General features: G+C 35.2%; 3 protein-coding genes across 6 annotated transcripts; 1 reads left to right on the top strand and 2 right to left on the bottom strand.

Moving 5' to 3' along the window:
- Positions 1 to 26,357: 26,357 nt before the first annotated feature.
- Positions 26,358 to 27,816, bottom strand: LOC115699774 (uncharacterized). Of its 3 annotated transcripts, XR_009683878.1 has the most exons (4): positions 27,738 to 27,816; positions 27,550 to 27,645; positions 27,003 to 27,397; positions 26,358 to 26,847 (listed from the first exon to the last, which is right to left on the bottom strand). XR_009683878.1 is itself a non-coding variant. In XM_061101963.1 (3 exons), exons 1-3 carry the CDS (start codon positions 27,807 to 27,809, stop codon positions 27,227 to 27,229), a joined length of 339 nt encoding a protein of 112 aa, XP_060957946.1. In that variant the 5' UTR covers positions 27,810 to 27,816; the 3' UTR covers positions 26,358 to 27,226. The 3 variants fall into 3 exon arrangements, 2 of the variants coding, with proteins under 2 accessions (XP_060957946.1, XP_060957947.1); XM_061101963.1 differs by having other exon boundaries at positions 26,358 to 27,397; XM_061101964.1 differs by having other exon boundaries at positions 27,550 to 27,804.
- Positions 27,817 to 27,948: 132 nt separating this feature from the next.
- Positions 27,949 to 30,275, bottom strand: LOC115701456 (uncharacterized). 2 transcript variants are annotated; one of them, XR_009683995.1, is made up of 4 exons: positions 30,143 to 30,275; positions 29,994 to 30,048; positions 28,824 to 29,868; positions 27,949 to 28,722 (listed from the first exon to the last, which is right to left on the bottom strand). XR_009683995.1 is itself a non-coding variant. In XM_061102353.1 (3 exons), exons 1-3 carry the CDS (start codon positions 30,238 to 30,240, stop codon positions 29,065 to 29,067), a joined length of 957 nt encoding a protein of 318 aa, XP_060958336.1. In that variant the 5' UTR covers positions 30,241 to 30,275; the 3' UTR covers positions 27,949 to 29,064. The 2 variants fall into 2 exon arrangements, 1 of the variants encoding a protein (XP_060958336.1); XM_061102353.1 differs by having other exon boundaries at positions 27,949 to 29,868.
- Positions 30,276 to 39,313: 9,038 nt separating this feature from the next.
- LOC133030376 (protein FAR1-RELATED SEQUENCE 5-like) lies at positions 39,314 to 40,914 on the top strand. Its single transcript, XM_061103109.1, has 2 exons — positions 39,314 to 40,494; positions 40,578 to 40,914. The coding sequence occupies exons 1-2, from the start codon at positions 39,314 to 39,316 to the stop codon at positions 40,912 to 40,914; spliced, it is 1,518 nt and encodes a 505-aa protein (XP_060959092.1).
- The last annotated feature ends 19,404 nt before the right edge of the window (positions 40,915 to 60,318 follow it).

Genomic DNA, 60,318 nt, shown 5'->3' with positions numbered 1-60,318 from the left:
TCAAAGCTAGGTCCATAGCTTTGAAGACCAAGGACGTAAGTGGCATAGTTCTACCGAACCTTGTAAAAATCGAGAGTTTGCACTTTCTAATCCTTAAACTCTTTACTTTACAAGTTTAATTATTTGTCTTAATATATTGCTTGCCATACTACTTGCTTTTACTTGATTAATTGACTAATTGCATAATTTTGTGTTAAAAGTTTTAATTTTCCGAAATTAGTTTAAATTTCCAATTCACCCCCCTCTTGGAAACATATCTTGGGCTAACAATTGGTATCAGAGCAAGGGCTCAAATTATTTGATTAGATTTCACAATCTAGAGCATGGCGTTTCCAAGTAATTCACAAAATAACATGTTAGAAGGTTTTAGCACAAATAGAGCACCATACTTCAATGGAGTAAATTTTCCTTATTGGAAAATTAGAATGGAAACTTACCTTCAATCTATTGACTATGATTTGTGGCATATTGTGTCTAGTGGTCCTTATGTTGCTAAACATGTCATAAATGGTGTTGAAGTAATTAAGACTTATGAAGCATATGATGAAAATGATAAGAAAATGCTTTCTAAAAATGCTAAAGCTAAATATGCTCTTATATGTGGTTTGGATAGAGATATTTTTAAAAATATTGAACAAGCCTCTACCGCTTATGATATGTAGAAAATGCTTGAAGTTACTCATCAAGGAACTAGTGCTATGAAGGAAACTAAAATTCAAATTTATTCCACTCAATATGAGAACTTTAAGATGAAATCGGATGAAACCATTGCTAATATGTATACTCGCTTCACTGCAATTACTAATGGTTTGAACTCTCTTGGCAAGGTACTTACTCAAAAGGATATGGTGACCAAGATTTTGAGAAGTCTCACCAAGGCTTATCAAGGAAAGGTGGTTGCCATTCAAGAAGCCAAGGATCTCTCAACACTTCCCTTGGAAGAACTAATTGGCTCACTCATGAACCATGAAATTTTCATGAGTGCTCAAGAAGAAGAGGAAGTTGAGAAGAAAAAGAAGACTATTGCATTCAAGTCTTCCTCCTCACATGCCATTAGTGAAGAAGATGAGGAAAGCTTATGTAGTGACATGGAGGACTTGGCACTCTTCTCTAAGAAATACAAAAAGTTCATGAAATTCAAAAAGAACTTTGGGAAGAGGCCACAAAGAGGGAGTGACTCAAAAGAAAGAAAAAGCAAAGATGATCCACCAATTTGCTTTGAGTGCAAGAAGCTCGGACATATGAAGATGGATTGTCCAATGAGAAAGAAGAACAAATACAAAGGAAGGGCAATGTTGGCGGATTGGCTCAATAGTGACGAAGAGGACTCCGAAGAAGAAGGAAAGAATGAAGTGGCAAACATGTGCATGATGGCACTTGATGATGGGGTAAGCATTTCTAACCAAAATGATTGTGATAGCGAAAATGATGATGATAACTTAGATATGTCATATGATGAGTTGTCTAATTCATTTAAGGAACTATTTGATGATTTTGGTAAATTGCTTGTTAAAAACCAAACTCTTAGAGAGAAGACCAACATGCTTTTAAAAGAAATTGAGATTTTGAAAATAAATGAAAAAGAACTTATAGCTAAATCTCAATGTGCTACATGTGCTTCACATAAGAAAGAAATTATTGATTTGAAAGCCCATGTGAGAAGCCTAAAAAATGACATATATACCTTCACTAGAGGTAAGGAAGGCTATGATCTCATGGTGGGAAACCAATCATGTGGTTTTTCAAAAAATTGTATTGGCTATGATCCTAGTAAGAAACAAAAATTTTTGAGAAACTTTTTTGTGAAATCATCTAGTCTACCTCACTTTACATGCACGTATTGTAACCGAGATGGTCATACTATTTCCTATTGTCATGTAAAGAAATTTTCATAACTAGGCAAGACTAAATGGGTACCAAAGGGTTCTAGAACTAACATAAATGGATCCAAAGTTATATGGGTACCAAAAGCCAACAAATGAACTTGTTTTTGTAGGAATCAACAAGAAAGAGCCAAAGCTTATGGTTCTTGGATAGTGGATGTTCAAAGCATATGACCGGTGATCCATCAAGATTTTCAAGCTTTAAAAGCAAGGAAAGTGGCTTTGTCACTTTTGGAGACAATTCACAAGGAAAAATCTTGGGCATTGGTGATATCGGTAACGTATACTCTCCATGTATTAAAAATGTGCTTCTTGTTAATAATCTTAAACATAACTTGCTTAGTATTAGTCAATTATGTGATATAGGTTTTCGTGTTGTGTTTGAATCCTCAAAATGCTCCATTGAAAATGTTTCAACCAATGAAGTTATTTTCCTTGGAGTAAGGAAGGATAATGTGTATGTTATTGATGTTGATTCTTTTGATAGTAAAAATAAATGTTTAACCGTTATGAATGATAATTCTTGGTTGTGGCATAGAAGATTAGGACATGCTAGTATGGATTCTATTTCAAAATTGGTTAGAAAAGATCTTGTTATTGGTTTGCCATCTATTCCGTTTGTTAAAGATAAACTTTGTGATGCATGCCAATTTGGAAAACAAATTAAAACATCTTTTCATTCCAAGAAAGAAATTTCAACTACTAGACCTTTGCAATTGCTTCATATTGATTTATTTGGTCCTTCTAGAATTGCTAGTCTTGGTGGTAAATACTATGCTTTTGTAATTGTTGATGATTTTTCAAGATTTACTTGGGTTATTTTCTTGACTCTTAAAAGTGATGTTTTGGAAAACTTTGTCAAATTTTGTAAAAATGTGCAAAATGAAAAAGGATATTCTATTACCTCCGTTAGGAGTGACCATGGTGGTGAGTTTGACAATGATGCCTTAGAATTGTTTTGTGATGATCATGGTTTTAACCATAACTTTTCGGCACCAAGAACTCCACAACAAAATGGAGTTGTCGAAAGGAAGAATAGAACAATTCAAGAAATGGCTAGGTCAATGCTAAATGAAATTTCATTACCAAAATATTTTTGGGCCGAGGCCGTCAATACCTCTTGCTATATTTTGAATCGTGTTTTCATTAGGCCCAACAAGAATAAAACCCCTTATGAGCTTTGGAAAGGAAGAAAACCCAACATTGGTTATTTTAAAGTTTTTGGATGCAAATGTTACATTTTAAACACCAAGGACAACCTTGGAAAATTTGATGCGAAATCCGATGTTGGAATTTTTATAGGGTATTCAACACATAGTAAAGCTTATAGAATTTATAACAAAAGAACTAATGTTGTTGAAGAATCTATTCATGTTGCTTTTGATGAGACTAACCCGCCTACAAGCAAAAGTTTAGATGATGATGTTGTAGGTTTGGGAGATGAGGTTCAAAATCTCGAAATTGGAGAGACTTCCAATGCTCCTTCACAAACTCCCAAAGAGGAACCACCCGTGGAAAAGGAAAATGAAAGCCAAGGTATGAACTCTAACCTTCCACATGAGTGGAAATTCAAAAGTGCTCATCCTATAGACCAAATTCTAGGTGATCCTTCTCAAGGTGTCACTACTAGAAACTCCCTTAGAAACTTGTGTAATTTCATTGCTTTTATTTCTCAAATTGAACCAAAGAATTTTAAAGAGGCCGAAGTTGATGAATTTTGGCTTCTAGCTATGCAAGAAGAAATAAATCAATTTATAAGAAATAATGTTTGGGAGTTAGTTCCAAGACCGTCACATCAATCGGTGATTGGAACAAAATGGGTCTATAGAAATAAGGTAGATGAGCATGGGGTCATTGTGCGTAACAAGGCTAGATTAGTGGCCCAAGGTTACAATCAAGAAGAAGGAATTGATTATGAGGAAACCTTTGCCCCGGTAGCAAGACTTGAGTCCATTAGAATGTTGTTAGCTTTTGCATGCCACAAGAATTTTATCTTGTATCAAATGGATGTAAAAAGTGCATTCTTAAATGGGTACATTATGGAAGAGGTTTATGTCTCTCAACCACCCGGTTTTCAAAATCATAAATACCCTAACCATGTTTACAAATTGAAAAAGGCTTTATATGGTTTAAAGCAAGCTCCTAGAGCTTGGTATGAAAGATTAAGCACCTTTCTTATTTCAAATGGGTTTTCAATGGGTAAAGCGGATAATACACTTTTTATAAAAAGAAAATCCAAAGACATTATTATAGTACAAATTTATGTTGATGATATTATTTTTGGTGCTACTAATGATGCTCTTTGTGAAGAATTTTCTAAGTGTATGCATAGTGAGTTTGAGATGAGCATGATGGGAGAACTCAAATTTCTTTCTTGGACTTCAAATCAAGCAACAAAAGGATGGCACATTCATAGGTCAAACTAAGTACATCAAGGATCTTCTTCAAAAGTTTGACTTGGCAAATGCAAAGTCCATGAATACACCCATGAGCACATCCATAAAGATGGACAAAGATGAAAGCGGTAAGAATGTGGACATCACCAAGTATCGAGGTATGATTGGCTCTTTATTATATTTAACCGCTAGTAGACCGGATATTTTGTTTAGTGTTGGTCTTTGTGCTAGGTACCAATCTTGTCCTAAAGAATCCCACTTAAGTGCCGTTAAAAGAATATTTAGATACTTGATAGGCACAATGAATCTAGGACTTTGGTACCCCAAGAACTCAAACTTTGAAATAGTTAGCTACTCGGATGCCGACTTTGCCGGTTGTAAGACGGATAGAAAAAGTACTAGTGGAACTTGTCACTTTTTAGGAAATTCCTTAGTGTCATGGTTTTGCAAGAAACAAAACTCGGTAGCTCTATCCACAACCGAAGCCGAATATATAGCCGCGGGTAGTTGTTGTGCACAAATACTTTGGATGAAACAAACTCTTAAGGATTTTGATATTGATTTTGAATGTACACCCATAAAGTGTGATAACACTAGTGCCATTAACCTCTCTAAGAATCCAATATTGCATTCTAGAGCCAAGCATATTGACATAAGGCACCACTTCCTTAGAGATCATATCCAAAGAGGTGATATTATGCTAGACTTTGTAAGCACCGAATTCCAATTAGCGGATATATTCACCAAGCCTCTTAGTGATGAGAGATTTAGTTTCATTAGAAGAGAGCTAGGCATGACCAACTTAGATGAAATATAAGGTTTGCTAGCTATGAAAAATTTCATATCTCTTTACTTACTTATTTATGCATAATTGTTCCAAATATGATATTAATGAGATTTATATGCATAGATGAGAAAATTTATTGATACTTGACCTATATGAACTATCCTTGTTGAAAAACTTAAAATTATAGGTCAAAATGTGGATTTTTGGTGAACTTTGGAATTGTCTTTAAACAAGTGAACATGTGAATTTTTGCATATTTGATTTTCTTATGTGTCTATATGCTTGAATATGTGAAATTGAATGTATTTAGTATGCCTATAGGTTTGCCTTGATTGAAATTTGCATGAAACAAATTTTTGGTACCTCACTTGTTGAATTTTTAGATTTTTAGGCCTAAAAGAGTGTTTTTTGCCAAACTCTCTCATTTTTCAACATTTTTCGATTCCGTAAGTTTGTACACCTCACATTTTATTTTATAAAACTGCTGGAAAAAGAATTTTTCAATTTCGTTGCATAAAACTCATTTTTGGTACGGTTCTAGTTTTCTTGGCAATTTTCGAAAAACTTACCGTAAATCGTCATTTTTCATTATTTTTCAGATTTTCTTGTTTGAGCAATTTTGTTTTATCATATTAAAGGTATTAAATTGGTTTGGGGTCATTTGGGTCAAAATTGGATTTTTTAGCACATTTTTAGGAACCTTTTTTTCTGTCTCGCATCAACCTGAATTCCTGGCTGTACCATCCGAATTCGGATGGCACGGGATCGGCAAAGGGGCAGTTTTGTCTTTTTAATGCGATTTTTTCCCTTTTTAAACCCTACCACCGAATTTTTCCTCCCCCATTCAGTTTTTTCAACCCTAATACAGCAGCCATCATCTCTTTTTCTCTAAAATTCTCTCTTTCAAAGCCTCACTCTCATCTTCCAATAATTAAAAAAAAAAAAAGAGAAGTGTGTTCTTCTATGGCTTCCTCATCAAGAGCTCCCAAGAGAATGGCTAGTGCAATTCAACAAAGGGAAATAAGGGCAAAAGCAAGGCAAGAGCCCACTCTCTTCTTCAATGATGAAGATCACAACAAGTTTGTCAATGATTTCTCCTCTAGGAAAATTCTCAAAGGTAAAATTTGTGATCTCCCTAGCCTTGATTGTGTTGATTTTAGTCATCATTTTGATACCCTAGGATGGACATCTTTTATTCAAATTAATACTCCATTGTATCCTAGGCTAGTTCAAGGTTTTTATGCTTGCATTAAACCTACATTAGAACCTTTAGGTGTTAGAGGAACCCTTAGAGGAGTAGCTTTTGAACTTAATGTAGCATCTCTCAATGACATGTTAGGAGCACCAAATAGTGGCATATTACTTGAACCCAAACTTTCTCTCAAAAATGATGCCATTTTTAACTTTGATGAGTGTTCTAGGAATATTTGTGGTGATGGCCCTTTTATTATGAGACCAAAAAGACACCAACTCACTTTAGAGGCTAAGATTCTCCACAAATTTATTGTTGCAAATCTTGCTCCTAGAAGTGGCCACCAAGATGAAATCAATTCCATTGATCAATTACTCATGCATCTCATCATAGCCAAAACTACACCCATCAACTTAGGCTATCTTATTTTAAAATTCATAATGGATGTGGAAAAGCCTAATATGATTAAGGCACTTCCCTTTGGTTTTCTTCTTAGCTACCTTTTTCCTCTCTTAGGAATTCCTACCCTACAAGAAAAGAAAAATGATCCTACCTCTAGTGACATTCTAGGATCCAAAACTTTCAAGGCTATGGGTTACAAATTCCTTAACAATGAGTGGGTGTTCACACCCAAAAGAGGGCAAAGAATGCAAATTGATTTGGAGAGTGATGATGAAGAAATTAATTTGCCCGCAAGTGAAAGTGAAGAAGAAGAAGAAGAAGAAGAAGAGATGCCTCATCAAGCTCCTCCCATGCCTACTTTTCCCCAATTTAACCTTGAGGAAGCTTTTACTCGTCTTCACACTTCGGTTGACAACCAATTTCAAACCTTGAGGAATGATCTCAACTCACAACTCACCAACCTCAACAATGACATCAACACCATGAGGAGTGACATGGTGCATGGGTTTGCTAATGTGCAAGAGGAGATGGCACAATGGAGGGCATACATGGATCGCTTTGGCCCCCCACCAAACTAGTTCTTGCATTATTTTTTTTTTTGGCTTATTTAGTTTCTTTTTATTTTATTTTTTATTTTTTTGTATTTTATTTTTTTTGGTTGTGTGCAAAGGCTTCATGCCTTTTGACTTTGTGTTAGTTGGTACTTTTTCTTTGTTTTATTTTTTTCTTTTTGTTGTTTTTTTGTTGTGTTGAATGTTATTTTGGATGTTATGTTCTTTTTTAATGCATTGGCTTGTTGCTTTGTTTTTATTTTTTATTATTTTTTTTCTCTTTTCCTTTATTTTTTTTTGTGAATTCCTTGCCACCCTTTTTGATGAATCAAAAGGGGGAGAACAACTATTGATTAATTTTTGGCATCACCTCAAATTTTTTTTTGGTATCTAATCCTTTTATCATAAGTAAAAATTGAGGGGGAGTTTACAAATTCATGCAAGGTAAAATTAAAAGGTAAATTTTTTTTTCTTGCACACATTAAGGGGGAGCTAATCCAACTTACTTTGCTTAAATTTTTTTCTTTCCCTTTCAAAATAATCAAATATTTGATATCATCAAAAAGGGGGAGATTGTTAACTCAAACTTTTCGATCTCCTTGTTTTGATGATTAGCAAATATTTGATTATTATTTGTTACTAATGATTTATTGATTTTGTAGCAAATTTAAAAGAGAAAATAAATATTTTGGTATTTTTACCAAACTTTTAAAAGCAACACTAAATGGACTCAACAAGCATATCAAGAGCAAAAGATTCATCAAGGGATCAACAACTCAAGACCCTATTCAAAAGAGGTCTTCAAAATCCCAAAGTCAAAAAGTCAACCCGAAAGTCAAAGTCAAAGTCAAAGTCAAGGTCAACTCTCGAGAAAAATCAACTTGGGATCAAAAACATGCAAATCAAGCTAGGAGGCTCTTCTACATCAAGACTACTCAAAATTAAATGGTATAAATCTACTTTAGTCTTGTTAAAGTGATTTGCATAGCACACTAAGTTTTTATAAATTTGAATTTTGGCCCATTCACTAACTTGTGCAACAAGTTTTCTCACACGATAGTTCAAAATTTTTTTTGATTGAATTTCTAAATTACATTTTGTTTAACTAAGAGAACAAAGTTGGAATTTCTGAAATCGGATAATCGAGTAAGAAGTTATGCGCGTTTAAGTCCCGAAAAATGGCACTTTTGCCACTGGTCGATCATCCGAATTCTGGATGGCAACCGGAATTCTGGTTGTAATCAATCCGAAATTCCGGTTCCCATCCGGACTTCCGGTTCATGGCTGACCTCACCTCGGGAAACGTGCTAACGGCTATAAACGGCTAGTTTTTTATCAAACACTATATAAACTCGATTTTTCTTTCAAAAAATAAGTTGGTTGAGCATTTATTACATATATCTAACCTATCTAAGTGAGATTAAGGAGCTTCTAAGTTTGAAATCCAAACCAACACATTTCACACACTTTGAGCCAAAATTTGATTTTATTCATCTTAAGTGTGCTTGCTTTTCACTCTAGGTTTCCATTGTATCATCATATTTCTAGAGTGATTTTAGCTTGTATATCAAACACATTTCCATATTGTGATTTAGGTGAGGTTGGCACCGGTTTTGTAAACAACCCGGAAATAGTGAGATTGGCACTTTAACAATCCGAGAAAGAGGTTAATAGTCCTCGGGGGTGCGAAACTATTGTAAGAGGTTTGGAAATACCTTGGTGAAAATTTCCCGGTTGTAAGGGTTAGTCAAGCCCGTTAACTTGGCTCGATATTGGAACTCAAAGCTAGGTCCATAGCTTTGAAGACCAAGGACGTAGGTGGCATAGTTCTACCGAACCTTGTAAAAATCGAGAGTTTGCATTTTCTAATCCTTAAACTCTTTACTTTACAAGTTTAATTATTTGTCTTAATATATTGCTTGCCATACTACTTGCTTTTACTTGATTAATTGACTAATTGAATAATTTTGTGTTAAAAGTTTTAATTTTCCGAAATTAGTTTAAATTTCCAATTCACCCCCACTCTTGGAAACATATCTTGGGCTAACAAATTCTAACTGTCGTGTCCAACACGATACTGAGTCCCGCTACTGCCGTGTCCAACACGGTACTGAGCCACTACTGCCATGTCCAACATGGTACTGAGTTTTGAACGTTCATAGGGACAATACTATTGACACGTAACAACCTGATCGGTCGAACCGGTCATACTCCGGCTGCTGGTCATACTCCAGCCTGTACCGACGTGTTACTATATCCTCCTGATCGGTCGAACCGGTCATACTCCGGCTGCTGGTCATACTCCAGCCTGTACCGACGGGATACGTCAATAGTACGGAACCACCAACCAAGTGTCAGCCTGATCGGTCGAACCGGTCATACTCCGGCTGCTGGTCATACTCCAGCCTGTACCGACGTGACAGGGTTGGATGGTTCGAAGCCAACATACAACTAATGTAATCTAACAGGCTTCCTACATGCACGCTAACCATGTAATCTACATATGCATACTGTTATACTAATCTTACCTGGATTCCGAATTCAGGTGTGCCGGTCAACCTGACTGGAACTTTTAGCTGAGCGGCGGATTACAGGCTCCTAAACCATAAAAATCACAACACTATAAGTGATACGCTAAATCACTTCCCGGGGACTAAAACTAGTAACTAAAAGTTTCCCTATCGATAAAAAGCATGGCAATACCCCTTAAAACATAAAAACGAGGAAAAACACGGGTTCTGAAAATTCGCCAACCGGTAGACCGGTTGCCCAACCGGAATTCTGGTTCTGGGAAATTCAGGACCCCCATCCGGAATTCCGGATGCACAACCGGAATTCCGGTTCCTCGCAGGCAGCAACATCAAATTTTCATATCTTGCTCAAATCAACCCCAAATCACCTCAAACTTTCCAGACCTGTTCTATACCTTCCCTAGAACATATCCAAGGCATCAAAACAACCCAGAAACCTCAAACACGAAAAATGCCATTGGAGCTCAAGCTTTGAGTTCTAAACTCAAACTTGAGCAAAACCACCTAATCATGCATTCCACTAGCTTAAATCCTCTTAAACTAGCATAATATAACCTCTGAAAACTATTAAAAACAACAGCAACATCACAGAAACAGATTACACAATTTTCATGTTGAAAACCAAACTTTTGCATAATAAAACTCTAGCATGCTCAACCTAGGAATCATACTTCACAAGTAGCTTAATTACCAACTAAAAATCATGCTTTTAACCTCAGAAAATAACCACAAAATACAGCAGCAACAACAACCAAACTCATGCATGCATCATCAATTAATCAAACTTTTCCTAAGAAAAATAAGAGAAGAAGCTAGAAATCACCTACCACAATCAAGAAATCACTAGAGTTTTGCAAACCAAGCTTGAATCACCACAGAAAAATCCAGCCCTTGAAGCCAAGCCTTGGCCGAAAAAGAGAGAGAGAGCTTGAGAGAGTTTCTTTTTCAAAATTTTCTATTTTCTTACTAAGTGTTGAAATAAAAGGAAAAAAAATGAATTACAAGCCAAATATACCATTTACTTCAGCCAATTAAACACATAAAATAAACATTTAAATTCAAAGAATCAATCCACTAAAAGACAAAAAGTCATTGGGGCAAAAAGACCATTTTGCCCCTCCACACTAAAATCACATAAAAATCACTAAAGGGGTATTTTTGGGAAATTCTAAATTCCCGGCCATTCCCGACATTCCCAATGTCTAAAACCCGTCCCCAAACTACTAACATACTAAGTTGTGATTTCTACTGAGCCAAACGTCGAGTTCCAAAATACCGGGCACCGGAAATGCAAAATATGAGAACTACTGAATAACATAACCATGCATTTCTGAATTCCATAAATAACAGTATAATAAATTATTTAAATAGCTATAAATAATTTCATAAATAATCATAATTAACTGATAATTTCCAAATTAAACTAAGCGGGCTTTACAACTATCCCCCCCTTAAAAGGATTTCGTCCCCGAAATCTAACCTGAATAACTCTGGATATTGAGCTCTCACATCTGACTCTAGCTCCCAGGTGGCTTCCTCCACCTTGCTGTTTCTCCAGAGAACTTTGACCAATGCTATGGTCTTATTCCGAAGGACTTTATCCTTTCTATCCAGGATTTGCACTGGCTGTTCCTCATAAGTCATGTCTGGCTGTAGCTCAAGGCTCTCATAACTGAGTATATGAGAGGGATCTGAAACGTATTTTCTCAACATCGAGACATGGAATACGTTGTGAACTGCTGATAAGGCTGGAGGCAATGCTAACCGATATGCCACTTGACCTATCTTCTCGAGAATCTCGAAAGGTCCTGTAAATCTAGGGCATAACTTGCCTCTTTTCCCGAAACGTTTAATCCCCTTCATCGGAGATACCCGTAAAAACACATGGTCCCCTACTTGGAACTCAACATCTCTACGTTTTGGATCTGCGTAACTCTTCTGTCTGCTCTGTGAGGCAAGCATTCTAGCTTTTATCTTCTCTATCGCCTCATTGGTCCGTTGTACTGACTCTGGACCTAGGTATTTCCTCTCCCCTGTCTCATCCCAGTGGATAGGGGATCTACATTTCCTACCGTACAACAGTTCATAGGGAGCCATCCCTATCGTACTCTGATAACTGTTGTTGTACGCAAATTCTATCAACGGTAGATACTTATTCCATGAGCCTTCAAAATCCATAACACAGGCTCTCAACATGTCCTCCAATATCTGAATTGTCCTTTCGGACTGACCATCTGTCTGAGGATGAAATGCTGTACTAAATTTCAGCTTTGTACCCATTGCCCGTTGCAAACTTTGCCAAAATTTGGAGGTGAACTTCGGATCCCTGTCCGAAACTATAGATTTCGGTACCCCGTGAAGTCTCACTATCTCTCTGACATACAGTTCTGCCAACTGATCCACTGAAAATGTTGTTCTAACCGGTAGAAAATGAGCAGATTTCGTAAATCGGTCCACCACTACCCAGATGGAATCAAATAAACCCGTGGTCCTAGGTAATCCGACCACAAAATCCATTGTAATATCCTCCCATTTCCATTCTGGTAGGGTTAGAGGCTGCAACAACCCTGCTGGTCTCTGATGTTCAGCCTTAATCTGCTGACAAGTGAGGCATCTCGATACGAATTCTACCAAATTCTTCTTCATACCGTTCCACCAGAAGTACGGTTTCAAATCTTGGTACATCCTAGTGGTGCCGGGATGCAGAGAATACGGGGTAGAATGAGCCTCCTCAAAGATTTCATTCCTAAGTTCCACACTATTCGGAACACAAACCCTGGCTTTATACAAAAGCATCCCATTGTCTGACACTGAAAAGTCCTTGGCTTGACCAGCCAACAACTCATCTCGGGCCTTTACTAACTCTGGATCCGTCATCTGAGCGACTTTTATTATTTCCAACAGATCAGATTGCAGCGTTAAGTTGTGAAGCTGACCTACCACAAACTCAATGCTGGATCTAACCATATCCTCTACTAGCTGAGGTGAGATCTGAACCATACTAGCTACTTGCTCGGGACCCTTTCTGCTCAGGGCATCGGCCACTACATTCGCTTTTTCCGGGATGATAGAGGATCTCACAATCGTAATCCTTCACTAATTCCAACCAACGCCTTTGTCTCATATTCAAATCCTTCTGAGTAAAGAAATACTTGAGACTTTTATGGTCGGTATAGATCTCACACTTCTCCTCGTAAAGGTAATGCCGCCAAATCTTCAGTGCAAAAACCACTGCGGCCAACTCTAGATCATGAGTCGGGTATCGCTGTTCATAATCCTTTGACTGACGGGAGGCATAAGCGATGACCCGATCGGTTTGCATCAATACACACCCCAAACCCTGTTTGGATGCGTCACAATATACTACGAACTTCTCTTTATCCGAAGGCAAAGCTAGCACTGGAGCGGTAATCAACCTCTACTTTAGCTCCTGGAAACTAGCTTCGCACTTGTCTGACCAAATAAATCGCTGATTCTTCTTTGTAAGCTCGGTTAGGAGCATTGAAATTTTAGAGAACCCTTCGACGAACCTACGGTAGTACCCAGCTAAACCCAAGAAGCTTCTGATCTCTGTCACTGTCTTCGGTCTCGGCCAATCCCTGATGGATTCAATCTTCCCGGGATCCACCTTGATCCCATCTTTGCTCACAATGTGTCCTAGGAAGGACATCTGAGATAGCCAGAACTCACATTTCTTGAACTTGGCATAAAGCTTATGTTCTCGAAGCCGTTGCAATACCATCTGAAGATGTAACTCATGCTCCTCTTCTGATTGAGAGTACACGAGGATGTCGTCGATAAACACAATCACACAGATATCGAGGAAATCCTTGAATACTCTATTCATCAAGTCCATGAATGCTGCAGGAGCATTGGTTAGTCCGAATGACATAACCAGAAATTCGTAATGTCCATACCTAGTGCGGAAAGCCATCTTCGGAATGTCCTCCTCTCGGATTCTCAACTGATGATAACCCGAACGGAGATCAATCTTAGAAAAGACCGTCTTCCCCTGAAGCTGATCGAACAAATCATCGATCCTAGGTAATGGATATTTATTCTTCACCGTTAGCTTGTTCAACTCTCTGTAGTCGATGCACATCCTCATAGATCCATCCTTCTTCTTGACGAATAAAACCGGGGCTCCCCAGGGTGACACACTGGGCCGAATGGACCCTATGTCAAGCAACCCTTGGAGCTGAAACTTTAATTCCTTAAGTTCAGCTGGAGCCATTCTATATGGGGCTTTGGAAACCGGTTCCACCCCTGGTGCCAAATCTATCACGAAGTCAATCTCCCGCTGAGGTGGTAACCCTGGAAGTTCTTCGGGAAAAACATCTAAAAATTCCCGAACCACCCTGATGTCCTCTGGCCGAATGGTATCTGGCCGAGTGGTGTCCACCACCACGGCCAGAAACCCTAAGCGACCGCCGTGCAACAATTCTCTAGCTGACATAGCCGAGATCACCGGGATCCGGGATCCCTGAACTGAACCAACAACCACAAATGGTTCTTCACTTTTCGATTGGAAGATCACCATCTCCCTTTTACAATCGATGCTCGCCGAATATTTAGATAGGAAACCCATTCCTAAAATAATATCGAATTCGACTAAACTCATCTCTATCAAGTCAGCACTTAACTCTCTACCATCTATCCTGATCGGCATAGACCTAATCCACCTATTGGAGATAACCAATTCTCCGCTAGGTAAAAGGGTTCCAAACCCTGAGTCATATCTGTCATACGGTCTATCCAATTTACTAGAGATTCTAGCAGCCACACAAAAACAACCTTGACCCAAGCACTCACCCGGAGGATGCCTCTCACTAATGAGGCACTCCAGTAGGAACAATGGGTCTCAACACTACCCTGACGATTGTCTTGATTCTGGTTCCCTCGGAACCTCTTGTTCTGCCTCGAGCCACCGGATGCAGTGGATGATTCGTCCTCCAGTCCATGGCCGAACCACTACCTCCCCTGCTGATACCTGACGCAGGAGGGGTAGGAGCCCCGCCACATTCCGGAGTCCTAACTGATTCCACATACATCTAAATGCGCCCTCAGCTCACCATGCTTTCTCCGCCATCTCAGCATAGATGGTCTTATCGTCGGTAGTGATCATAAGGTCATACTTGATCTTCACATTAAGTCCATCGAGATATTTTCTTTCTTACTGAAATCGGTTGGCGCAAATCCCGAGGCTAACCTCGCCAACCGGCTGAACTGAGTAATATATTCTGTCATGCTCATATTCCCTCGCTGGGTCAGGTGGGCGAACTCTTTCCTCTTGGCGCTTCTGACCGCCTCGTTATAATATTTAGCGCTGAAGAGTTCCTAAAACCTTTCCCAGGTCATAGTGATGACGTCATGGATCTGAGACACCATGTCCCACCAGACCAGAGCGTCTTCTTGAAACTGAAAAGTGGCACTCACCACTCTGTCGTTCCCGGTGACACCCATAAAGTTCAAGATCTTGGTGATCACCGTCAGCCACTGCTCGGCTTTCATCACGTTCGGACCTCCCAGGAAAACCGGAGGTGCTTGCTTCCGGAACCGCTCGTACAAAGGTTCCAATCTATTGGCCGCCACCACTATCTCGGCCTGGGCAGCAGGGGCAGGTGCCACTGGAACTACAGGCACTGGAACTGCGGGAGCACCCTGCCGTCTCAACCTCTGAATCTCGAGGTCTTGCTCTTCTATCCGGGCTTGCATTTCCGCAACCCGTAACTTCCCAATTCTGGGCTTCCTGATTGACTTGGGCAGCCTGCGGCGAGTTAACATCACCTCAACCGCGGACCCTGCCCCTGGGACCTCTACCTCGGCCCAAAACACTTGAGGGGAACTGAGCTCCTCGACCTTGATCTGACCCGACTGAGATGCCCTGACTCCTAATATTTCGTCTGGCGTCCATCTAGTCTGAACCGCCTCGAAATCCCGAGTTGGCACTTCAGGTCACGTTCATCGAGAGCTTACTAATGCCGCTTAATTTGGAAATTAAAAACGAAACATGCGCCTATTCTACTATCAGGCTACTAACATGCTTCCTAACAGGCTTTTCTTTTTCATAACCGAATAAAATAAACTACTAAAGCAATAAAGGCTTACTGAACCGTGAACCGAGCTAATCCGATGATGATTGTACATGTCGTGACGATATTCGGAAGACAACACAGCGGCTACGATACCAAATTGTAACACCCTAACTAACATAGGCGTATTACGTGATTTTAAACATACTGTGCAGCTCGTTGCTAATCAACGAGGTTTATGGAAAAACGTGATTAATTAAAATTTTGCTTTTTAATTAAACTTATAAAACAATATTACAAAAGACTCGGGATCCCGATTATAAAATCATTTACAAAAAGATTTAACTGTTTAACTGATACATAAAATAAAGGTCGTCTAACGACCAGTTACAAAAATTAGCCTCGCTGTCCCGATGATCGTACGCTCCAGGCCTAACCGCCCCGACATGTACAATCTTCATAAGCTCGCTCACGGTCCATCAGCTTTAGCCTTGCCTTAACCTACACATAAACGTAGAACTGTGAGTCGACAGACTCAGTAAGAAAAGCATAATAATACTCATACGTAATTCTAACTGCCGTGTCCAACACGATACTGAGTCCCGCTACTGCCGTGTCCAACACGGTACTGAGCCACTACTGCCATGTCCAACATGGTACTGAGTTTTGAACGTTCATAGGGACGGTACTATTGACACGTAACAACACGACGGCCGAACCTGGCCATACTCCGCCGTCGGTCATACTCCACCGTACCGACGTGTTACTATATCCTCCCGATCGGTCGAACCGGTCATACTCCGGCGCTGGTCATACTCAGCTCGTACCAGACGGGATACGTCAATAGTACGGAACCACCAACCAAGTGTCACTGATCGGTCGAATCGGTCATACTCCCATTCTTGGTCATACTCCAGCCTGTACCGACGTGACAGGGTTGGATGGTTCGAAGCCAACATACAACTAATGTAATCTAACAGGCTTCCTACATGCACGCTAAACATGTAATCTACATATGCATACTGTTATACTAATCTTACCTGGATTCCGAATTCAGGTGTGCTGGTCAACCTGACTGGAACTTTTAGCTGAGCGGCGGATTACAGGCTCCTAAACCATAAAAATCACAACACTATAAGTGATACGCTAAATCACTTCCCGGGGACTAAAACTAGGAACTAAAAGTTTCCCTATCGATAAAAAGCATGGCAATACCCCTTAAAACATAAAAACGAGGAAAAACACGGGTTCTGAAAATTCGCCAACCGGTAGACCGGTTGCCCAACCGGAATTCCGGTTCTGGGAAATTCAGGACCCCCATCCGGAATTCCGGATGCACAACCGGAATTCCGGTTCCTCGCAGGCAGCAACATCAAATTTTCATATCTTGCTCAAATCAACCCCAAATCACCTCAAACTTTCCAGACCTGTTCTATACCTTCCCTAGAACATATCCAAGGCATCAAAACAACCCAGAAACCTCAAACACGAAAAATGCCATTGGAGCTCAAGCTTTGAGTTCTAAACTCAAACTTAAGCAAAACCACCTAATCATGCATTCCACTAGCTTAAATCCTCTTAAACTAGCATAATATAACCTCTGAAAACTATTAAAAACAACAGCAACATCACAGAAACAAATTACACAATTTTCATGTTGAAAACCAAACTTTTGCATAATAAAACTCTAGCATGCTCAACCTAGGAATCATACTTCACAAGTAGCTTAATTACCAACTAAAAATCATGCTTTTAACCTCAGAAAATAACCACAAAATACAGCAGCAACAACAACCAAACTCATGCATGCATCATCAATTAATCAAACTTTTCCTAAGAAAAATAAGAGAAGAAGCTAGAAATCACCTACCACAATCAAGAAATCACTAGAGTTTTGCAAACCAAGCTTGAATCACCACAGAAAAATCCAGCCCTTGAAGCCAAGCCTTGGCCGAAAAAGAGAGAGAGAGCTTGAGAGAGTTTCTTTTTCAAAATATTCTATTTTCTTACTAAGTGTTGAAATAAAAGGAAAAAAAATGAATTACAAGCCAAATATACCATTTACTTCAGCCAATTAAACACATAAAATAAACATTTAAATTCAAAGAATCAATCCACTAAAAGACAAAAAGTCATTGGGGCAAAAAGACCATTTTGCCCCTCCACACTAAAATCACTAAAGGGGTATTTTTGGGAAATTCTAAATTCCCGGCCATTCCCGACATTCCCAATGTCTAAAACCCGTCCCCAAACTACTAACATACTAAGTTGTGATTTCTACTGAGCCAAACGCCGAGTTCCAAAATACCGGGCACCAGAAATGCAAAATATGAGAACTACTGAATAACATAACCATGCATTTCTGAATTCCATAAATAACAGTATAATAAATTATTTAAATAGCTATAAATAATTTCATAAATAATCATAATTAACTGATAATTTCCAAATTAAACTAAGCGGGCTTTACAGTTAATTAACTTAGTTTTGTTAATTTTGTTGGGTAATACTATCATAGGGACTACTGTCGTATTAAAGCTGACCTAATTCATTTGTCCAAATTTTAATAACAAAAATGTCATATTAGTATATTAGAGCCCAACAAATATTAAATCTCCTTAAGTAATATACGTAGGTTTCGTGTTTGCATATAGTATCTTAATTAACTCAAATCAGGGAATCCCATGAGATCTGCATGTACTGAGTTTGATTTGACGTTACACTGTGACATCTCTGACGTACATTATTTAAAGTATAGGAAATATTCCATTTAACGTCAGTGAGTACACTGTGGGACGTAGACAGAAAATTAAATATTGATAAGACAACAATTGGTTTTTTTAGTGAGTATGTAGAAATTAAAATTAGAGGATATAGTCCATACTTGGTTAAGAAGATTACAATATTTGGACAATTTTGAAATAATTCCCAACAATATAAGAACGTGGACTATTAAGAATGGGTAATAGTCCAAATTTAGTACAACTCCTAAATAGGAAATGGTTGAAACTGTATTAAAATAAGTATTTTACGAATAAATATGTACGAAATTATAGTTTACATTTGACAAAAACTTCTAATTATCTCATTAAATTCAAATATTGAGTAAACATAATTGCACCATACTGTATTTACGGTGTCAAGTACTGTGCACATATATTGATGTACGTTATTTTCAAACTTGAACTTATTGAGATATGGGAGATCCAGCTTCTGCCGTACATTGAAATACGTCCCAAATATATTTGCTAATTAATTTGTGGGAACCACATTACAATTTTTCACATCTTGATTACAATAAAGTATTAAACATTACAAATTTCCAATATTAAAAGTGAACACCCAACTACCATTACCATGAAGATGTTATGAATCCGTGTTGGTAAAATTAATATTAAATATTTTCATTTAAAACCTGATTTGACTAGACTGTACAACCTATCAATCAAGATGACTTTGTCAATGCATTGGAAAAAGGCATTTGGAAAATCCAACCAAATGGTGATGTGAGTTCAAATTTCAAATGAAATAATATTTAAAAATAATAATTAATAATTTCGAAGGTATTACTAATTAGTTGATAGTAATTATATGTCATTATTTTACTAATTTTGTACCATTAATCCGTATAAGGTCACAACAGTAGGGTGTACGATCTACTTTGAAAACCCTAGCTCATCCACTTATTTTATTATGGAATTATTTTTTAAAATCTGACATTGCAAGTGTTGTTCATAACTTATTGGAAATAGTGAAACTCAATGGCACATATTGGGTCAACATAGTTCCATTCCAAATAAAATTTAAGTTTACAGTTACAAAGACATACACAATAGAACAGAATTTGTACATAACATAGTTCTATCCCAAAATAAATTAATTAGGATGTTTTTTACACTGAAAAATGTAGGTTGTATTGAGATATACTATAATATTGGTACTGTTATCACATGATGCTTTATCTAACTCAAGACTTTATTTTTCCACCCCGCGTGTCGATTTTGGTCCATTGTTTGGCGCACCAACGGCTGTATCAAATATGATAACACTCATCCCCCGATGGCCTTGTGGACTGCGGGAGGTTGGGTAGGTTCGGTTGGATGGGATATTTGGCGGCGTCTCAAGTAGTTCCCTCCAGCCTAATCCACCCATCCGAACCCTTCGTCAACATTACCTGAATATACATGTAGTACGTACATAAAATTTCTAAGAATCAATTTGTAATAATATACTATTGAAATAAATAGACAAAAATAGTTGAGTTATTACCCAGATTTATTATGAGATGATTGATTAAATTGCTGAAATTTCCTTAATGCATCTACAACACACGGTTGTAGTGCATACCAATCCTTCTGTTTACACATCTTCACTTCGGTGCAATAACAATACATAATTTATTTTTTCATATATTATCCCTACACATATGTGTACAGGAAGGGAGTGAGTTCTCTAGGAAAGAGAACAATACTAAATTGAGGTGTGAAGGAGTAAGGACAGGTAGAGGGGTATATATAGTACTTGTGGATGTGATTGTGTTGTGTAGTCTTTTCAAAAATTAAAAAAAAAAAAATTAATACAAACTGGAACGGCTAAAGATGGGGTGATATGACACCAATACAAACCTGATTTTGTCAATGCATTGAAAACCGTTAGTTCAACATACCCAACCAACTAATAAATTTTCCTTGAAAGACGTAATTTGAACCAACCTATTGACCAGTTTTGTTATGGTTTGGTTCAGTTTGAACGTGTAAGAAATTAGTACAATTTGTGAGAAAAATAATTGTTATTAGTTTGTATTGGAATACTAATTTCCAATAATCAGTTGATATGTGTAGGATGTATTACCTTCTTTAATAAAATAAAAAATATTTATTTAAATATACAAACCTTTGAAGTCAATATGAATGACAATAATGTTTTAATTTAAATATACATTTTGAATTTTGACTGGGTTAATATCAATGAAACTTAATTTTTGTCTTATGTTAATAAAATCTCCTACAGTACATATGATGTGACATATAACTATGTAAAACTCAGCCAAGTACGTTTTTATAATAAAATAATAATTTCAACACTTAAAGTAAACAACAAATCCTTCAAAACCCTAAAAAACGATTTCAAATAAATGAGGAAGACCTTTTTTGTATTTTAAAATAATAAACATTTTAATAATATTTTCCCATCACTCCATATACGGTCAAATCAGTAGGTTGTACTATCCACTTGAATAACCTAAAATAAAAATGACGTAGAAATCTGTTATTACTATAATTAAATTATTTAACTAATTCTGTTCTTAATAAAATTACAGAATTTATTAAAAAGAAAATCAAGTAATATAGTACTATTTATTTTTTTGATCTAAGTCAAATATTGTATGTATATTTTTTAGTACAGTTTTCTTAAAAAAATGATTTTAATAATTAATTAATATCTCATTGATTGGGACAAGATACCGTAAAATACGGTTGTTTAATTTTTGGTATTGTTTATTAGTGGATTTAATATAAACCAGTTAACCATGTACATCTTCAGATTGAGCGTCAAATAAAAATAAAAGACAAATTATGCAACCAATTAATTATCATAATTATTTTAGTACGTAAATTGATTAATTATCATTATTATTTGATACTGTAAACATACATTGTATTGAGATGAATTTGTACATATACTATAACATCGGGACTCTTATTACATGAGGAAGCAATTTGACCTAAGACTGTAAAAAATGCTGACATTTGCCTCCCGCATATCTTTTCTTCAAGGGTCTGGCGCACCGTTGTGTCAAATATTATAACACTCATTCCTCGGTGGCCTTGTCCACTCGGGAGGTTAAGGTTCGGTAGGATGACATATTTGGGTGGCCATTTTGGAAGTAGTTCCCTCCACCCTAGTCCACCCATCCCAAACCTTCGTCAACATTTCCTGAATATACATGTACCACATACATAAAATTTTTAAGAAACAATTTGTAATAATATAATATTGAAATAAATAGACATAAAGAGTTGAGTTATTACCGAAATTTGTTATGAGATGATTTGAATTGTTGAAATTCCCTTGATGCACCTACAACACACGGTTGCAGTGCATACCAATCCTTCTGTTTACACATCTTCACTTTGGTGCAACAACAATACATAATTTATTTTTTTAATATATTATACACACGTCTACATATAGGGAGTCAGTTGTCTAGGATAGAAAACAATACGAAATTGTGAAGGAGTAAGGAGAGGTAGAGGGGTATATATAGTACTTGTGGATGTGATTGTTGAGTGTAGTCTTGACAAAAATTTAAAAATAATAATTAATATAACCCTAGGTACGGCTACAAATAACCTAAAGCTATTTATTTGACTTTTTCAATCCCTTGAAAAACGTAATATCAACAAACCCAACCCCCTACTAATTTTTCCTTGGAAGACGTAATTCGAACCAATATGCATGCTCGGTTTTGTTCTGAATTGGTTCACTGTGCTAAACAAAAATTATGTATTTAAATAAGGTAAATGTTGTTCCCATTGTTATCACATGTAGCAACAAATATCCTAATATTATGTCCAAATAAACATGTGTGGCCAAATGAATAAGAAATTAAATTAGGATGTTTACTAATAATGAAAACTCAATAATTTTTTAAATACGATTTTAATATTTCATTAAAATATTATTCGTTGGAGTAAATATTGCAATAATTTTTGTAAGATTACATTAACGTATCAATCGTTGGAATCAAGAATACAATAATTTTTTGAATACTATATAAATATAGATATTTAATAACAAAACCGTTTAATGTTATGAATACAATAGTAGTTTAAGACAAGAAGTGACTCTAGTAATAAAATCAGGAGAATAGTGAATCCGGTACGCTTCATGATGAACTGAGTACACACTCAGCCCAAACAACCTAAATTCATAGTGCGACTTCTGCCATACTGCATCGGTGTCACTCTGTACAACCCTGGGTCGAACTTGATTCGGTGAGTTCGTTAGAAGAGGAGTGACTCCGGTACCCAACAGCAAACTTCACTACATACTGTGTCACCACGCCCGTAAACACCGCGAGTGACAGCGTCAGTACTACGAATGGTTGACTGTCGCGCCGTACAACCCTAGCTCGAACTGGATTCAGTGAGTTTGTTAGGAGGATAGTGACTCCGGTACACCAAAGCTAACTTGACTACATACTCTGTGTCACAGGGCCCGTAAACACCGCAAGTGACAGCGTCAGTACTATGAATGGTTGAGTGTCACTCCGTACAACCCTAGGTCGAACTGGATTCAGTGAGTTCGTTAGGAGGATAGTGACTCTGGTACACCAAAGCTAACTTGACTACATACTGTGTGTCACCTTAACCAAAAAACACCACCAGTAAGAGTGTGAGTGCTATGAAGGGTTGACTGCCGCTCATTAGAATCCTAGCCCGAGAGGATGTTCAGTGAGTTCCTCGTGAGGATAGTGACTCCGGTACACGAATGGTGACATGAGTACTTACTGTGTGTCACATTAACCAAAAAACACCCCCAGTAACAGTGTGAGTGCTATGAACGGTTGACTGCCGCTCATTAGAACCCTAGCCCGAGAGGATGTTCAGTGAGTTCGTCATGAGGATAGTGACTCCGGTACACGAATGGTGACATGAGTACTTACTGTGTGTCACATTAACCAAAAAACACCGCCTGTAACAGTGTGAGTGCTATGAAAGGTTGACTGCCGCTCAGTAGAACCCTAGCCCCAGAGGATGTTGAGTGAGTTCGTCCTGAGGATAGTGACTCCGGTACACGAATGGTGACATGAGTACTTACTGTGTGTCACATTAACCAAAAAACACCACCAGTAACAGTGTCAGTGCTATGAACGGTTGACTGCCGCTCAGTAGAACCCTAGCCCGAGAGGATGTTGAGTGAGTTCGTCATGAGGATAGTGACTCCGGTACACGAATGTTGACATGAGTACTTACTGTGTGTCACATTAACCAAAAAACACCGCCTGTAACAGTGTGAGTGCTATGAAAGGTTGACTGCCGCTCAGTAGAACCCTAGCCCCAGAGGATGTTGAGTGAGTTCGTCCTGAGGATAGTGACTCCGGTACACGAATGGTGACATGAGTACTTACTGTGTGTCACATTAACCAAAAAACACCACCAGTAACAGTGTCAGTGCTATGAACGGTTGACTGCCACTCAGTAGAACCCTAGCCCGAGAGGATGTTCAATGAGTTCGTGATGAGGATAGTGACTCTGCTACACCAATGCTAACCTGAGTACTTACTGTGTGTCAGAGATACTGATAGTAACAGGATGTTCATTGTTACCATAACGAACCCCCCGTGAAAAATTGTAAATTTTTAAAAAATATTCCAACATGTAATTTTCGGCTTCACGATTGAGACTATGATAGAAACAGGATGTTCACTGTAGACAACACTAATTTTTTTTATAATAATTATATAATATAAAAAAAAACTAAATAATTATAAAGAAATATTAATCAAGACTTTTATAAATTTATTTGTTTGTATTTTTATATTTTTAAGTGTGGTAATAATATATTCGGGTGTTTGCAGTGTGGGTAGTGTAGTTTTTAACCTTTTTTTTTTTAACCAATCCATACATGCGGTTTTTCCAATTTCTCAAACCGCACTCGCACCGCGAAACTAAAAATCGCAGAACTCGCACTGCGGAAAATGGTGCGATGCGGTACAGTTTTTTCGATTTGGACTATTACCAATAATTAAACTATCACAAATACAACAAAACTTGAGCAACATTTGTCAAAAATTAAATTTCAATCAACGTAAATTAAAATATTTAATGTTTACTAATATTATTTAATGGATTTAACAAATATTTAATATTCAAATATGGGACGTGCACTGTTCACTCGATGGACCTTGTCAATTCACACAACACTAAAATATTATTTTAAAAGAAAGGACTGCTTGTGACATGACATGATACGCTTCCCAACGAAACAATCAGCCATGCCCTATTATGTTGTACGAATTAGGTTTTGAAATTGGGGTTTATTTTGGCACCAAGATTGATCAAGTTAAAGGTGAATGTTAGAAAATTTTAAAAAAATATTCATTTTCCCACCACTAACTCATTTGGAACAGCCTATATATAAACAGGTGCCCCCTTTCCTTGTGAGTAACACACATTATCTCCACCATAGTTAGAACAAAAAAAAAATTTGTACACCTCACAAATTATAGTACATCGAACATGGTGGTTGGTTGTGGAGAAGACTCATGCGGGTTCGATGGGGGTGGTCCGCCTTGGAGAAATTCACTTCAGGGACACCCCCATTGCTACTCTGGTGATCTAGCTTATGTTTGGACTTCTAGTAGTAGAGCAAATCCTGGTCGTCGATTCTTCGGATGTCCACACTATGTAAGAGTTTTGTCTTTTTAGATTCAAAAGTACTTCTCATTTATGTTTTCTGTACTTAGGCAGCCATGATAAGCTAATAGGGTTATTTTCAACTCAGGAGAACGATGAAAGTCGAGGATGTGATTACTTTTGTTGGATCGATAAATCACATAGTAAGAGAAGTATAGATGCTACACCTGGATTGCGAAACCAAATAAAGATTTTGGAAGAAGATAAGAAACGCAATGAGAATGTTATTAGAAAATTAATTTTTATCATTTTTGTTTGCCTTTTCATCATTGTCCAACTTATATTGCGTTAAAGATATGGGTTGTCGCAAAATGCAAATGTTTTGTATATCTTATGTTCTCAAAACTTGTTTAACTTAATTGTGTAGAACTTAATAGATGCGTGTGGATGATGACGAAAATTACATTTGGTATGAAGTACCCACTACGTTCTCAAAATTATATGTTTTCTACATTTCTAATTTCTGTAGCAAATTTCCTCAATGGGTTCAATGTGAAGTTGCAAAATTATAGATGCGTGTGGATGATGACGAAAATTACATTTGGTATGAAGTACCCACTACGTTCTCAAAATTATATGTTTTCTACATTTCTAATTTCTGTAGCAAATTTCCTCAATGGGTTCAATGTGAAGTTGCAAAATGATATGTTATTCACATCTTTGTATTTATTATGTGAAGTAGCGCAATGAGAATGTTCTATATTCCATATTTTTCCTCATTACTATGTTATGAAAAACTAAATTTAAGGGGGATATTGTCTATTTACATTTGGTTAAAGTAATGGGAGTTGATATGGTATGGTTTCAATCTTTTTTTTTAATATGTTCTCAAAACTCAGTTTAAAGTTGAATGAGTACAAAGATTTGGTAACTAACATCAAACAATTAACAAGTCACCTTTGTCGTTATTTGTAATGTTATAGTACATGTGTTTTGAAAATTCGGTTTAAAGTTTAATGACTACAAAGATTTGGTAAGATTAGGCAAGTAACATGATTTCCTTCAAATAATTAAGAAGAAGTCACCTCTTAACCAAAAAAACAAATAAAGAAAATTAAGAAGTCACCTTTGTTTTCGGGTTAAATAATTTCTGTGAAGTACAATCAACTACTTCTGAAGTATGGGTACATTGTAAGAGTTGTTATGGTGTGAGTACAAAGATTTGCTAAGTATGGTTTAATATATTCTCAAAACTAAAATAAACACAAGTCTGTGAACATAATAACCAGTTCCAAACGTCAACTAATAAAAACAGATGTCTAAATCCAAATGCTCCCAAATCCAAACTAAACAACACACAAATAACACAACCTATGCTCCCAAATCCAAACTACACAACACACTAATAACACAACCTATTAATAACACAAGTGTTTTTTACACACTATTCACCATATGAAATCTTAGTCTTGCTAGACTGAAACCTAGGGGAGGCTCTTGACGGGGGAAACATGTTTGCATTGCGAGACTTCGCTGTACTGAACCGAGGATCGCGTGGAGACTTTGACGGACTATGCAAAGGGGCCGAGGATGATGCAAATGAGCTGCCTTGTGCAGCCCTACGATCTTCAACCACTTTGGTACGAATTTCATTTTGTTCATCAGTTATGATCCTCGCAGCGATTTCCAAACGTGCCTCAACCGGGTGAAACTGTGCCACAATACAGAAACAAAAACAAAAACTTAGAAAATGTAATTAACTCTAATCAACTTGACAGTAAAACACCGAATAAAATTTAAATTACACAACGTTAATCTCAATCAAACTTGCGTAGTACATTCTGAAATAACTAAACAGTGGTATACCTCATCAACTACTTCTTCCTCATTGGCCACAGCCTCCATGTACTTCATGACGTATACACCGCAATCTCGGTCATTGTCTTGTTGAGAAAGCCCGCGATCTTTCCTGTCAATTTTGAAATCCACGAAAGTCACATTCTTCGACCTATTCTCCTCAAACAAAAGGTCCAACGTCGACAACTGCAAACGTATACAATTAGTTAGATTCAATGAAGAATGAGTTCACATCAAACAATGAAACTTTGCAAGTTTACCATTTCTTTCGTAGCCTCCACACGATACTTCTCATGCATTGCGGTGTGTAGGGAGTCCAGAAATGAGACAACCTTGGACTTCATATTTACTTCGGCACCAAACCAATGTGGTGCACCTTCTAGAGTCAACACCGGCACAAACATCTACAATTGAATAGAGGAACAATAAAGTCAAAAATAAATTGAAATTACAGACCATATAGATATTCGACACTACAATGACCAATATGCATCGCTAACATATCTTAGTTTTCAAAATTACAATTAAGAATGACCATGTGTATATGATGAAGTACCTTGACGCATTTTTCCAAGTTGTCTTCGTAAAACAGTTTTGACCACTCCCGGTCTTTCGCAATCCTCTTCACATTAAACGAACCGAGAGTTTTTTGCTGCAAAAGCATTGTTCATCTTGTCAAGTAACAGAAATTACAACCAAACTGAATTACAAAATTTAAAATAAGTTGTACAGCAAAGCAATTACCGAGATGCGAGTGGGCATGTACCAAACACGAGGTTGGTCAGGTAATCGACTATCACGTTCGTACTTGTTCATTAGTATAGAAAAAACGAGTCAATGATACGCAACAAAATGAAATATGATTTTCAGATGTAATATAAATGATACATATTTAGTTAATACTTTGACACTTACGGATCCCTCAACTTCTCGCAATCTGGCCGCAACGATGCCATGCACCTCCTATCCACTTCAAACTTTCGAAATTTCGCAAGCACATATCTGATTCAATTGTAATCAATGTAACTGTTATTAAAAATTTCTACAAGTATATCATAATGAGAAATACGAAAATAACATTTACTTACCCCGGATCTAATGTGTTGCTAAAAATAAACTTGTAAAACCCATATTGGTTACGGGGGATCGCTTCCTTCGTCTTGAAAGGCCCGACAACAGTTCTGCCCGACTCAATAAATTGCTCGTACGCCTTATCGTTGAAATCATCCTCAATTAAAGGCACATTCTCCGACTGTGTCTTCTTTGATTTGACGAGGGTTTTGCCTTTATTCCAGAAAGATGCCACTTCGACTATATCAAAGTCCTCATCGTCGAAGGTCTTATGTGCAGCACCTTCATCTTCAACAGATTTTGTAACAGATAGTGAAGGCGTACTTACAGATTCCACCACATTTTCGTCGGATAGACCAACAACATTAGTCTTTGAACGGACAGGGGACTTCAACGGGGACTCCTCCACGGCCTGGCTGCACTCCGCCTTCTTCCCCGTTTCCGCAGCAGCATCCTCCTCCAACTCTCGGTCAATACCACCTACACCTTCTCCTTTGTCCATAAATTTCAAAGAAAATGATCTCAACTGAGACTTTAACTCATTGGAGAAGTACTCCTTCAACTCGTTGATAGAGCTGACAAAGTGGTCACTGCTCTTTCTTCCTTCCGAGTCGGAGTAGTAGTTGGGCAGTATTACGGGATTCGAAGTGAGCGTTATCTGTTAAACATAACAAATTTAACAAATTTAATTTTTCAAACCCAAAATAATTAATATCAACTGAAATCACATTACCACATTATAACCAAAATTCGATGTACCTTGTCGCTGTTGGGACCCCCATTGTCTTTCACAAATTTGTAAGCGGACTTACATTGTTTACTACCCCAAAAATCAACGGGGAGCACTGTTCGGTCGACATATCCAAAGTTCCACTCCACGTGAGTCAAGTACACCAACTGTCACAAACAAACAATGTATTAGTAATACATTCGACTAATAAATCACAATATTATATTATAAACTCAATAAACACATTTACATAAATGAAAGATAACAAAATCAATGTCCCTGGAGGAATAAGGTGCAGCCAGACACATTCTTCGTGGCCTTATTTCGAAATCTGAAAATTGAGTTCATCAGATACCTGAACCCCGCAGTTGCCCAGTTCTTGTGGCGAATGTCCCTGGTAACCCTAAGGGAGTGCAAGTACCCCGAAGTGATATCGCAGCCCGTTTTCGGCGCAAGGACTGTCCCTATGACCACCAAAGAAAATTTAATCAGAAATAGGCTGTCTGCCTCAACGCACTCCAACAAAGATTTCTCCAACCCTGTCAAGGACACGGTGTACTCGACAACGTTCAATATCTCCTCCAGATATCGAGTGTCACTATCACCCTCGGTGACTACAGGATCCCCTCCGTCGTCCACCCCCATAACATCTCCGAACATCGCGGCAGATAAGTGAATTTTCCTCCCATACAAATCCAGTATGCTAGTGGTTGGGTCAACATGTTTGATTAACCAACTCACTAGTCGGGTGTCAACGTATGGTGCATCCTCTCTGATGAATGATCCAAATCCAGCATTTTGGATCACATCTTTCTGCTCCAGGTTCAGGTTCTTGCAAATCCTGATTAAACGGTTGAAGGAGCATCGACCGTACACAGATGCTTCTTCACTTTCAGGAGCACCCTCTTCCTCATCCACCTCCACTTTCTTCCCCTTGGCATCAGCTGCCTTTGGTTTCCTCCCCCTTGTTTGCACCGCCTTCTTAGCGGGATTAGGGTTAGGGTCATAGCTTCTCCACTCAGACTTCTCCTCGTCGGTGAAACCTTTATATTGCACTTTCAATTTGTCGGTAGCCTGTAATATGAGGCAAACTTACATCAACTACAGAGTACATGGAAAGAATCTTAAAGTACGTCAAACAATTACGATGAATTACAGACAATTGATATAAAAAATTTGAGTAACAGCCGACATCAAACCTCTTTCTCAGTTAATCCCTTCTCAGCTGCTCGAAGGGCTTTGTAGTTCGCATTGCTACATATGGACATAATTTCAATCAAATATATAATAAAATAAATGTTAAACATCAATCACACGAGTAAACAACTATCCATCATTCAAAACTTACAAGAAATTTCTCCAAGCAACCGCATTATCGTTCGGCTCGGGGGTGACATCCTTCTTTACGGGTTCATTTCCCCCTTTCCTTTTGCGTTTCCCAGCCATGTATGATGAACCTAACCAAATTAAAGATAAACAAATCTAAACAATAAGGACTACATATTTCAACAAATACACTATATAAAAAAAATAATTGACCAAAACACAATGAAAATCGTGCATTGTAATCACCCAAAATCACATCAAATCAACTTAACCATTCGGCATTGGAAAAATTCAGATTTCAAACACACATTTCATGCTTCTTGCATGTTACACATTAAAGTACATCAAAATGATGTGAAACTCTTTTCAACTAAATGATTTCCAATACTCAAAAATTATACGACAACACTTCCACAACCAAAACAATGAACAAAACAACACTTAACTACTAACTCCCATAACCAAAAAGTGGTACAAACGAGTTGGTACAATCCGTGAGAACCAAGAACATAAAGCACACACATGAATAGACAAAATTCCCCCAAACTTAACCAATCTAGGTACCTTGTACCTCTTAATTCATGATGAACAGAGTACAAAACCAGTTGGAAAACATTTAATATCAGAATTAACAAAACAATGCTTCACTACTAACTGTCATAACCATTTCAATAACTTCTCCAATAATTGATATACACAAAAAAAACAAAACTGCCATAGTTTTTATCAATAGTGTATCTCATTAACTCATGAATCTTCTGTCTAAACCATCCAATTTTTCAAAACAAATTCATAACAATAGGAAAATACAAACTACAACTTCTAATTAAAGTACAAAAATCACTCACTACCCAACAAATAACCAAAAACATCACATTTGCTAAGTAACATTCTGAACTAAAAAATTTAAGACCATAGTTTCTTTACCTAACTCAACACATGACAACCATCACCATTTCATTGTTTTCCTTTCTTTCAATTTTTTTTTTTGGGTCAATATAGGGCAGCCGAGGGCAAAACATTTGGGTAAAAAAAATACACACGAGAATGACCAAACACGTGAATCCAAAACACTTTCACAATAAAATTGATTTCCGAAAACAATTATTTTTCAGCAACACTGTACATACCAATGTTTACATTGTTTTTCTTTCTTTCATTACATTCTTTCGTTAAAATTGTTTCACTGCAAGGGTATAAATTAATCCAACACACTTTCACAATAAATCAACAAACAAAAAGGGTAAACACATGAATCGAATCAAAACTACTTCCTATTACTGTGTAAAATTGGGGAACATAAAATGTACCTTCAATTTTCTGCAACCCGTGAATCAAAACTTCTTCAATAAGCAGATTTAAGGCCTGTAAAACGTATTAAAACTACTCAATAAACCAAAAATGGAACAGAAAAAAAATACGAAATGCAAATACACGGATTGAACACCACATCACAATTTTGACAAATACTTTACTATCCAACTTAACCCAAACTGAGAAACAAATTAAGTTTTCTTTTTCCATGAATGACAAATGCATTACTATCCAAATTACCCCAAAATGAGGAATAAATTTATGAGTGGTGATGAATGTTGCTAAGCAACACCTTAATTAATTAATAATAAAGTTGTTCTATCTGCATAGCTTTGAAATTTCCACTTTTTTTACTTAAAATAATAAAAGGTGCCCAGTTCGTATTAATAATTTTAAGGGTAAATATCTGTTTGATCGCACTTTCTGTTTTGTTAATTCATCATTATTTCTAATTCTAACTATATATTTTACAACAAAAATTCCATTTTAATAAAAAAAAAAATAATTATATGTAAAATATAACGAAGGAGAACACATATAACGTTTTACTGTAACAACATTTTTTTTTTTTTCTGAAAACAGATTAACACCAAGAAATTTTTATATAATTTTTTAGTAATTTATTGATTGAAAAATAAAAAATCACGAAGAATGGCAGTCAGGACCTCCTTCCTAACTTGTATCTAACATTATCCAAAGTAAATAACAAACAATATGCAAAAGAATGAGAAAATTTCTTGTACAAACCCACCTCGTTCGGAGAAGGAGCCGGAGACAAACAAAACCAAGTGCACCAACTCTGAAAGTACTACAGTTTCCTCTCCCAAAGAAAATGTGAAGAACAAGAAAAAAATGGGAAGAAGAAGAAGAAAATTCGAAGAACAAGAAGAAAATGAGAAGAAGAAGAAGAAAATTTGAAGAAGAAGAAGAAAATAACAACTGCCCTAAAATAAACCTAACTCTTTATACCCACGAAGAAGAAGAAGGAAAGACTAATGTATTTTCAAAAATTGGTAACTGTCACGTACATCAAACGTCAATCGGTGTCAGTTTTTTAAAAATTAATTAATTTAAAATACAAAAAACCAACCGGTTACCATTTTTCCCCCCCTAACTACCCCTACTTTAACCCCAGCCCTTAGATCATGCCCCAATTCAATCCAACGGCTACAGTACAATCAGGGATTGTATTCCCTATTTTGGCATAACGGGACCAAATCCTATCCCTATATATGTATACTTTGAAATTTCTTGCTGTGATAGTATATAATTTCTAGAAAAATTATTGTAAAAGTAATTTTTTTTTATCAAGTCTTATTGTGTTTGAGGCGTTGAGGGTTTTTTCATGTATTGCTTTGCATTTATTTATTTTCTTTTTCTTTTTTTTTAGAAATCTCTTTGCATGCATTTACATTATTCATATTCATGATTATTATTTCTTATAAATGGTTTGAAGTACACCCATGGTATTTGGTGTAGTTTGGTAAACTTTCCAATTTTATGATAGTGACCATTTTTTTTTTATTTTGTAATATATTTTCATTTCCTTCAAACCAAGAAATCAATTTTTGCATGCATATTATTGTTTATTTGTGTATAAAGTAAAAAAAGAGATATATAATACATAAAGTTGTAGGATATATTTGCTAAAATGAGAATGTGGTACCATTAGATAAGACTAAACACTTATCATTGTTTGCTCAATGACAAGTCTTTTTCCAATGCTCAAAGTTTGACCAATACATTGATATATTTATAATAACATTGTCTCCAACTAAGAGCCAACGTCCTCTTTTTTTTTTATTTATATTTTAATTTTCTTATTGTGTTTAAAGTAATATTATATCAGATAATTTAATATTTGCTAAGATGTATACTATATTTATTTAATAATATCTATATTACTTATTCATAGTATATATTCACTCCCTCACGTCAGTATATTACTTATGTATTAAAAGTATGTGATGCATGTTCAAAAAAAAAAAACAAGTATGTGATGCATGACTCAATGTTTGCTATGTATGACAAATTTATTAGAGGAGATAGAGGGATGCCCATGTTAAGAATTTAATTCTTTGTCCAAGACCCAAGGGTTTACCAAAACAATAAATTATATTAAGTGATTTTGTTTCTGCAAAGAATATGACCGTTTTTATTTTTTTTTTATTTATATTTTAATGTCATTTAAAGGCTATTCAATTCATGCATGTCACTTTGTTCTTATTGTGTTCAAAGTAAAGCAAAAAGTTATATAGTACATAAAGTTATAGGTTATATTAGCTAAAATGAGAATATATAGTACTCTTGATAAGACCACACATTGTTTCAAAAAAAAAAAAAAATAAGACCACACACTAATGATCCATTAGGTGAAACGTACTAACCTAATAATAATAATAATAATAATAATAATAATAATAATAATTTATGACATTTTTTTTAACCAACAACATAACACATTAATATTATAATAGGGATCCATGATATTAATTATACATTACAACATATTAACTCAAACTACTGATTACATAAGTTTAATAAAAAAATACTAATATCATGGATTAGTTATACATTTTAAATAGTACAATAATTTTATTAGTTCAACACAAATTAGGAATAACACAAATTTCTTAAGTAACTTGAGTCCATTTTTATATATATTATTTATTATATTTTAATTTTTTTATTGTGTTTAAAGTAAAGCAAAGTACCTACTAATATGTAGTACTATTGATGAAGACTACACATTTATTGTTGTGATAAGACTACACATTTGTTCTCTTCAATGACAAACTTAAAATTAATAATATATTAATTTTGTTTCTTCATTTGTTTTGTTTTTTATTACTTTTCATTTGTTTTGTCTTTTATTACTTTGCATGGTTTGAAGTACACGCATGGTTTTATTATTGTTTTTGTAAGCTTTCTTATTTTGTGTTAGTGATAAATACAAGCTTTTGTCCAGAGGTAACCTATACAATAACTATACAATATGACCTATTTTTTTCTTTGCTAGATCACCATTATTATATTATAATTTATTTGTATTTTAATCACTTCATGCATGTAATTTTATTTTTATTCCTTTTAAAATTAGGCAAAGGAAGAATAGTACATAAAGTTGTAGGTTGAATTTGCTAAATAAAGATATAAAACTATTGGGTATTAAGGGTTTTTCTTGAAATCACAATGGGTCTTCCATTGTCTATACAATTGTTTTGCTCGACAATTGAGAGTGACATTATGTGTGTGTATATAAATATAGATATTTATCATTTGTAATTGCCTCACCACTAAATCAAATTTATAAGCCCATAACTACAGTATTTGTTTTATCACCAAAAAATGACTAAGACCAAATCCATTTCCAAAAACCTATTCCCTACCACTAACTCTTGTTACGGCTCAGCTAAGAATTACAGCCCGGACGCCCATGTATGTCCAATGAACTTAGGGACTCCTTCATCAATTTGCAAGAAATCTCCTCCATCTTCCTCTCGGTCAAGGAGATACTGGTCTCTGGCGACAGAACCTTGCTCCAATTGTGTCATGTTGCAGAGCACTCTTAACTCAGTGAATGCTTCAAAAAACAAATGTGCTGACCTGTTAGATGAGGCTCGAAAGAGGATTATCGAGCTTGCTTCGACCATGTACCAACAAAACAAGCTCCAGGGTCAAGGAAGTGACCAAGTGAAGACGGTGGAAGCACTTTTGGAAGCTGCCAATGACTACCTCAGAGGTGAAGCGAGAGTCCCTGAGGTGATTCATCTCGATTGAGGTCTTGGGAACTCGCCTTTTGTGCACCATTCACTGGCCCCATCCTCTCCAAACCTATGAATGGTCTTACATTTCTCCAAATTATGTTATGATATTTTGTTGTGTTTTCTTATTATGGTATGCTTTATATTGTTTTTCTAAGAGTATGTTGTGTTTTAGTTTGTGTTCACGTGTTTATTAGTAACTTTAGTTAGTATTGAGTCATGTCCTCCACAGTACTCTTAAAAGCATGCATGCATGCATGGCGTAAAAGGGTATTCTCTATCCCTAGTATCATGTAATCTCTTTTTTTATTAATATTATTAATGATGATCTTATATATATATATATATCTAAGTGCAATTTAAAACTTTAGAGATTAATCTATCAATTATGTTGAAGAAATGTACTGTGCTCTTTCTTTTTTAAATCACTATGCTTTTGAACTACTGTATTATTATCTTTTCTTCAATATACTTTTTTTATTTTTTTTTAAAAAAAAGTAATATTACACATCAGATCATTTAATTTGGAGACTATATAGACTATATTTATCCAGTAATATCTATATTACTTATTCATGGTGTATATTCACTCTCTAACGTGAGTATATTACTTTTGCATGAAAAATATGTGAGATTACACTATATACATTCATGGGTATGGAAAATGACATTATTTCTGATTCGAAAGGGAAAAGGGAAAATGACATTATTATTATTATTATTATTATTATTATTATTATTATTATTATTATTATTATTATTATTATTATTATTATTATTATTTTGGAAGGGAATTAATACAATGACGTACGGGACTAAATCATCTTTATCTGGAGATTTCTTATGTGGTAATAAAATCTGGGCGATCATAAAAAATATATGCTCTCAAAATGAAAAAAGAGAAGAAAATTAAACATTAATTATTCCTGTGATTAATTGTGTTGTTTCCCAAAAAAAAAAAAAAAAAAAAAACCTATAATACTAAAAAAAAATTGACAACATCACAAGATTAAAAAATTTACATTATTTATCTAATTACCATAACAATATTTATTTATCTAAAATCTTTATGACTAATAAGATATGATACTATGTTTGAGTTCACTAAAGACCATTACAAAACTATGTTTGATTTATGGTAAACATAGATGTTGCTTTAAAAGAAAACAATAAATCTTGATATTGGGCCTAGATACATAGTTAGATTATGGCCCAAAATAGGCCAACCAATTTGACTACCCTATATACATTTATATTTAACTACAGCCTATATATTAAATTAAATTCTTGTGTTAGTTTCATAAATAACTACACCAACCACACCACCTACAAGTGTACAAATATGAGGACCTCACAATGGCAAAATTAAACAACTAAAAGTAAGTACTTATAAAAAGTTATTGATCTCACTCTCATTCAACTTCTTTCTATAGTGTCATTTGGTAGAGTTTTGGTGGATGAATCAATCTCACTCTCACTCACTTGGATAGTCTTGTAAGTCTCCTATTACAATTATAAAGGTATGTCTTATTAACACAATATCTTATTTTGACAGCATGTGCTTATCTTTTACTTACCATATAAATAGAGTTTAATATTGAGTCATGGATTCAAAGCATGTTCATTCTATGGTTATTACATATGATACAATAACATAGATAAGTATATATTATCCAAGAGACAATCTTCATAACAAAAGAAGTGTTAAACTAAAAGAAGTGATTGTGTTGTTTCTAAAAAAAAAAAACTATAATACTAAAAAAAATGATAACATCACAAGATTAAAAGATTGCATTATTTATCTAATTTATGAAAATAGATAGAATATTTACTGATGAATATTTAATTACCGTCACAATAGTTGAACGTGTTAACTAATATAAAATTTATTTTTCATAAAATCTTTATGACCAATAAGATGTGATACTATGTTTGAGTTCACTAGAGACTATTACAAAACCATGTTTCATTTATGTAAACATAGATGTTGCTGTAAAAGAGAACAATAAATCTTGGTATTGGGCCTTGATATTGGGCCTTGAAAACAATAAATCTTTTACTTACCACATAAATGGAGTCCAACTATATTGAGTCATGGATTCAAAGCATGTTCATTCTATGGTTATTACATAATATATATTTTTATAAATGTAGGATTTTTTTTTAGGTAAGAGCATTACTTTTGTTTTTTTTTTTTTGTACATATGAGAGTATTTTTTTAATATTTCAATTGGTTAATTAATGAAAGTGCATGAAATTACAATAGAACGTATATGAAAATAGTATGTTTTTTTAGGTAAATTTGTTCTTCACTGTTTGCAATACCATTGACTATGAGAGTTAGTACAACAATAAAGATTACTGTTAGTAGTCAAAACAGAAAAGCTTAAATTATGTGTCAAATATTTAAGGAAAGTCATCAACTTCATTAACTTTAATATGTAAGTTAATGTGTTTTCATCATACACTTGAATGACTAATATTCATTTTATTGAATTATTAGGAAAAGTATGACGGACGTAGATATTGCCTCCAACTCTCACTGGCAAGAAATTTTGGACACACTTCAACTATCCAAATCAGTTGCAGAAATAGATACTCATGATATTGAAGGGAAAGAGATGGTAAGTCTAAAAATGTGGGAGGCATTCTATTATACTTATGCAAGATGGAAAGGTTTCAGTCCTAGAATTGACGATACAAAATCCAGAAAAAGTGATGGAGAAATATACATTCGACGATGGGTTTGTAACAAAGAAGGTTTTCGGAAGGAGAAATTTTTGAACATGCCAGATAGGAAGAAGCGACCAAAAGAAATAACACGTTGTGGGTGTCAAGCTGCGTTACGAATCCTTCGGTTACAAAAAACAAATCTTTGGCGGTGTCAAGAATTTGTACCATTTCATAATCATGATTTGGTAATACCATCACAAATGCAATTCACTCGGGCAAACCGCGAGGTTCCTGAAGCAGTAGCTGCACAAGTAATTAGCATGAATAGATGTGGTATCAAAACTTCTTCCGTTGTAGCACATATTGCCCTACAATCTGGAGGGTATGACAATCTTCCTTTCCAACTAAGAGATGTGTACAACAAAACGGCTAGTTTAAGAAAGCAAGAGAACATATGTGACAGTCAGTAGTCCCGTGATCCGTAAGGGGAAACACCGGGTAAGCTGTGCAATCCCACACCGCCTGGGGAAGGTCAAGTGGGATGATTCTGAGACTGTGTAGGTATGGGACTACACAGTTGAATAGAGCTTAAATGGATTGATTGGTACTACCTATGTCAACAAGGTGCATCTTGTTTTTCGGTAGCCCATCTCGAAAAAACTCCACAGTTAAGCGTGCTTGGCCTGGAGCAATTTCAAGGATGGGTGACCTCCTGGGAATTTTTCCCAGGATGCGTGTGAGTGAGGACAAAGCACGCTGTAAACACTTGTGTTGGTCTGTAGGGTCAGTCATCAATCCAGGAAGCAGCTAGAGTGGCGTACTCGTGTATAAGAGCCATTCATTCCGTGGGTGTAAGGACCCAATAGAGGCTTGAAGCGGGGACGTTACAAATGGTATCAGAGCCTTGACCCAGCCGGAAGTGTGGTCGACGAGGACGTCGGACCCCGTAAGGGGGGGTGATTGTGGCCGCAGTCCCGTGATCCGTAAGGGGAAACACCGGTAGCCGTGCAATCCCACACCGCCTGGGGAAGGTCAAGTGGGATGATTCTGAGACTGTGTAGGTATGGGACTACACAGTTGAATAGAGCTTAAATGGATTGATTGGTACTACCTATGTCAACAAGGTGCATCTTGTTTTTCGGTAGCCCATCTCGAAAGAACTCCACAGTTAAGCGTGCTTGGCCTGGAGCAATTTCAAGGATGGGTGACCTCCTGGGAAGTTTTCCCAGGATGCGTGTGAGTGAGGACAAAGCACGCTGTAAACACTTGTGTTGGTCTGTAGGGTCAGTCATCAGTCCAGGAAGCAGCTAGAGTGGCGTACTCGTGTATAAGAGCCATTCATTCCGTGGGTGTAAGGACCCAATGGAGGCTTGAAGCGGGGACGTTACAACATATCAAGTGATGCAGAAGGTACATTGGGTTTCTTAGACGGCTTATCATCAATGGATCCTGAATTTTACGTCGAGTACAAGATTGATGACGAAAATCGATTAGCATTCCTTTTTTGGGCCGATGGTATGAGTAGAAGAGACTACATGTTATTCGGGGAAGCAATTGCTTTTGATACAACATACCGCACCAATAAGTATAATAAGCCATTGACTGTAGTTGTTGGCGTCAATCACCATTTTGAAACTTGTGTGTTCGGTTGCGCAGTTTTACTTGATGAGACGGAAGACGCTTATATTTGGTTCTTGAGGGTGTTCCTTGATTGCATGGGCAACAAAAAACCAAAAGTAGTCCTCACTGATAATGATGAAAGGATGGGATTCACAATCAGACATTTGTTACGAGACTCTACCCATCGACTTTGTGCATGGCATCTAGGGAACAATGCCACAAAGAATATTAAGATTCCAGATTTCAACAAAGGCTTCTTTGACTTAATATACAACTACTACACAGTGGAAGAGTTTGAAGAAAAATGGGCCGCTTTGTTGGCACAATTCGGCCTTGAAGAAAATTCTTGGTGTCGTACTAAATACAACACACGTGGTCAATGGGCAGAGACGTTCTTAAGAGGGGTTTTCTATGGAGGCATGCGAACAACCCAAAGATGTGAGTCTATGAACAATGTACTCAAGAGATTCTTACTTGCTAATTACAGTTTACGAGAGTTTGTTTCACAAATTACCCATGCTATTGGCACAATGCGCCATAATGAAGCCGCTAAAGATTTCAAAAGCATGCATACCGTCCCTCATATTCCCGCTGGTAAGACAGATTTCTTGCAAACATATTACAAACAGGCCGCCGCAATTTTCACCAGAAACATATATTATAAAGTAAAAGAACAGATTGAGGAAGAGCAACCCTATTCAATTTCTCATCGGGAAGATCAAGGGGATTCATACCTCTTCTCTTTAGCTAGATTCCAATACGGTACGATAAGACACCGAGTCTTATATAACAAAGAGAAGAATGAGTTAAATTGTTCGTGTTTGTTGTTTGAGTCCGATGGTATTCCATGCAAGCATATATGGTGTGTAATGAAAAGTCTTGACATTCGAGTTATACCAGAATCCTTAATATTAACTCGTTGGCGAAAGGATGTCAAGACTTCTTCCTCTACACAAGTTGGTGAACACTCATCCGAACATCAAAAGATGACCCAATTGTCAAGGTAAATTAAAATTAAATTAGCAAATAAAATTCTTTTATTCTTATTCTATTAGTGTTTTAATTATGATTCATATGATTGTTCAGGTTTGGAGCGCTCAATGCTTATTCAAACTCAATGAATTTCTTTGCATCACACTCAGAAGCAACATTCCAAATGGCAAAGATGGAGTTGGAAAAACTTAATACCATCTTTAGGGCGTCTTACGAGGAGGGACAGAATAGCCAAAACTCACAACCAACCACAACATATCGTGATAATCCAAACATAATCCAAGATCCTGTAAGAGTGAGGACGAAGGGCATGGCCTCAACGAATTCTAGAAAAGGAACAAATGATGGAGTACAAGGAGGTAGGCAATGCACACTTTGTGGAGGTCGAGATCATAATAAACGAACTTGTATGAGAAGGACAGGGGTCTAAAACTCATACAAGACCATGATCATCTTCCACCCATGCATGTTGAATACATTCCACGTTCAAAAAGACTAGTCCCCATTCTTAAGCCTTCAATGAAACATCTAATTCTTATTTTATATTGTTATTGTCATTTAATTATGTGAGACCATTAGTTGTCATTTCACCAACTTATATGTAAGACTACTTCAATTCAACATATATGTCATGGTATTGTGGCTTTATTATAGTGAATAGTTTGAGATAGCTAGATTACTTATGCATAAAACCTAATGTTAAATTACACGTGTTTATCATACCCATTTAATTATGAATGAAGTATAAAATTGAATAAATCATACCATTAACGTTATAGTTTAGTTTATGACATATATTTTCCATATATATATTTTAGCAATAGTTTTATTAGTTTTAGTTATATTTAAAAATAATAATTTTAGAGAAACTAAAGAAAATATTATAACTAAGTATAATTTAAAAAATAAAAAATTTATTAAGTTTAATTATTTTAAATTTTTAATAATATGCCAATTAATATTATTCTTTTTTCAAAAAAAAAAAGAAATCACCCAGTTTAATTACCATATTACTTGTACTCCTAAAGAAAATTCTAATAAACTAATATTTTTCATACATGGTCTATATTTACCCAGTAACATCTATATTATTTAGGTGTGGTTGATATTCACTCAAAAACGTAATAGATTACTTATGCATGAAAACTTAATGTGAAATTACACTTATATCCCTACCTAGCACATATAAAATATTTGTGTCAACTCAACAGGTTAGTATAACCGGTTATATTAGGTTAATATTGTCCTTTATCTATTATTTATTGGCTTAAAATAATAGTTGTCAGAAAAAGAAAAAAATTAAAGGAACACATGTCACTTTTTTAGATTGTACTATGTTTGTTCATATAATATAAATATATATTATTTTTGTGAGTCACTAGTCACGCAATTAATACAATGCGTGACCACATCCAAAGCCTATATATATATAAATATTTATGACTACAAATATATATAAAAGTCTTAATTTAAATCTAAAAACCCAACATATATTACATCTCAAACATGAAAACAAATATATGTATATGGAAATAAAGATATTGGTCTAATCTCTCTAATTTTATACTTCTACAACGTCAATGGCTCCGACAAAAATACTCCAGATCGTCTTGGCCACCACCATTTTTAATGCACAGAGCAAAAAAAAAAAAGTTGCCAATGTATATTCAAAGACCTTATGGCTGCTGCCGATAACGAACACCAGCACAAGGAGGGAGACACGCTAACTTAGAGCTTAGAACTGCAACAACGCCAAGGACAGGGATGGAGAACTAAGAAGGAAGGGTCTTAGGTTCTTACGAAAGTATAATTACCCCACCATAAAACCTTGGTTACTGAAAATTAAAACTAAAAATTTGGGAATATGATCAAATATCGAGTTGATAGATTCCAACGGAGGATGAAGAAGAGGGAAACCATAATTACTTGTAAGGTAAAGAAACTACTTTCACAACAAATCCATTACGAAAAGGAATGAAAAGAAAATTGAAAACAAATTAAATACAGATTGTTCATAAAACATACCATAACTGGTTTGAAACTGAATTAATATGAATCCATTGATGAAATACTCACACAATGGCATAGAACTTCCAAAACTCCCTTCACTTATACCAAGATTATAAAGGAGAAAATAAGAGGAGAAAGAGGGGCGTCCGAAGGTGCAATTCATAGGGTAGAGAGAGAGAGAAGAAGCTTAAGCAGCGATGGTGGTTTTGAGAGTCTCTTTGAGTTAAAATGTAAGGGTAAGAGTAATATACGGTAACAATTTACGCCAATTAAAACTAATTAATAGGTTTAAATAATACTAATTAAAATTAAAATACAATTACAGAATAAATTTTTTAAAAAATCACAAAAATTAGGAGAAGCTAGATTAGTAAACAATTACAATTAAGTTGTCACGTCAACCGGTTTAGTGCATTCCTTAAGTCATTAAGTGTGATATAAAAAAAACATAATAACGAAAAGTCATTGCTAAATAATTGAAAGGACATCACTTAAATCATTAAATGGTTAATATTTATTTATATTAAAAAAATTGATTAAAAAATATTTAAATATAAAAATTTGAGAAATCAAAGAAATGATTAAGAAACTCCACTAAGGTGCCACATAAGCTCTAATAAACTTTACTTTATTAGATATATAGATATATAGATATATAGATAGATAGATAGATTATTTGTATATTAAATCAATTTTTTTAAATTTTATAATGTTATTTTAAATAATTAATAATTGTGAAATATGATACACTCTAATTAATTTTCTCATAATGTACAATGTACAATTATATTATCGTCTAAATTACCGTACAATATCATCCTAGCTTCTAAATTATACAAATATATAAATATAGATAGTTAAAACATATGTATAAATAGATATATAGATAAATAATTAATAATTTTTTTTTTGAGTGTGATAAATAATTAATAATTAGATACATGTATGTATAAAAAAAAAAATTAAAACAATGAGAAAGAAGGTAATTATAAGCCACAAAATAACTTTAGTATATCTAAAAATCCAAACATAACCAACATGATATAATAATAAACATGAATAATGTACTTTTACAAATATACATCTTATATCAATTTTTAACTTTTTATCTTATTATATCTATAACTAATCATATTACATTATATAATAATTAATACTGCCAAATATATATATTATTACATCTATATATATTTTTGATATTCTTAAGAAGAACTTTAAAAAATACTATTTAATGTATATGTTAATACTAACTTTATTAAAATTTAAAAAAGAAATAAAAATACTTTGGAGAAGAAAAAAATTTAAATAATCTTTATAATCATCTATGTATATATGTAGTGATCATGAAGAATGTAGATTGAGAGATCATCACATAATTCTCATATGAACAATAGCAATAGATCGTGCTTCTTTTATAGTCTAATTAGGCAATAAAACCGCGCCTTGCGCGGTTGTACATATTTTTTAATAAAAGCAAGAATAATTTTTTAATATAATTATTTTAATAACAGAAAAGTAATAATATTTTCTTGATTATTTTATTATTATATTTTTATTAGTATTATCACTGTTATTAATTTGTTGATTTAAGAAAAAATATAACAAAATATGGTCTTTGATAATGTTAATATGGATTTTGTCATTTTTTTATATATGTATTTTAATTTTTATATGCTTTATCTATATATCTTTTAATTTCTTTTATAGTTATTTGTTGAATTATATACTCAAATAAAATTTATAAAAAATGAGAACTTTTATTTTTTTACTTCTTTTTTTTTTACTCTTCTTATTATTTTTTGTTGAGAATTTTATTTTAATAATTTTATTCTAAGTACACATTATCAAATTATATGTAAAATATTAAATATAGCAATAGTCATTTTACCATACCATAATACAAAAATTCTAATGATTATATTTAAACTAGAGAACTAAGCCGCGCTTTGCGCGGTATTGTCCAACTTTTATAAATATTTTATAATTTTTTTTATTTATTTAATGATATAATCAAAAATATAATATTTTTATGTGTACGTTATAAATAAAGTAATACTATTGAAATAAAAAAATTGTTATTTTTATAATACACAAAAATATAGCAAATTTGTGATAAATATTAAATAGTGGAATTAATAAAGAAATAACATGTATTTTTATCATAAAATAAAAGAAAAAGAAAACAAATTTAATAATTTAAGCTTGTGACTGATGATATAGTTATTTTTGAATTATTGTTTAAACGTTTTTCTTAACATACTATTTATAAAAGTTTTAACATTTTATTTTGTGGTGTCAGTGAAATACTTTTTCTACAAAATTGAATGTAGGATGACAACTGTAAAATGGGCTATCACAATATTATATATTTTCTAAAATTAAAAAAATGAGGATTTTATATAAAAAATATTAGTGATAGAATTTTTCTATATGAAATGTTTGTTAGGGAATTTATTTTAATAAATTATGTAGATGTGAAATTTCTACCTTAAATTGTAATGATGAAAATAAAATTATGATTCATGCGACTAATTATTTCTATAATTTATTTGTCTTACTGTTTTGTAGTAATTAAAATTTTATAAGTATCGTATGAAATTAATTGAGCACTCGCGAGATAGTTTTAAACATATTCTGTCTATTGTTATAATTATTGAAAAATAAAATAAAATTTATAATTATTTTATTATTTTAAAAATTCATATATTGAGTAATTGTTAATATTTTTATTAAATAAATAAAATATTATAATTTATTCTTTTCCTATTATTCAATTATTTTTAAATGAAAAATAGAATAATTTTTTATTATTTTATATATGTAATAGTATTATATATATTGAATTAAAATCAATAATTTAAAATAAAAAAAATCTATTTTTTATTTGTTAAAAAACTTAAAGGATTTTTTTTATACACAATACAAATAATTAGTTTGTTTATAAAAGACTAAATAATTAAGAATCAATTATGAGATTATTATTATTATTATTATTATTATTATTATTATTATTATTTTAGAATGAGATTTTCTTATAATGAAATATTATGAGAATGTAATAATAATAATAATAGTGTAAGTTATAAAAAGTTAAAAAGACACTATTAATTTTATTAATAAGAAATGATTTGATGGTATATATTATTTTCATTTTATTTTAATTTTAATAATATATATTTATATATAATTGTTAAATCAAAATGAAAGATAGTTGATATAAGTTTGTTTAAATTTGTGTTGTTTTGAAAGTTGAAATAAGTTAATGGTATGTATACATTTATTATGTTGAAATAAGTTACTTAGGGAAAAAGTAAAAAAAAATGCTATTTATTTATATAACAATATATCATATATATTATAAGTTATTTATGAATTATATAAAAATGTAAAAGTAGATGAAAAGATGTATATGAATTAATAAATCAATTACATTATTATTACATAATTATGATTATTATAAGAAATTTAATTTAAAATAATAAAAAAATGTACAATAATTAAATAATTAAGAATATGATGATTTTTAGAATAATATATAATTTTAATTATATTTTTAAATTTAAAATATAATATATCATATATATTTTATTCTAATTATAATAATAGTAATTAAACATCCAACTTAACATACAATTACACTTTTTTCTTTAAAAGAAAAAGAAGAAAACATATACAATATAAAAATTACACATAGAATAAAATCACACATACATGATAGCCTAACAATTTAACTTGAAAATTCCTCTAATTTTTTGTCGAAGATTCCCTTATTTGTGAATGAAACTTTGTTTAAATATATATACATACAAGTAAGAGGTTGATTTCTTAAGACAATGACATGACTAAAAAATATGATGATCAATACTAAACTTCTATAAATACACTCGACACACAGATATTTTTCTTCGGTGTGATTATTATTACTATTGTTAAACTTCTTCTTCATAGACATTGTCTTTGTGATTGAGATGATAATGTTGATGATGATTTCTTCTCCATAGCCATGACATTTTAATTTTTTCCTCCCATTGTTTTTGAAAATGAAAATAGAAAACACAAAAAAAAAGTTTTAAAAGATTGAAAGGGAGAGAGAGAGGAGTGTGAGGAGATCAAGTAGAGAATGAATTATATTTATAGAAAAACTATTGCATGAGTGTGAGATGTTATGTAGAAAAAAAAACTTGAAAGGTAGGTAGGAAAATGAAAAGACTTTGAGGAATTGTAATAATCAAAGTGAAGTGCAAGAGTCTCTACTTGATATATATTGTGTATAATTGATTAGTTAATGTTTTTTAATTTTTATATATATATAATTATAATTACTAATATTACTATTATTATTATGTGTAAATATGAATTTGTGGTATTAGAATCGTTATATAATTTTCTTTTATAATTGAATATATATATATATTTTATTTTCAAAGGATTTGTAATTGAATATTTAATTATGTATACTATTACAATTATATATATTAATAATAATAGGTAATAAATATATAATAATAAAATATGTTGTTAAATTCTTTTTAAAATTCATCATAATTCTTTTTCAATAATTCTTATCAGTTACAAAATTTTAAATATGGATATTTTTTATTTAAATATTAAATAGATATAAATTTAAATAACTAATAAAATGACAAAATAGAATTCAAAAAATATTACAATTATATAGTGAATTTTTTCTGAAAAATTATTATTATTGTTTTGACTTTTTGAAAGGATTATTATATTATTGTTGGCTTATTTTTTTTTTATTTATTTTTGGTAATTAATTGTATTTTTACTTATTCGGTTAATACAAATATAAATATAATAGGTGTTGTATTTAATTATCATTCTATTAGTATAAATTATTTTGAATAACCTTTGATTTTTATAATACTTATTGATATTAATTGGACACATAATTTCTCTTTTACAAACTTAATTAAGTTATTATTGTTACTATTACTAATCTATAAATTATTATGATGTAATTGAATGGAAAAGTAATTTAAAAACTAAATAAAAGTGAAAAATGGAGATAACAAAGAATTAGAAAGAAACTTCATATAAGATGCCACCTAGAATGCTTTGTGCATTCCTTTATATTTATATATAGATGTTACACCGTTAAATGTCAATATGTGAAAGATAACTAATTTTGTAATAAAATGTAAGATGTAATTTAATATTGATTGATTTTTTATTTTATAAAATGTATATACATTTTTTTGGATCATGAATTAATTTTCTTTAAATCATCAAAATGAATAATTAATTTCTAAAACTTGCTTAATCTTAATCTGATTTTTATAGACGACTACTAAAAATTTATCCAGCATCATAGTACAGTATAATACCATTTGAATATTTATGCCTAATGAGAAAATAAAAATAAAATTATTGTTAAATTTATGTTTTCTAAGACTATTCTTAATTATTGCTAAATTCTTTAGGCCTAATAGACATTCGGCACAACATTTAATTTGAATTTAATATTTTATTTTTGTTATTTTTTAATATATTATTATACTATAATTTGACAGTATAGTTTATCTTTGTACTAATTAATTTTGCATTATACATTTTTTTAACAATAGATTAAAATTATTAGGAGTGTTTATTGTCTTATTTTAATACTAATAAATCACATAATTAAAGTCTATTCTAAATTATTTTTTGTTGAAATAATGAATTTGTCATTTGTTAAGTTTTTTTTTTTCTTTCTTTGAAAAGGATTAAGTTTAACATCTACATTTTTTTTTTGAATAAATAAATTTGTCATTAATTTTTTTTTAATTAATTATTAACGCATAAGTGTAATTAAGAGAAAAAGTGTAATAGGTCAGCTCTTCACTTAACTGCCATGATGAGAAATACTAAAAGATACCAATAGTATATACCAATTTTTTTGGTGTCATATCATTATTGATGCAATTAATTATCAAGTCTCATATATAATAATTTTTAGAAAATATCACAAGTAAAGTATAAAGCGTCACCTTTAGTAGCGCTAAACACCATAGAGTGCCCAATAACAATGGTTCTTCCATGATTAAGTATTATTTACTGTAACACCCTAACTAACATAGGCGTATTATGTGATTTTTAAACATACTGTGCAGCTCGTTGCTAATCAACGAGGTTTATGGAAAAACGTGATTAATTAAAATTTTGCTTTTTAATTAAACTTATAAAACAATATTACAAAAGACTCGGGATCCCGATTATAAAATAATTTACAAAAAGATTTAACTGTTTAACTGTTACATAAAATAAAAGTCGTCTAACGACCAGTTACAAAAATCAGCCTTGCTGTCCCGAGGATCGTACGCTCCAGGCCTAACCGCCCCGACATGTACAATCTCACAAGCTCGCTCACGGTCCATCAGCTTTAGCCTTGCCTTTACCTACACATAAACGTAAACTGTGAGTCGACAGACTTAGCAAGAAAAGCATAATAATACTCATACATAATTCTAACTGCCGTGTCCAACACGATACTGAGTCCCGCTACTGCCGTGTCCAACACGGTACTGAGCCACTACTGCCATGTCCAACATGGTACTGAGTTTTGAACGTTCACAGGGACGGTACTATTGACAAGTATCCTCCTGATCGGTCGAACCGGTCATACTCCGCCGCTGGTCATACTCCACTCGTACCGACGGGATAGGTCAATAGCACGGAACCACCAACCAAATCCCACTGATCGGCCGAACCTGGCCATACTCCGCCGCCGGTCATACTCCACTCGTACCGACGTGACAGGGTTGGATGGTTCGAAGCCAATATACATAACTAATGTAATCTAACAGGCTTCCTACATGCACGCTAAACATGTAATCTACATATGCATACTGTTATACTAATCTTACCTGGATTCCGAATTTAGGTGTGCCGGTCAACCTGACTGGAACTTTAGCTGAGCGGCGGACATGTGCTCCTAAACCATAAAAATCACAACACTATAAGTGACACGCTAAATCACTTCCCGGGGACTTAAACTAGGAACTAAAAGTTTCCCTATCGATAAAAAGCATGGCAATACCCCCAAAAACATAAAAACGAGGAAAAACACGGGTTCTGAAAATTCCCCAACCGGCAGACCGGTTGCCCAACCGGAATCCCGGTTCTGGGAATTTTCGAAGCCCATCCGGAATTCCGGATGCACAACCGGAATTCCGGTTCCTCGCAGGCAGCAACATCAAATTTTCATAACTCAACCAATTCAACCCCAAATTGATTCAAACTTTCCAGACCTGTTCTATACCTTCCCTAGAACATATCCAAGGCATCAAAACAACCCAGAAACCTCAAACACGAAAAATGCCATTGGAGCTCAAGCTTTGAGTTCTAAACTCAAACTTGAGCAAAACCACCTAATCATGCAATCCACTAGCTTAATTCTACTTAAACTAGCATAAAATCACCTTTGAAAACTATTAAAAACAACAGCAACATCACAGAAACAGATTCACTATATTTCTTCAAAAATCATAATTTTTTGCATAGAAAACTCAAAGCTTTACACAACCTAGCTAACATGCTTCAAAATAGCTCAATTAACTTCAATTAAACATGCTTTAATCTCAGAAATCAACAACAAAACACAGCAATAACAACAGCCACAAAAAGCATGCATTTACTCAACTTTTCACCATTTTAATCAAGGAAATAAAGGAGGAAAATTAAGAAACACCTACCACAATCAAGAGTTCACAAAACTAAGATGAATCTAGCCTGAAAATTGAAGAAAATCCAGGCCTTGAATTACATGCACCCAGCCGAAAAGAGAGGAGGAAAAGAGAGGGGTTTTGAAAGCTTTTCTCAAATTTTATAAGTGTTGAATTTTTGTGAAAAAGGAATATAAATCACATAACATATATTAAATCCATTTCAGCCAAATAACAATTAAATAAATATTTATTTTCAAATAAACAAGTCACTAAAAGACAAAACACTAATGGGGCAAAAAGACCATTTTGCCCTTCCACCATAAAACCACATAAATCATACTAAAGGGGTATTTTTGGGAAATTCTAAATTCCCGGCCATTCTCGACATTCCCAATGTCTAATAAACTGTCCCAAACTAATAACATGCTAAGTTGTGATTTCTACTGAGCCAAACGCCGAGTTCCAAAATACCGGGCACCGGAAATGCAAAATATGAAAACTACTAAATAACATAACCATGCATTTCTGAATTCCATAAATAACAGTATAATAAATTATTTAAATAGCTATAAATAATTTTATAAATAATCATGATTAACTGCTAATTTCCAAATTAACTAAGCGGCCTTTACAACTATCCCCCCCTTAAAAGGATTTCGTCCCCGAAATCTAACCTGAATAACTCTGGATATTGAGTTCTCATATCTGACTCTAGCTCCCAGGTGGCTTCTTCCACCTTACTGTTTCTCCAGAGAACCTTGACCAATGCTATGGTCTTATTCCGAAGGACTTTATCCTTTCTATCCAGGATCTGCACCGGGCCGTTCCTCATAAGTCATGTCCGTCGTAGCTCAAGGCTCTCATAACCGAGTATATGAGAGGGGTCTCGAAACGTATTTTCTCAACATCGAGACATGGAATACGTTGTGAATCGTCGATAAGGCCGGGAGGCAATGCTAACCGATATGCCACTTGACCTATCTTCTCGAGAATCTCGAAAGGTCCTGTAAATCTAGGGCATAACTTGCCTCTTTTCCCGAAACGTTTAATCCCCTTCATCGGAGATACCCGTAAAAACACATGTTCCCCTACTTGGAACTCAACATCTCTGCGTTTCGGACCGCGTAACTCTTCCGTCCGCTTCCGTGAGGCAAGCATTCTAGCTTTTATCTTCTCTATCGCCTCATTGGTCCGCTGTACTGACTCAGGACCTAGGTATTTCCTCTCCCCTGTCTCATCCCAGTGGATAGGGGATCTACATTTCCTACCGTACAATAGTTCATAGGGAGCCATCCCTATCGTACTCTGATAACTGTTGTTGTAAGAAAATTCTATCAACGGTAGATACTTATTCCATGAGCCTTCAAAGTCCATAACACAGGCTCTCAACATGTCCTCCAATATCTGAATTGTCCTTTCGGACTGACCATCTGTCTGAGGATGGAATGCTGTACTAAATTTTAGCTTTGTACCCATTGCCCGTTGCAAACTTTGCAAAAATTTGGAGGTAAACTTCGGATCCCTGTCCGAAATTATAGACTTCGGTACCCCGTGAAGTCTCACTATCTCTCTGACATACAGTTCTGCCAACTGATCCACTGAAAATGTTGTTCTAACCGGCAGAAAATGAGCAGATTTCGTAAATCGGTCCACCACTACCCAGATGGAATCAAATAAACCCGTGGTCCTAGGTAACCCGACCACAAAATCCATCGTGATATCCTCCCATTTCCATTCTGGTAGGGTTAGAGGCTGCAACAACCCTGCTGGTCTCTGATGTTCAGCCTTGATCTGCTGACAAGTGAGGCATCTCGATACGAATTCTACCAAATTCTTTTTCATACCGTTCCACCAGAAGTACGGTTTCAAATCTTGGTACATCTTGGTGGTACCGGGATGCAGAGAATACGGGGTAGAATGAGCCTCCTCAAAGATCTCATTTCTAAGTTCCACACTGTTCGGAACACAAACCCTGGCTTTATATAAAAGCATCCCACTGTCTGACACTGAAAAGTCCTTGGCTTGACCAGCCAACACCTCATCTCGGGCCTTTACTAACTCTGGATCTGTCATCTGAGCGACTTTTATTCTTTCCAACAGATCAGATTGCAGCGTTAAGTTGTGAAGCTGACCTACCACAAACTCAATGTTGGATCTAACCATATCCTCTGCTAGCTGAGGTGAGATCTGAACCATACTAGCTACTTGCCCGGGACCCTTTCTGCTCAGGGCATCTGCCACTACATTGGCTTTTCCGGGATGATAGAGGATCTCACAATCGTAATCCTTCACTAATTCTAACCAACGCCTTTGTCTCATATTCAAATCCTTCTGAGTAAAGAAATACTTGAGACTTTTATGGTCGGTATAGATCTCACATTTCTCCCCGTAAAGGTAATGCCGCCAAATCTTCAGTGCAAAAACCACTGCGGCCAATTCTAGATCATGAGTCGGGTATCGCTGTTCATAATCCTTTAACTGACGGGAGGCATAAGCGATGACCCGATCGGCTTGCATCAACACACACCCCAAACCCTGTTTGGATGCGTCACAATATACTACGAACTTCTCCTTGTCCGAAGGCAAAGCTAGCAACAGAGCGTAATCAACCTCTCGTTTCGGCCTCCCGAAAACTAGCTTCACATTTATCTGACCAGGTAAACCGCTGATTCTTCTTTGTAAGCTCGGTTAGGGGCATTGAAATTTTGGAGAACCCTTCGACGAACCTACGGTAGTACCCAGCTAAACCCAAGAAGCTTCTGATCTCTGTCACTGTCTTCGGTCTCGGCCAATCCCTGACGGATTCGATCTTCTCGGGATCCACCTTGATCCCGTCTCTGCTCACAATGTGCCCTAGGAAGGACACCTGAGATAGCAAGAACTCACATTTCTTGAACTTGCCATAAAGCTTATGTTCTCGAAGCCGTTGCAGTACCATCTGAAGATGTAACTCATGCTCCTCTTTTGATTGAGAGTACACGAGGATGTCGTCGATAAACACAATCACACAGATATCGAGGAAATCCTTGAATACTCTATTCATCAGGTCCATGAATGCTGCAGGAGCATTGGTTAGTCCGAATGACATAACCAGAAACTCGTAATGTCCATACCTAGTGCGGAAAGCCGTCTTTGGAATGTCCTCCTCCCGGATTCTCAACTGATGATAACCCGAACGGAGATCAATCTTAGAAAAGACCGTCTTCCCCTGAAGTTGATCGAACAAGTCATCGATCCTAGGTAATGGATATTTATTCTTCACCGTCAGCTTGTTCAACTCTCTGTAGTCGATGCACATCCTCATAGATCCATCCTTCTTCTTGACGAACAAAACCGGGGCTCCCCAGGGTGACACACTGGGCCGAATGAACCCTATGTCAAGCAACCCCTGGAGCTGAATCGTTAATTCCTTAAGTTCAGCTGGAGCCATTCTATACGGGGCTTTGGAAACCGGTTCCACCCCTGGTTCCAAGTCAATCACGAAATCAATCTCCCGCTGAGGTGGTAACCCTGGAAGTTCTTCGGGAAAAACATCCAAAAATTCCCGAACTACTTTAATGTCCTCTGGCCGAATGGTATCTGGCCGAGTGGTGTCCACCACCACGGCCAGAAACCCTAAGCAATCGCCGTGCAACAATTCTCTAGCTGACATAGCCGAGATCACCGGGATCCGAGATCCCTGAACTGAACCAACAAATACAAACGGTTCTTCACTTTCCGGTTAGAAGATCACCATCTTCCTTTTACAATCAATGCTCGCCGAATATTTAGATAGGAAATCCATTCCTAAAATAATATCGAATTCGACTAAACTCATCTCTATCGACGGCACTTAACTCTCTACCATCTATCCCGGATCGGCATAGACCTAATCCACCTATTGGAGATAACCAATTCTCCGCTGTGTAATGGGGTTCCAAACCCCGATTCATATCTATCATACGGTCCTACCCAATTTACTAAAGACTCGGCCGCCACATAAGAATGTGTAGCCCCGTAATCGAACAAAGATCCGAATATAGCGAGTTGTTAATAAAAAGCTGACCTGTGACAACTGATGGGCTGGCATCTGCATCAGCCTGCGTGATAGCGAACACCCTGGCTGGAGTGGGTATCGCTGGAGCTCGCGGTGCCTCTTGTCGGAGCTGGGGACAGTCCCTCTTGAAGTGTCCGGGCATGCCACAATGAAAGCATCCCTGACCTTTGCACTCGCCCCGATGGTGCCTCTTACAGCTAGGGCACTCGGGATAGGAGAATCGGGTCTCAGTACCACCTGGACGACTCCCTCTGTTCTGGTTCCCCCGGAACCTCTTGTTCTGACTCGAGCCACCGGAAGCAGTGGGTGCTCTCTTCCTCTCGATCAATGGCCGAACCACTACTCCCTGCTATAGCTCGATGCAGGGGAGGGGTAGGAGCCCCACCACTAACCGAGTACCGGGCCGATTCCGACATACACCCCACCGCGCCCGCCCACCGCAAGGCCTTCTCCACCATCGGAGCATAGGTGGTGCTGTCGTCTGTGGTGATCATCAAATCATGCCTAATCCTGGCATTCAACCCGTCCAAATACTTCTCCTTCTTGCTGAAGTCGGTCGGCACAATTCCCGAGGCTAACCTCGCCAACCGATCAAACTGAGTAGTATACTCAGTGACGCTCATATTCTCACGCTGAGTCAGATGAGCGAACTCTTTCCTCTTGGCGCTTCTGACCGCCTCGTTGTAATACTTTGCATTAAAGAGTTCCTGGAACCTTTCCCAGGTCATGGTGGTGACGTCATGGATCTGAGACACCATGTCCCACCAGACCAGCGCGTCCTCCTGGAACTGGAATGTGGCGCACACCACTCTGTCGTTACCGGTGACACCCATGAAATTCAGAATCTTGGTGATCACCGTCAGCCATTGCTCGGCTCATTACGTCCGACCTCCCAGAAAACCGGAGGTGCTTGCTTCCGAACCGCTCATACAGAGGTTCCAATCTATGGGCCGCCACCACTATCTCGGCTCGGGCAAGCGAGGTGTGCCACCGGAACTACGGCACCGGAACCGGCGGGAGCACCCCGCCGTCTCAACCTCTCGAATCTCGAGGTCTTGTTCTTCTATCCGGGCTTGCATCTCCGCAAACCGTAACTCCCGCCCGGGCTCCCCGATCGGCCGGGGAGCCCGGCGCCCCGTGGTGGGTTCTCATCACCCCGGCCACGAGCCCTGCCTCGGGGACCTCTACCTCGGCCCCTAGCAGGTGGGGGAAACTGAGCTCCCTGACCTTGATTTGACCCCACTGAGTTGCCCTGACTCCTGGTGGTCCGCCTGGCGTCCATCTACTTAGAACCGCCTGCGAAACCAAGAGTTGGCATATCAGGTCGTATTCAAGGAGAGCTTACTAATGCCGCTTAATTTGGAAATTAAAAACGAAACATGCGCCTATTCTACTATCAGGCTACTAACATGCTTCCTAACAGGCTTTTCTTTTCTTTATTTTTTTTATTTTTTTTATAACCGAATAAAATAAACTACTAAAGCAATAAAGGCTTACCGAACCGTGAACCGAGCTAATCCGCCGATGATGATTGTACATGTCGTGACGATCTTCTAAGACAACCCGCGGCTCGATACCAAATTGTAACACCCTAACTAACATAGGCGTATTACGTGATTTTTAAACATATTGTGCAGCTCGTTGCTAATCAACGAGGTTTATGGAAAAACGTGATTAATTAAAATTTTGCTTTTTAATTAAACTTATAAAACAATATTACAAAAGACTCGGGATCCCGATTATAAAATCATTTACAAAAAGATTTAACTGTTTAACTGTTACATAAAATAAAAGTCGTCTAACGCCCAGTTACAAAAATCACCTTGTCGTCCCGAGGATCGTACGCTCCAGCCTAACCGCCCCGACATGTACAATCTCACAAGCTCGCTCACGGTCCATCGCCTTTAGCCTTGCCTTTACCTACACATAAACGTAAACCGTGAGTCGACGGACTCGCAAGAAAAGCATAATAATACTCATACATAATTCTAATCGCCGTGTCCAACACGATACCGAGTCTCGCCATCGCCGTGTCCAACACTCTGCATCGAGCCACTACCGCCATGTCCAACATGGTACCGAGTTTTGAACGTTCACGGGGACTCGTACTATTGACAAGTATCCTCCGATCGGCCGAACCGGTCATACTCCGGTTGCCGGTCATACTCCACCGTACCGACGGGATAGGTCAATAGCACGGAACCACCAACCAAATGTCGGCTGATCGGTCGAGCCGGTCATACTCGGCCGTGCGGGTCATACTCCAAATTTCGTACCGACGTGACAGGGTTGGATGGTTCGAAGCCAATATACATAACTAATGTAATATAACAGGCTTCCTACATGCACGCTAAACATGTAATCTACATATGCATACTGTTATACTAATCTTACCTGGATTCCGAATTCAGGTGTGCCGTCAACCCGACCGGAACTTTAGCCGAGCGGATGACATGTGCTCCTAAACCATAAAAATCACAACACTATAAGTGACACGCTAAATCACTTCCCGGGGACTTAAACTAGGAACTAAAAGTTTCCCTATCGATAAAAAGCATGGCAATACCCCCAAAAACATAAAAACGAGGAAAAACACGGGTTCTAAAAATTCCCCAACCGGCAAACCGGTTGCCCAACCGCAATCCCGGTTCTGGGAATTTTCGAAGCCCATCCGGAATTCCGGATGCACAACCGGAATTCCGGTTCCTCGCAGGCAGCAACATCAAATTTTCATAACTCAACCAATTCAACCCCAAATTGATTCAAACTTTCCAGACCTGTTCTATACCTTCCCTGGAACATATCCAAGGCATCAAAACAACCCAGAAACCTCAAACACGAAAAATGCCATTGGAGCTCAAGCTTTGAGTTGTAAACTCAAACTTGAGCAAAACCACCTAATCATGCAATCCACTAGCTTAATTCTACTTAAACTAGCATAAAATCACCTCTGAAAACTATTAAAAACAACAGCAACATCACAGAAACAGATTCACTATATTTCTTCAAAAATCATAACTTTTTTGCATAGAAAACTCAAAGCTTTACACAACCTAGCTAACATGCTTCAAAACAGCTCAATTAACTTCAATTAAACATGCTTTAATCTCAGAAATCAACAACAAAACACAGCAATAACAACAGCCACAAAAAGCATGCATTTACTCAACTTTTCACCATTTTAATCAAGGAAATAAAGGAGGAAAATTAAGAAACACCTACCACAATCAAGAGTTCACAAAACTAAGATGAATCTAGCCTGAAAATTGAAGAAAATCCAGCCCTTGAATTACATGCACCCAGCCGAAAAGAGAGGAGGAAAAGAGAGGGGTTTTGAAAGCTTTTCTCAAATTTTCTAAGTGTTGAATTTTTGTGAAAAAGGAATATAAATCACATAACATATATTAAATCCATTTCAGCCAAATAACAATTAAATAAATATTTATTTTCAAATAAACAAGTCACTAAAAGACAAAATACTAATGGGGCAAAAAGACCATTTTGCCCTTCCACCATAAAACCACATAAATCATACTAAAGGAGTATTTTTGGGAAATTCTAAATTCCCGACCATTCTCGACATTCTCAATGTCTAATAAACTGTCCCAAACTAATAACATGCTAAGTTGTGATTTCTACTGAGCCAAACGCCGAGTTCCAAAATACCGGGCACCGGAAATGCAAAATATGAAAACTACTAAATAACATAACCATGCATTTCTGAATTCCATAAATAACAGTATAATAAATTATTTAAATAGCTATAAATAATTTTATAAATAATCATGATTAACTGCTAATTTCCAAATTAACTAAGCGGGCTTTACATTTACTAACTTAAGTTACAGACTCATGATAAAATCTTTATTATAATTATCTATTACATTTTGTAAAATAATTAATCTTTAATTTTTTTTTATTCACATTATAAAATTAATGTCAAGATAAATTATGACGATGACAATAGACATATATTAGCAATTTATTTATGAATTGTAAACGACTCATGGAATCATGAAAATTGTAACTAACTTGATCATAATAATAAGATGATTTTAGAATATTTGAAAATTGTTACCATCTTTGAAATGAAACTAATAAGATAATCGTAAGAGACTAAAATCAAAAGACCCAATCGTAAATTAGAGACATACAATTGACAAAGAAAATCATATAACAGATAAGATTTTTCTTTGATAAGAATTTTCAAAAAAGAGGCAAAAACGTGTCTATGCTATATTATACGTACAATTCAATCAAAGAAGAAGAAAATACAAACTTAAATATTATAAACCATATAGTAAAAACTGAGTTTGAATTTTGTAATGACAAACCTTTTAAAATCTTATATTTGGGTCGCATCCAAATATATATAAATATATAAATAGATAAATAGGGGTTGTCTGTTGTCACGCATAGGCTTTTTGAGTGACTAGTGCTGCACACCTTTAATAGCCATTAGATTGTATTGATTTTGATCTAAAGGCTGATATTACACACTTCATATATCATTTTTATATAATATTATATTTGATAAATAAAGGGGTATTTGACTTGAAAATGGGAAGTACAACCGGTTGTAACCAGTTGCAAACATCTTGGTTTTCGCGCCCATTTAGTAAAGTGAAGGAACCTTTTCAGCTCTAAACATCTTTACTTTCACAAACAAAAACTCAGTTTCAGCTAAAAAAACTCCTTCATTGTTTCATTGTTTGATTGTTTAAAGGTTCCAAACAGGCCACAAATCACTTTTCAGTTCTCTTTTATTATTTGAAGATCATCACCAAGGTATTTTTAGTGCTTTTATTATCATTTTTCTTGTTCTTATTAGTTGTTTTTAGGATTTTTAAACTCCTTTGCTACATCACAGAGAGTATCGCCACCGGAGAAGCTCGCGAAGAAGATTTCACCTCTGTGACAAACCTCCTCGCCGACCCAAGAAGCGACCAAGGAACGTTAAACCATAAGGTCAGAATTCTTTATTTATTTATTTCATATTGTTCTGTTTTCTTTGTTGGGTCGGAGCCAGTCTTCTTGCTCAACACCTCGGTTTCTCACTCGCATGGAAGGTAAGCCCCCATAAATGATATGTTAGATGACTTTTCAAAAATTTATATATGTACATATAGAGTCGTGTATAACATATCTGATTAGCATAGAAAATTTTAGATTAAAAGAAGAAATTACCAATTATTTAAAGGGACTTATTTTGTGAAGTGGATAATTTTGATATGGGTTTTACTCTGTTCTCTTAATTTTGTTTAGTGGACTATTATTAATTGATATTGTTGTTCTGTATGTGTGTGGCCACCAAAAGATTCATTTTGCTCTCTCTATACATGGGGCTTCAATAATTCACTCTTTAATGGCCTTGAGAACTAGATTTGAAAAAAGAAAAAAAAAAAAAAAACATATCAAAGCAAAATATTATTTTGGCCCGTATGACTTTTTTTTTTCCATTATAAGAAAGAAGGATAGTGTGGAAGAAAACACTAGTTAAACTAAACTATGGTGATTGAGATAAAAAATGATTGAAGAAACTCTTCATTTTATTGTCAATAATGTGTTTTAAATGAGATTTGATCTAAGTCTTAGAACCTCATTTCTCACATGGAGGGCACTTAAAAGAGCTCATATAATGCCTCCATTAATTAGTTTGAAAACATTTCTACTTTTTTTGTTAACTGGATAAAGACATTGAATGGTGTATGTTTAGCTTGAAAAACTTGCACTATAACAGACACATTGAATAACTTATATTAATTGGTAGGTTTTTTCATCACTACTACTTAGCCATATTTTTGTTGAGTCTTGAGAGTGAAGTTGAAAAGTCTTAATGTTAGAAAAATAAATGAATATGGATATAACTATAAGCCATAGAGGAGTGATGAAATCATGTTGTGTCTAGAAAGAGCTTGAAGAAGACTCTGAAAATGAAAGCAAAAGCCACTGCTGGAAAGTGAAATCTCTGTTGATAATAGATTGATGGTTTTGTTGAGCACTTTAATAAAAATTTTACATAAATATATATAAAGATTCTGTTTTGAGTGTATACTTAGGAAAATTTTTTATTTGGTGTGAACAAAAGTTAATATCTTTGTTGTTATGCTCAATTGCCCAA

Source organism: Cannabis sativa, chromosome 8, assembly GCF_029168945.1.
Source record: "Cannabis sativa cultivar Pink pepper isolate KNU-18-1 chromosome 8, ASM2916894v1, whole genome shotgun sequence".
Taxonomy (NCBI): domain Eukaryota; kingdom Viridiplantae; phylum Streptophyta; class Magnoliopsida; order Rosales; family Cannabaceae; genus Cannabis; species Cannabis sativa.
Note: the sequence above shows the minus strand (reverse complement) of the source record. Positions and strands in the feature narration are given on the sequence as shown.

What these genes read in the sequence shown, in the direction of transcription:
- LOC115701456 (XM_061102353.1), bottom strand. Translation starts at nt 30,240, where the DNA reads ATGGCTGGGAAACGCAAAAGGAAAGGGGGAAATGAACCCGTAAAGAAG. An exon ending in GTTGCTTGGAGAAATTTCTT is followed by an intron (nt 30,049 to 30,142) that starts GTAAGTTTTGAA and finishes GTCCATATGTAG; the next exon opens with CAATGCGAACTACAAAGCCC. An exon ending in AGGGATTAACTGAGAAAGAG is followed by an intron (nt 29,869 to 29,993) that starts GTTTGATGTCGG and finishes CTCATATTACAG; the next exon opens with GCTACCGACAAATTGAAAGT.
- LOC133030376 (XM_061103109.1), top strand. Translation starts at nt 39,314, where the DNA reads ATGGATCCTGAATTTTACGTCGAGTACAAGATTGATGACGAAAATCGA. An exon ending in AAGATGACCCAATTGTCAAG is followed by an intron (nt 40,495 to 40,577) that starts GTAAATTAAAAT and finishes ATGATTGTTCAG; the next exon opens with GTTTGGAGCGCTCAATGCTT.
- LOC115699774 (XM_061101963.1), bottom strand. Translation starts at nt 27,809, where the DNA reads ATGAACAAGTACGAACGTGATAGTCGATTACCTGACCAACCTCGTGTT. An exon ending in ACATGCCCACTCGCATCTCG is followed by an intron (nt 27,646 to 27,737) that starts GTAATTGCTTTG and finishes ATGCTTTTGCAG; the next exon opens with CAAAAAACTCTCGGTTCGTT. An exon ending in ACTTGGAAAAATGCGTCAAG is followed by an intron (nt 27,398 to 27,549) that starts GTACTTCATCAT and finishes ATTCAATTGTAG; the next exon opens with ATGTTTGTGCCGGTGTTGAC.